This window comes from Schistocerca piceifrons, chromosome 2 (genome assembly GCF_021461385.2).
Source record: "Schistocerca piceifrons isolate TAMUIC-IGC-003096 chromosome 2, iqSchPice1.1, whole genome shotgun sequence".
NCBI classification, from domain to species: Eukaryota; Metazoa; Arthropoda; class Insecta; order Orthoptera; family Acrididae; genus Schistocerca; species Schistocerca piceifrons.
Window position 1 is genome coordinate 232947177 of NC_060139.1, and position 72089 is coordinate 233019265.

The 72089-nt window shown below is 42.4% G+C and overlaps 1 pseudogene; it reads left to right on the forward strand.

Moving 5' to 3' along the window:
• Positions 1-33759: 33759 nt before the first annotated feature.
• On the forward strand, positions 33760-33877 carry LOC124778439 (annotated as a pseudogene).
• Positions 33878-72089: the final 38212 nt, after the last annotated feature.

Consider the following 72089-nt stretch of genomic DNA (forward strand, 5'->3'; position numbering starts at 1 on the left):
GATAACAATTTTGAAGTGATTCCTCATGCTCCCTACTCACCTGACCTGGCTCCTAGTGACTTTTGGCTTTTTCCAACAATGAAAGACACTCTCCATGGCCGCACATTCACCAGCCGTGCTGCTATTGCCTCAGCGACTTTCCAGTGGTCAAAACAGACTCCTAAAGAAGCCTTCGCCGCTGCCATGGAATCATGGCGTCAACGTTGTGAAAAATGTGTACGTCTGCAGGGCGATTATGTCGAGAAGTAACGCCAGTTTCATCGATTTCGGGTGAGTAGTTAATTAGAAAAAAAATCGGAGGCCTTAGAACTTGAATGCACCTCGTATTAGATGAGTGGCCAGAACACATCACAAACGCCTTTCAGACGTCTAAATTTTCAAGTTGTTATTTTATTGCGTTACCAGTTTCGACGATATATTACGCCATCTTCAGGCCCCTGAACAACATGTAGGAAGATTCCCACCCATGTTCCAGTTAAAGTATGGGCCAGCATTTAGTGACTGGTATCCGTATACAGGGTGAGTCACTAACTATTGCCACCAAGAATAACTACGAAAGTATGATAGGAGCCGAAAAGTTTGTGGGACAAAAGTTGCATGGGACATTGGGGGCCACAATATGACGCTGGTTTTTTGTTGCTAGGTGGGGTCGCGTAAGAGATATCGTCAACTTTTTTTTTTAATGGGATGCTATAGTTTGGTACTTATTTTCTGATAGCGGCTATCGAGACGAATCCAATGATGTGTAACAGTGGGGTCTTTGAAGGTCAACGAAGTTCACAAAGCTGGCATGAACGTCCATTTACAGAATGTGCTCGAAGTGATGACCATTGGTATCAATGCAGTGCTATTCCTTGTTCCTAAAGGTATTTCTTCCAATACCAGATCTAATGTTTCTTGCAGATTCCCTTCGATGAAATAGGGGCCTATAATTCTGTCCCCCAGAATCCCACACCATACATTCACCGACCACGGTTTTTGGTGAGCAACTTGCCGCAGCCAACATAGATTTTCAGTTGCCCAATAATGCATGTTATGCAAATTAACGTTCCCATGGTTCGCGAATGTAGCGTCGTCAGCAAATAAAATCAAATTAACAAATGTGTCAGCCTTCTGAATCTGAAGTTGAGCCGATGTGTAGGTACATGATGATCGACCTACAGGATATCGCAAAGTTAAAATTTATTAAAAACAAAAAATTAAACACCGCTAGACCATAAGCGTTAGCAAAGACGTTAATTATGAATGCGCGGTAAGGCGCGGACAAATGAAAAAAAAACCATCATTCATTTTTCTTTATTCGTGGTTTTGTTTTCACTCTCTTGTACGTAGCTAGGTTCTGTTAAGAAGTGCCGTTCGGAATATGACGGGCTACGAGTGTTTTGCATCATACATGATTCGTCGAAATAAGAAAAAAATTGATACCAGTATTAAGTATTTTCATTCAAGTGAAGTGAAACCAAGTAAGGAGAATTTTCTTATTTATGACACGCACTGGTGTACTTGAAGTCCGCTTCCTGCAACTACAACTGAAATGTAAGAGAAGAAGTCCGATAGCCTAAAATTCGTACAAGCACAGAACATTTCTAATAACGCAAATGTATTATCCCTTTTAAAATGTCTTCTCTTATATGTATCCTAATATTTAGTTTTTTTATTACAAAGCAACAGTCGACCCATGTACCAGGACTTCAGGGCACCGGCTGTGAGTAGGGTTTGTTAACTATTATTATAGTAACAAATTTTCTCCGCTCAGGGACTGGGTGTTGTGTTGTCCTAATCATCAGCATTTCATCCCCATCGACACACAGGTCGCCGAAGTGGCGTCAAATCGAAAGACCTGCACCAGGCGAACGGTCTACCCGACGGGAGGCCCTAGCCACACGACATTTCCATTTCCATTTCCATAGTAACAAATTTCTGTGACATTGTTATGAATCATAAACACAAATTGTCTGTGTTTTCTGTCTGCATGAATCACGACGGGGAGCAAGTAAAGCAAAACAATTAATAATAATTGGATGCAGGTTACGGAAAATTTTCTATAGTAAGCTGGTTTTTTCGGCGCAGCAAAGGTAGAACGGCTACGCAAGTTTCTTGCATGGTTGCGTTTGGTAGCTCCTCTTTTGATGTAAATAGAAACGTTTTCCTCACTATTCCTTTCCTTAAATTTTACTGTGAAAAATTTAGTGGAAATTTTCAGTGTGATACACATTGTCAGTAAAACATAGAGAATTGCAATACAATAGTTTGCGCATCATAATAGACGTAAAACAGACTTTGGCATCGCGTAAATTACAAGTGTCAAATGTAATAATTAGCATATGAAATTTTTTACATTTTTGTGAATTTTTTATTTTTTGCATATTCATATAACATGCCCGAAAAATATATGCCCATTGTTGATTGCGATAGCGAAAACGCAATCAGCCAAGATGGTGTAGAATTGCGTGATCGAACAATTGAAGTTCAGCCGCCTTGCATGCCTACTGCAGAAGGTTTAAGTAGGTCAGATATGAGTGTCGCAGGTGTTACAATGATAGCGACGCTCCACAGCATAATAACCTTGACGACACAGTGTTTACAATTGACGAGACAGTATCACGCATCTCCCAGAGCGACATGAATGAAACATGGAGAGCGATTCCAATATGAATTTTTACAACACGTTACAAACATCGCTTGGTCACAACACACACATTAACTTGGAAAGTACAGTAGTAGAAATGGCGCACTGCTGTGGAAGATATTATCTAACATAAACACGAAATTAGATAGTATCAATACAAATCTTAGTGATGTGAAACAAGATGTAAAACAGCAACAAAACACTGTTACACAAGATCTAAATACAACGAAACAAGAATAAAAACAAGTATCCAAGGATTTGTAAGACACGGTCTCACGTAAGTTCGATGACTTAGCCAAAATTTTTCGCTCTGAAATCGACGAAAAATTGAATGATATGAAAAAAAACAAGTAAAACTTGAAGCACTTTCTGAAGTTAACGGTAATATTACGGAGTTAAGACAGAAGGTAGACCATCATGATCTAGTAGAGCAACAGATAAATCAAATCACGGACGCAAACACAAACACCGAAGCCACATGAAAACCAGTTGTACTCGACAATAAAAAAGGTAACCGCTGACGTTAACAAACTAAATAAAGTCTATGAAGGTGTACGTCTAGCTATAAAAAAACTTATTTTAAGGGTAGCAACATTAGAAGTTGACTCAACATGTGCTAAGAAGGAGAGAGAGAAGATCAATGAAATTTGGGTGATATCATTAGTCAAGCTGAAGCAGGTACGTTAGATAAGGGTAATACCATTGCAGAGAAGTTAGTAACCGATTGTAAGTTACACACAGATCTAGGAAGAAAGGCTATTCAGAAAAAAAGAATATGAAATCGTGAACAAGGCAAACATTAATCAACAAGCCGCAAAGCTAGGGTCCGCAATCTTTTAGAAGAAAATATTACCGAGTTTCGAAATATGCATGAAAATAATACAGGCTACAGTGAACAAACAACAACCTGTCGGTATTGATCTGCAGTTCGTTACGAGACCCACAGAAGGTATCAGAGACAGTTGTAGAGTGCATAACGTAAACATACCCACAACTCCAACACCGGAACAATTACCAACCGGAATTTCAGGTAACTACAGTAACAACATAAATACGACCGAAAATGCCACGTGTCTATCAACTATTTTTGCACACGAAGTTTTGCTAAGACATTGACAGTTTCCCACATTCACTACCGAAGGTAAAAGAATGAATCCAGTAGTATTTATCAGTGCTTTTCGTCATGTATTTCCAAGCAACTTGGCAGAAGCACAGAAAAGCAGATTTGTTGTGGGATATGCGCAAGGTGGCATTCTTTTATGGGCAACGGAAGTGGCCGAACGTTGCAGCACTTATATCCAATTTGAACGTGCTTTGCTCGACAGGCCGGCCGGTGTGGCTGAGCGGTTCTAGGCGCTTCAGTCTGGAACCGCGCGACCGCTACGGTCGCAGGTTTGAATCCTGCCTCGGGCATGGATGTGTGTGATGTCCTTAGGTTAGTTAGGTTTAAGTAGTTCTAAGTCTATGGGACTGATGACCTCCGATGTTATGTCCCATAGTGCTCAGAGCCAACTGAACCATTTTTTCCTTGACAAATACTGGTCTAAGGCAGTGCAAGAAAGTCTCAGACGCGAGTTTTTCATCCCTGCACCATTCAATGGCAAATACGGTAGCCTACGTGGATACTTCGAAAAATACCTGAACAAGACGCGCTACTGGACGAACCTAATATCACAGGTAGACGTGTTAAAAATTTTGAAAAGTCGTTTACCACAGCACATTAGAAAAAAATTAGGCACACCGCCAGAGAACGTCACCGAATATTTTCGAAATTAGAATTATATATTAATACCTTCAGTCGCTGACGCGCGCTGATATACAGGGTTTACGAAAAAGGTGCGGACAATCTTTCAGGAAACATTCCTCACACACAAAGAAAGAAAATATGTTATGTGGACATGTGCCCGGAAACGCTTACTTTCCATGTTAGAGCTCATTTTATTACACAGCAACAGAACGTACCAGCGTGACTTCAAACACTTTGTTATAGGAAATGTTCAAAATGTCCTCCGTTAGCGAGGATACATGCATCCACCCTCCGTCGCATGGAATCCCTGATGCGCTGATGCAGCCCTGGAGAATGGCGTATTGTATCACAGCCGTCCACAATACGAGCACGAAGAGTCTCTACATTTGGTACCGGGGTTGCGAAGACAAGAGCTTTCAAATGCCCCCATAAATGAAAGTCAAGAGGGTTGAGGTCAGGAGAGCGTGGAGGCCATGGAATTGGTCCGCCTCTACCAATCCATCGGTCACCGAATCTGTTGTTGAGAAGCGTACGAACACTTCGACTGAAATGTGCAGGAGCTCCATCGTGCATGAACCACATGTTGTGTCGTACTTGTAAAGGCACATGTTCTAGCAGCACAGGTAGAGTATCCCGTATGAAATCATGGCGGTGAACCGAGGAAGTACAGTACATACTGACGAAACTAAAATGAGCTCTAACATGGAAATTAAGCATTTCCGGACACATGTCCACATAACATCTTTTCTTTATTTGTGTGTGAGGAATGTTTCCTGAAAGTTTGGCCGTACCCTTTTGTAACACCCTGTATATCACCGGGGACAGGTGAAATTGTGTGCCCCGACAGGGACTCGAACCCGGGATTTCCTCCTTACGTGGCAGACGCTCTATCCATCGGAGCCACCGAGGGCACAGAGGACAGTGCGACTGCAGGGACTATCTCGCGCACGCCTCCCGCGAGACCCACATTCTCGCTTTATATGTCCACACACTACATTCGTAGTGCCCCTACCCAACACATTCATTACTCGTGGAAGACATTCTTACCAAGTCCTGTAAGAGTTCGGGTAATATGTGTGCGTCCGCACAGAAGAGGAAGGTCATGGCCGGTATTGCCAGAACTATATACTTATATGCATATGGTGTCTGCTCTTTCCGAAAGAACAGACACCATATCCATACCAGTATGCTGAATAGTTCCTGTCAGTGCTTGGTTATATCGACTTAATCTATGAGGAAAGACCTGTAGCCAAGGAAGCAACAGAAAATCAGGCACAACAACAACGTAGTTACGTAAATCAGTCAATAAAACACACAGCGAGGGTTGTACACACAACAACAAGGTTACATATCCAGAGGTAACGAGTACGGTAAGAGGAACGGAAAAAACAAACGATTTAAAAAAAAAAATGGTTCAAATGGCTCTGAGCACTATGGGACTTAACATCTGTGGTCATCAGTCCCCTAGAACTCAGAACTACTTAAACCTAACTAACCTAAGGACATCACACACATCCATGCCCGAGGCAGGATTCGAACCTGCGACCGTAGCAGCCCCGCGGTTCCGGACTGAGCGCATAGACCGCTAGACCACCGCGGCCGGCACGATTTAAAATAAATTTTCAAAACAACAGGAGTAATTTCAATGCACGAGCGAATTACAATCCACCATGAGAAAGCCATATGCCGAACACGAACAGAAACCGTCAGCTGCAGCAGTGGCCGACGCGCAGCATCAATGCCGTGCCTTACGCTGTAGCGCAGCCAACCTTTGGGCAGCAAAATAACGGCACAGCAGCTAACGACACAAACTGGCGAAGTACCCATGGGGTGCAACTAACTGAAATTACTCCAGGTAATGAACTAAGTTACACTTCGCCGTCGGAAAACACCAACCGGTCGTAGTTAAGCCCCAGACTATTGACCTCATCTCAGGGGCTGGGGGCATGCTTGTTCCAGGTGCGAGAAAATGAAGGTGAAGAAGTACCCAAGGTCATCAGTTTTGCTAGTCGCACATTATCAGAAGCAGAAAGATCTTACTCTGTGTCATAATTGGAAAGTTTAGCTGTTATATGGGTATTTAAAAAGTTCGATTTTTTTGTGAGGGAAGAATACCAGAGTTTACTGTGACCATAAGTCACTGTCATTTCTTTTAACATGTAAACTATTGCACCATAGATTAGCTAGGTGGTGTCTATATTTACAAGAATTCAGTTTCGAGATCATCTATATTAACGGAAGTCAGAATGTTATTGCAGATGCCTTGTCCAGGTTACCACAAGATTTAGAGGAATTTGGTGAATTAACAGAGCAAGATGCAGAACTCAGAAAGTTATTGATGCAAGGTTTAACACAACAGTCTGATTGCCGTAAGTTTTGTAAGCAAATGAAAATTACACAACAGCAAGATCGCAGATGTAGTAAAGTCATGCAAAACCTTAAGCAGGATGAAGGTGGAAAGGTACGTAAATGGTATCAGGAGTACAAGGGCGTTTTGCTTCATAGGAAACATGAAAAATCTGATCAGTGGTGTGTGTGTATTCCTGAAGATTATATCGACGAATTTATAAGACACACACATGAAGTATGGGGACATTATGGAGTAGACAAATGCACTGAAAAATTGCAACACTTTGTTATTTTCCAAGTTTGAGAAGGCGAGTCCTATAGGTATAAAGAAAATGTGAAATATGTCAAAACTCAAAACAGTCCATTGTGTCAAAATATACTGAGCTACACCCAATACTCACAAAAAACCTTGTAGATATAGTATCCCTGGACATAGCCGGTCCATATCCAAGAAGTAAAGGAGGAGTAAGATACGTAGTAGCACTACACGATATTTTCGCGAAACACATCAAAATGTATGCCATTAAAAGTGCAACAGCCACAAATATCATAACAAGAACTGAGGGAGACTGTTTGAGAAGAGTAGGTAAGTCGAAGGTACTACTAACTGATAATGCTTCACATTTCGTTGGGCAAAAGTGGAAACCATTTATGACATCACAGGGCATAAAGCACATATTAGTGAGCTTTTTTCACGCAGAAGCAACCCCAGTAGAACAAGTCTTTAAAAAATTTAACCGGTTTATTAGGACATACACCCCTCACAAACACACCCGACGGGTAGAATACGTAACTCCTTTCATGCAAGTTGTCAATAACCTTCCACATTCTTCAACAGGTTTCACACCTAACGAATTGATGTTCCTGATAAAACAAACGAATGAGTGGGAGTCACCCATACCAACGGTACCCACCACGGACATGATACTACAAGAAAAAGTCAAACAAGCCGTAGTTACACTAGGAAACAGGGCCCAGTATAGAAAGAAAATTTATAATAAGGAACTGGAATGTGTCACACAATTTTTTGAATGACAAAATTTGGCAAACTGAATGAGAAGTGGCAGTTATTCTATTCAGGACCATATGTAATTACCAAAATACCATGCCCTGGGACGCTCAGATTAGTTTATGAGAAAACAGGGAGAGACAAGGGCCTCCACCCTCACAAAGATATAAAAGCTTTTATAGTGTGATGAAGCTATTACAAGCTATTACAAGCTATTACAAGATAATTGTACATAGTGTACATAACTCTAAAAAGGGAACCTCCCCATCGCACCCCCTCAGATTTAGTTATAAGTTGGCACAGTGGATAGGCCATGAAAAACTGGACACAGATCAATCGAGAAAACAGGAAGAAGTTGTGTGTAACTACGAAAAAAATAAGCAAAATATACGAGCTGAGTAGTCCATGAGTAACATAAGCAACATTAAGGATATTGTGAGCTCAGGGGCGCCTTGGTCCCGTGGTTAGCGTGTGCAGCTCTGGAGGGAGAGGTCGTTGGTTCAAGTCTTCCATCGGGTGAGAATTTTACTTCCTTTATTCTCGCAAAGTTATGATCCGTCCGTTCGTTCATTGACGTCTCTGTTCACTGTAATAAGTTTAGTGTCTGTGTTTTGCCACTGCACCGCAAAACCGTGCGATTAGTAGACGAAATGACGTGCCTCTCCAGTGGGCACCGAAAACATTTGCTCGCAAGGTCATACGTCAACCGATTCCACCACAGGACAACACGTCTGATATATTCTATACGACACTGGTGACGGCATGTGCGTCACCTGACAGGAATATGTTGTGACCTATCTAACTTGTACACTTGGCGAATGGGTAAAAAGATTCTTGCCGATTTAGGTTTTCTTGTGGATGTGATAATCACTCCCAAAAAGTGATGAAAACTTAAGAGTTTGTCACATAAACTGCAACAAATGACTGTAACAGTTTCACAGTCGCACAGTTTTCCCTGTGCTCTGTCAAAACATATGTTTCTAACGTTTTCAAATTTTTCCGTGTGTAGGCCGTCAAATCCTGCACGTGTCCAAGCAAATCTGAACATGTCCTGGAATTTTGGAGAGCGAAGTTGATTATGTTTGAGTGCCTTAACTTTGATAATAGTCTGAAAATAAAGAGTTTTTCACAGGAGGGAGGCTTGAACCAAAGACCTTTCGTTTCGCAGCTGCTCACGCTAACCACGGGACCACGGCGCTTCAGAACTTACAGTTCCCTTGATGCTGCCTATCTTGTGTATGGACTACTCAGTTTGTATATTTTGCTTATTTTTCTCATAGTTCCACACAACTTCTTCCTGTTTTCTCGATTGATCTGTGTTCAGTTTTTCAAGGCCTATCCACTGTGCCAACTTGTAATTAAATATGAGGGGGGTGCGATGGGGAGGTTCCCTTGTAATTGTAATTTTTCTTCTGGAGTATATTTTAAGATAAAATTAATGTGTATAGGCATAAGTAATTCTTTTGATTTGTACACCTAGGCGTAAAATTAACAGCGATGGGAAGTAATACACCGCTTAATGCGAAGCGAAGGTGTAAACAAAATTAGCTTATGGCTCAGCTGTCCACGCTCAACAATACGCGCTGACATCAGTAGTAGGAGAGGAGGCACTGACCTGGCAGAAAGCGCAACCAAATAGGAATGCAATATGTACAAGTACCTAACTTAAATACAAAGTAAACGGAAATACTAAGCAAATACATGTAGAACTCGAACAACACTACTCTGACTCATGCCAGATTCCCTTGCGATTTGACGCGAACTAACAGAAGGATCTCGAACCACAGTGACAAGAGTACCAATTTCCGTTTCCTCGTTAGTAACTTTCCTTCGCCGGATATGTTTTCGATGCGTTAAAGATCCAGTTGTTCGCAGTTTATCATACACATATCTAAATGTACGACGTTTAGAGTGAGTACGTTGAGGATATCGTTCAGCGTAGAAGTCTGTAACTCTCACTGAATTTGGTTGGCATTCTCCGTAAATGAGAAGTATATCGACTTGTTCTGCGAAGGAATACATCATTCACATTCGCTTGATTCGACGTTACTAGTCTTAATGTTCCTATTAGTATTGTACTGCGAAACGGTCAATGGCAGGTTAGATGAATACGCCGTATTCGGATAATATTTACTATTTACACGATACACGAGAGAGAATTGTCAGAGCATGTGCTTCGATAAATGCCGATGTGATAAGGAGTACCACTCAATCCATGATAAGAACATTGCATCAGTGCATTGATACCAATGGTCATCACTTCGAACACCTTCTGTATTCAGCTTTGTGACCTTACTGTTACAAGTCATTGGATTCGTCTCGATAGCCGCTGTCAGAAAATAAGTAACGAACTATAGCATACCTTAAAAAAAAGTTGACCTTCATATCTCTGACACGACGCCACCTAGCAACAAAAAGCCAACGTCATATTATGGCTCCCGTTTTCCCATGCAACTTTTTTCCCACAAACTTTTCATCTCCTATCATACTTTCGGAGTTATTCTTGGTGGCAATAGTTAGTGACCCACCCTGTATTTTTGAGACAGCGATCATTTCTAACATCACCTGCATCATCTGTCTTGGTCAGCAGCTGATGTTTGAAGTGATCGCTGTCTAAAAAGTCTACGAATACCAGACACTGAATGCTGGCCCCTATTTTGACTGGACCAGAGACGGGAATTTTCCTACACGTCGGGCAAGGGATCTGAAGATGACGTAATATATCGTAGAAACTATAAGACCAATTAAATAACAATTTGTAAATTTAGACGGCTGAAAGGCGTTTGGTTTGACATTCAGCATCTCGTCAACTGTCGTTCACCCGTGTCACCTGAAGCCCGGGGTGCACCACAGTTACCTCTGCGCTGGTTCTGGATGGCGCCATTGTGCCATGCACGTCGTACTTTAACCACGGCGGCATGCGAACAGTTTACAGACTTAGCTGTTTCGGAAATGCTTCCACCCTTGACCCGAAAGCCAATGATCACGCTCCTTTGTAAGTCAAATATATCTCTCCATTTTGGCACTACAGCAACGACTGCATTGATTCCGAATCTCTCGGACATGCTTTATACACTAAAGAGCCAAAATAACTGGTACACCTGCCTAATATCGTGTAGGGGCCCCGTGAGCACGCATAATTGCCGCAACACGACGTGGCATAGACCAAGGTCTGAAGTAGTGCTGGAAGGAATTGACGCCATGAATCCTGCAGGGCAGTCAATAAATCCGAAAGAGTATGAAGGGGTGGAGATCTCTTCCAGACAGCATGTTTCAAGGCATCCCAGAGATGCTCAATACTGTTCATCTGTGGAGTTCGGTGGCCAGCTGAAGTGTTTAAACACAGTAGAGTGTACCTGGAGCCACTATGTCCCAATTCTGGACGCGTGGGGTGTCGCTTTGTCTGCTGGAATTGCCCAAGTCAGTCGGAATGCGCAATGGACGTGAATGTATGCAGGTGGTCAGACAGGATGCTTACCTACGTATCACCAGTCAGAGTAATATCTAAACGTATCAGGGGTCCCATTCCAGACGAACTGCACATTCCCCATTCCCTTACAGAGCCCCCACCAGCTTGAACAGTCCCCCGCTGACATGCAGGGTACATGGATTCATGAGGTTGTGTCGATACCCGTACATGTCTATCCGCTCGATTCAATTTGAAACGAGACTCGTCCCACCCAGAAACACGTTTCCAGCCATCCACAGTACAATGTCGGTGCTGTCGGGCCCAGGCGAGGAGTAAAGCTTTGTGTCATGCAGACATCAAGGGTACACGAGTGGGCCTCCTGCTTCGAAAGCCTTTATCTATGATATTTCGTTGAACGGTTCGCACGCTGACACTTGTTGATGGCCCAGTATTGAAATCTGCAGCAATTTTCGGAAGGGTTGCACTTCCGTCACGTTGAGCGATTCTCTTCAGTCGTCGTTGGGCCCTTTCTTGCAGAATCTTTTTCCGGCCGCAATGATGCCGGAGATTTGTTGTTTTACCGGATTCCTGATATTCACGGCACACCCGTGCAGTGGTCGTACGGGAAAACCCTCACTTCATCGCTACCTCGGAGCTGCTGTGTCGCATCGCTCGTCCACGTTCAGTCGCTTAAATCTTGATAATGTGGCAGTGTAGCAGCAGTAACAGATGTAACAACTGCGCCGGACACTTGTCGTCTTAAGTAGGCGTTGCCGACCTCAGCGCCGTCTTCTGCCTGTTTACATATCTCCGTATTTGAATACGCGTGCCTGTACCAGTTTCTTTGGCGCTTCAGTGTATATCCTATACTGCTAGTGCTGCCTCCTACCATCTATGAGAGGTTAATTCACGTTATCGTCGAACATGGACGATGGTCACATTAATGGGACTGGACGGTGTATAAGGGGCATGTCAGGCGGACCTATTTTCTCGTGCGCAGCTGACACCGGGAAAAGCGCTTGCTAACGGTACCCACGCACAGAGAGCTACCTCTGCCAGCACTCACGAATATACGTGGTCTGTCGGCTCCCTCTTTTTGAGCAGTAGTGGCGGCCCTTCTCAGGAGAGGGCAGAGGGCATCCCTTTGGCTCCTCTCTCACCTCTCAAGGCCGGCCGTGTCGCCTTGTTCGTGATCTCCCCCCGTTATTAATTGCTCCCCTCTCTGAGGCTGCGTAGGGACGTCTCTGATATTCCGCTCTTCAGAGCGCCCCGTTACGCCCGCTTGACCAAATTCATAGTCATCTACCGTGAAGTATTGTGCCGAGCACCGTACGTCTCTTCGGCCGAGGACAGAGTGCACAGTTCGGCGCGTCTCGTGACGTTTTTATGGCCACGTTTTTATCGTTCTCTGTCGGCCAGGAAGATTCGAAAGAACTGCCATTTAAGTCTTCCGCACCAGTTGGTATTCTGCCATGTCTCGGCCGAAAAATATCCTATGAATTATTGTCAAGCTTCCTGCGTTCTTCAAAAACTATCGACGACAATTCTAGGAGAATAGCGAGGAGTTTGTAGAATTTATATCAGCGTTCCCCTGCAAGATTTTTTTTAAAAATATGTTGTCTGATTGGTAATTTCAATCAATGATAATCACATTCAGATCTGTCTGTGTTAACCTGGCAAACATATCATTTTAGCCATAATGCCAGCGTGAGAAAATATGAGCCGTGAAATTTCTAGCCCTACCATTCTTCACTTACGCAGGGTGTCCACAGGAAAACTTCCTGATTTAAAATACAGGGTGATTCAAAAAGAATACCACAACTTCAGGAATTTAAAACTCTGCAACGACAAAAGGCAGAGCTAAGCACTACCTGTCGGCGAATTAAGGGAGCTATAAAGTTTCATTTAGTTGTACATTTGTTCGCTTGAGGCGCTGTTGACTAGGCGTCAGCGTCAGTTGATGCTAAGATGGCGACCGCTCAACAGAAAGCTTTTTGTGTTATTGAGTACGGCAGAAGTGAATCGACGACAGTTGTTCAGCGTGCATTTCGACCGAAGTATGGTGTTAAACCTCCTGATAGGTGGTGTATTAAACGTTGGTACAAACAGTTTACAGAGAATGGGTGTTTGTGCAAAGGGAAAAGTTCTGGACGGCCGAGAACGAGTGATGAAAATGTAGCACGCATCCAGCAAGCATTTTTTCGCAGCCCAGGAAAATCGACTCGCAGAGCTAGCAGAGAGCTGCAAATTCCACAATCAACTGTATGGAGAGTCCTACGAAAAAGGTTAGTTATGAAACCTGAACGTCAACTACCCGAGGCGATGGATCGGCCGCCAGGCAACCCGTGACAGAGCACTTCATCACTGGCCTCCAAGAAGCCCTGATCTTACCCCCTGCGATTTTTTCTTATGGGGGTATGTTAAGGATATGGTGTTTCGGCCACCTCTCCCAGCCACCATTGATGATTTGAAACGAGAAATAACAGAAGCTATCCAAACTGTTACGCCTGATATGCTACAGAGAGTGTGGAACGAGTTGGAGTATTGGGTTGATATTGCTCGTGTGTCTGGAGGGGGCCATATTGAACATCTCTGAACTTGTTTTTGAGTGAAAAAAAACCTTTTTAAATACTCTTTGTAATGATGTATAACAGAAGGTTATATTATGTTTCTTTCATTAAATACACATTTTTAAAGTTGTGGTGTTCTTTTTGAATCACCCTGTACAATTGAAAAAATCTGCCAGGTTCGTGTAGGTCCCGCGCTTTGATTGTTCTGTACAAACTTAACCGTGTATCTAGACAGTTCATCTATCATTCCTAGGATGTTTTAATTTTAATTGTGAAGTCGGTTAACAAGTGGCAAAACGAATATTTTTTTCGTTTGGTGTGATCACAAATTGACATTTTTCGGATTTTTTTCCTTTAGTAGTACTGTGAAGTCACGGTTCTTGCCAAATTGTATGGTTCTAGGTCAATGGGAATTACTCTACAGATTTTGATGAGTGATTCCGTGGGTATCAAAGTATGCGGCATACATAGCAGTTTACTTTGATTGTATTAGCTTAGAAGCTTGAATTTTTCACACCAGCAAGGGAACGTACACCTTAATGTGAAGCAACGATAATGATTACCGTTGTCCCTGTACGCACTTCTTAGCTCTTTTAATTCCTTCTTTCCAACCAGAGTTTTCTCATTCCCCAGCGCTCTTAGCTTGTGCAGTATAATGTATCAATCAATTAAAGCAAATACGAAAAATAGATTTTGAAGTTATTCGTTTTGTAGTATGCATTGCTCCTGAAGACACATCGACGACTTATTTGCCAGTAATGCATTAAGTTATGGCATAAATGTACGGTTTCCCACGCCCGATATTCTTCTAAGTGGGTGGTCTCCGAAGTCTTAATACAATAAACAGTAATAAAATGATTTTGTGTGTGTGGAAACATACTATTGACTAAGAGATGATACGGTTAATACTGGCAGTACTTGTACTCAGCTACTGCTTCCCAATAATAATAATAATAATAATAATAATAACGACAGCAATAATAATAATGATACTGACAAATATAAAATGATTACAGAGGTGAACAAATAGATGTTTACTGATATAACGAGTTCTGGGGAAGGGTGATTTAAGGAGATTGCACAAGCTAAGAACACTAGGAAGTGAGAAAAATCTGGCTGGAAAAAAGGATTCAAAGGGGTAACGAGTGAGTACAGGGACAACGGTAGTCTTTATCGTAGCTGCAGTAGATGTGTTATTAACTGTCTTTTGAAACTGGAGATTCATTTGGCTCTCTCTTACAGTGAGGGAAGTTATTCCAGAGGCGGGTTCCTCTTACCGAAAAGGACTTCGAGAAAGTAGCTGAAAAAAGAATAGGACAGAATGTGTTTCACTCTGATGAGAACGGAAGTTTCTGCCATCTCGTGGCGGCAGGAGCGTTAAGGGCGAGGAGAGATACGAGGGACAGTGTACGTTTATAAGACAATAAACGAGGCAGAGTGTACGGAAAACTGTGTATCTGTGCACGCAACCAGGACAGATGTCCATACGATGGTGAAATATGATAGAAGACTCGTACGTCATACATATATCGAACACAGATGTTCATGATCAATTCCAGGCTCCGCGAGTTTTCCTGAGAAAGGCCTTGCAGGATGACATCGGTGAAATCAACAACTGGAAGAATAAGTGTTTGTACAAGTTTTTTTTTTTCAGGGCAAGAGGGAAGAGCTTTTTATATTTTTGTAGGGCCTGGATAGATGCTGATGGCTTTTTGCACATTGCAGTTACGTGCTCGGTCCAATCTCGATTTTCATCTATTATTACTCCTAGACTTTTTGATGAGCAGAGAAGTTGACATTGATTCATTTACGATTAAAGATGGTAGGAATTCCCGATATTTCGCGCTAAAGAGCCTAGAACGGCCAAAAAGTACCGCTTGGTTTCGAACTAGTTGAGCTTTACTCTTACATTCTGAATCAATTTTGATAGTGCACAGAGGTCAGTGCTGAAATTTTCGACAGTTGTCTTCAGAATTTTTGGTTTTGCATTTAGATACAACTGGAGATCAACAGGCACATACGATGTTCCCAGCAGAACAGAACTGATGACACATAACTGACAAACAATGAAAAGAGGACAGGATTTAATACCGAATGCTGGGGGACACTGATACTACCTGTCTCCATAAAGACTTATAATTAAACGAGTCTTCTAAACCGTTCTCGAAAACAAGAATTACCAGCCCATTTTATTATTATTCAAAACTGACAGGAAAGGTTGTACTCCGAGTGCACTAAAATGCGTTTTCAAGAAAAATGCTCTGAATATGCGTCCATTTATAATAAAGTTTTCAGCCTTGAAATGATTTCAAAAATACATTCAAAAGTACTTAGTGCTTGCTCTGCATAATGGAAAGAGTTATGGGTAAAAATGAATATCTAAGGCAATTTTATAATCACAGTTGCTTCTAGTATTTTCGTAATCTGATTCGTAGAACGTAAATATTATCCAAATTACAGGTAAAGCATGTGCAATGACCATGGTTGGTCCATCTGATAACCTAACAACTTTTCTGTAGAAAACCTGAAATATAAAGGTTCAAAGCCATCACGTCGTACATAATCTGATCAGTAAGTTTGGGATATCCATGCCGTCACTTACCTTCTGTCCTGAAAAGCATGTAAAGAACGTCCAAATGTTTTTGCTGACTGCAGTTCAGAAAATAGTCCATACTGGCTACAATTGTGCCTCACTCTGACTGGCATTTCTACTGAAGGCAGAGAATGGATCAGAGTTCATACGCGAAGTTCAGTGCAGAGTACAAAACGCGTATAACGCCACGTAATTAATCGTATCTTTAACCAAGAATTCACCGGTGACGCGGGAATGAGAATAAATCATAGATGCTTCAGTTTAGTGTGCGATTATTTCCAGTCAAACTACAAGGTGTAAAAATTTGCTGCCGCCGTTTGCCGATAGGTGACGACAACAGTACGAAGCGGTCGTAAGAAACAGATCGCAGATGTCAGGCAGTTAGCTTGGACCTCGGTCAATATAACCTCATTCAAACATTAGTCGATTTGTGTCTGCATCATAAAGTTGTTCTTTATTGAAAATGTCAGTTAACGAGCCTTATTCTCGTCATTTGCGGGAGGTGTTACTGTTTTGTTTCAAGATGAAGAAAACAGCGGCTGAGTCTCATCGAATGCTCTCGAGTACGTATGGTAAGGACGCTGTTAGTGAGAAAACGAGTCGTAAGTAGTTTCAACGCTTCAAGAACGGTGATTTTAACGTCGTAGACCGGCATAGTGGTGGAAGAGAGAATGTTTTCGAAGATGCAGAATTGGAGACATTGCTGCGTGAAGACTCGCGTAAAAATCAAGAAGAATTGGCACGATTAGTGGGAGTGACACAGCAAGCCATTTCAAAACGTCTCAAGGCTATGGGCATGATTCAGAAAGAAGGAACTTGGGTCCCGTTTGAGCTGAAACCAAGAGACGTTGAACGGCGTTTGTGTGTTTGTGAACAGTTGCTTCAGAGGCAAAAACGGAAGGGATTTCTGCATCGCATTGTGACCGGGGATGAAAAATGGGTTCATTACGATAACCCTTAACGCAAAAAATCATGGGGATATCCCGGCCATGCTTCCACGTCTACGGCCAAACCGAATATTCACGGCTCCAAGATCATGGTCTGCATTTGGTGGGACCAGCTCGGCGGCGTGTACTATGAGGTTTTAAAACCAAATTAAACAATCACAGGTGCTCGTTTTCGAACACAATTAATGCGTTTGACCAGAGCATTAAAAGACAAACGACCGCAATACAGCGAGAGGCACGAAAAAGTGATTTTGCACAACGACAACGCTCGACCCTACGTTGCAAAAGAGGTCAAAATGTACTTGGAAACGTTAAAATGTGAAGTCCTATTCCACCCGCCATATTCTCCAAACATTTCTCCCTCTGATTATCACCTGTTTAGATCAATGGCGCATGGACTGGCTGACCAGCACTTCCGAAATGAAGATGTCACAAATTGGATCGATTCGTGGATCGCTTCAAAAGATGAACAATTTTTTCGACGTGGGATTCGTACACTGCCCGAAAGATGGAAGAAAGTAGTGGCGAGTGATGGAAAATACTTTGAATGGTACATGTGTAACTAATTTGTTTCATTAGAGCCTCAAATGTTCGAGAAAAAATGGCGGAAGCAAAGTTGTACCCCTTATATAATTATGAACGTGGTCACCACATAAAAAGCAATTAAGTGAAGAATAATTATAGACACATTAGAAAATCCTGGACTCTTTTAAGTAAACGAGAGTGTGATGTATTCTGCGTGCTAGTTTTGCGGATGCATGAATGAAAACCGTATACTGTACCTTGTCTGTAGAATACTGACTACCTCAATCAACAAGAAAGTTTAAATCGAAGGCACATAAAAGGCCTAAAAACGTTGCAAGCATATCTTACTCCAAGCTGCTGAAATGCTAGTGACAGTATCACCGTACTTTTGTGAGTCGTTGCATGAGTTTGATCACCAGAAGGCAACTTCAAAAGCTCTTTCTACATCAGTCGTCCACAGAATAAACGTGGGAATAACAGCCACAGCCATTCGCGGAAGACCAGCCAGAAATGCAGACGGGAACAGACTAGAATCGTTCAAATGGCGCACTATAAGACCACACAGCCCTCCTGGTTACCTATTGGTTCACGCCTGTAGTCAACGAAGTACCTCTCGGCAAACAGATTTTACAGAGCTAGACAAAGGTAGTAATACATTCACTAATCGATCATTTGGCTTTTACGACTTTGTTATATACTTACTAGTCAGACTAAACAGAAGAAACGTAAGGGGCAGATAAACGAAAACGAGACAAATTGAAGAAAGTGGGTAAACTGTTTATTATCGCCATAACTGTTAAAACATTTATCCCATTGGGAGCCAAGACGGTCAGCCCCTTCAAGGAAAAATGTTAGTAGTTGCCTACGGAACTATGTACCAAGGCGTTCACCTCTTCGTCCGAAGCAAATCGATGGCCCCGAATGTCTTTCTTCAGGGCTTTAAAAATTTGGAAATCGCATTGGAAGAGATTAGTACTGCATGGATGATGTGTAACGGGCTCCCAGACGAAGGGACGTGCGCCTGGGTACAATCATGATTATATAGGCAACCACAAACATTTTTCAATGAAGACACTGACCATCTTTTCTGATATTGGAATAAATATATTAACAGTTATGGCTATTACTTTTGAAATAATAAACAATTTACTTCCTTTTTTCCATCTACCCCATTCCCACTTGATTGCCCTTATATAATACTTAAACTTGACATTGCGACAAACAACTTTCAAGGTAGAGTATGGAGTTCAAAATGGTTCAAATGGCTCTGAGCACTATGGGATTTAACATCTGTGGTCATCGGTCCCCTAGAACTTAGAACTACTTAAACCTAACTAACCTAAGGACATCACACACATCCATGCCTGAGGCAGGATTCGAACCTGCGACTGTAGCGGTCACGCGGTTCCAGACTGAAGCGCCTAGAACCGCACGGCCACACAGGCCGGCGAGTAGGGAGTGGTCCACTACCATCCCTAGGTGAATGAACTGACTAACACGAAAAAGAGAATATGTTGAGGGAGTTGCGCCTTGATTAAGAGACTTGAAATGGGTGCGGGCGCGCTCCATTGATGACTTCATTGACGAGCCAGCGTGAAGGGTTGGCCTGAGACGAGACGCGGTGTCAGAGTGGGTGACGGCGCTGATGGTGGTGGCGGGTGGTGGACGCTGCCAATTACGGGCCGGGCTGTCACTGCGCCTCGTTAGTTCGCCTGCCGCTAATGACGCGGCGCTGCTATCGCCTCCCACCTGTCATTACGGAAAGTGGCCGCTGCTCCACGCATTCCGATGGGGTCTTGGAGGGCACCCTGACCCAGCAGCCGTCGTGGCACTCTTTCTCACTGGAGTTCTGCACCAAGTTTTACGAACATCGTCAGAAAACATTATGTTCTAAGGTAAAATGTATTATTATTATTATTGCGGGATTAAATAACACAGAGATTAATTAATGGCAACATTTTGTTGCATCCTTATCTTCTGCCAAGTCTTTCTACTCAGTGCCTCCCCCTTGTGTATCCAGCGACGCTCCATAATTCCACTGATGTGGTCATTCCAAGAACGTCGTGGTCTCCCTCGTTTACGTCTGCCGGTTGGTTTCCACTCAAAAAATGTCTTTGGCCGTCGATGGCCTGGTATTCTCAACAGATGTCCACACCACTTTAGAGATTTTTCTTTTAGTTCTGTCTATCAGTGTTTCATCTGCCTTAATTCGAGCTCTCACTTCGTCATTAATTTTCCTTTCGATTCTTGATATTCTGGGACTCCTTCGTAAATGATCAATTTCCATAGCTGTTCTCCTTCTTTTCAGGTCAGAATTTAAAATCCATACATCTGACCCACAGCATGGGACAGATTAAACCATCATCCTACCCACTCTTTTCTTAACGATACTAGAGATGTTCTTGTCCGACAAAAAAGGATTCATATACCCTATTACTTTTCTGCTTTGTTGTATTCTGAATTTTATTTCTGTAGTACCCAGTCCATATTTGTCAGTTTATGCCCCTAGATATTTAAGTTTTTCTACTTGTTTCATAACTGTTCCGTCATTGATGTGAACTTCAAACTTAGTGTCACTATTCACTTCCAGATATTCGATTTTTGTCAGACTCATTTGCAGTCGTCATTTATCATATTCCTGATATAAACGCAGTATCATGAACTCAAGATCGAATTCAACTTGTGCTAGAAAAGCTTCATCATCAGCAAAACTTAACAGAAACAACTGTACGTCGTTAATAAGAATCCTCATTCCTCCATAGCTATTCTTCCACGTTCGGAGAGCCACTTCTGCGTATAAATTGAACAAGATGGGTGACACACTGCAACTTGTCTCAGCCCTTTTGTGACATTAATAGGTTCTGGTAATTTTGACAATCTGATAATAAAGAGGTTATCTGTACAGGATACGTTCTGTCTGAACCTACTCTGATCTTCTCCAATATAGTATCCAACATTCTGTCTTATTTTCTCATACAGAATTTTGCTAAATAAGTGGCTCATCTTGCAGTTCACACTGATGCCTGTGTAGCTGTTAGTGTCTCTTCTATTTCCCTTCTTGAAAATGGAGACTGTATACGATCTTTTCCACTCCGATGGAACTTCAATCCGTTGACAGCAGTTGTGCATAAGGTGTAGTATTCTTTTCTTCATATGGTGTCCTCCAGCTTTCAATAATTCCACAGGAATATTTCCAGGACTAGGTGATTGGCCATTCTTCATTTTAGCTAATGCGCTGTGTACTTCCTCTATCGTGATGGTCGTATTTCGAACTGTTTGTTGAGTCCTACCTTCTTCATCTCTATGCAATGGGGTACATATTCAGTTAAAAAGATCTGTACAACGCTTTTTCCATTCGCTTAAAGAAATTAAACTGTGTACTGATTGTTTACTGGTGTTTTCTTCACACCAGTGATTGTTCCCCATACTTGTCGTTTGTGGTCCACTTATTAAAGTCTCAATTTGGATACATTTCTGTTCCCACATTTTGTTCTTTTCTGGTATAGTTCTGTTTCTTAAGTCCTAATTTAATGTCTTGTAATTCCGTCTATCTTGAGGTGATTTAGTTGATAACTATTTTTTGTATAAATTTTTCTTTTCCCAAATCAACTTCTTAAAGTCATCTGACATCCATGCAGGATCCTGGTTGTCTACACCCTTACTCTGAGTCCCAGCACCTCTAGAGCAATTTGCCTAATTTTTTGTTTAATATTCTCATAGTCTCTTTCAACATTTTCGCATTCTGGCATCATTTTCAGTTCACTCTCTAATCTCCGTTGAAATAAAGCCTTTTGTGCTGAATTGCTTTAGGAGAAAGAGCTTGTACTGAGTCTGTTACAGTTTTTCTTTATTGCTCTGGATGGTCACTTGTCCAGTTTTTGATGGGTTTCTTCCAAACGGATATGATGTCTTTGATAAAACTAAGTGGTGAGCAGATCCACAATTTGCTCTCCACATTGCCATTTTCTATCTTTACTTAGTAATCATTAATAAATTAACGATTTCTGCTCTAATGAGGGCCTTTACCCGCCAGGGTAGCCGAGAGCGCTAACGCGCTGCTTCCTGGACTCGGGTAGGCGCGCCGGACCCGGATCGAATGCGCCTGGCGGATTACCGATGGGGGCCGACGTGCCGGCCAGCCTGGATGAGGTTTTTCGGCGGCTTTTCACTTCCCACTAGATGACTACTGGGCTGGTCCCCAATGTTCCGCCTCAGTTACACAGCTCGCAGACATCTGAACACTTTCGCGCTATTCCATGGATTACACTCGACACAGACAGCAGGGGTACACTAATTCTGTCCCGGGGGCTAAGGGGTGGCGGCAGGAAGGGCATCTGGCCATCCCTTAAACATTAACATGTCAAATCCGATTAACGATAGCTGACCCTGCGTAAGTGCGGGACAAGGCTCAAGCGATAGATAGATAGCTCAAATGAGGGCCTTTCCCATGTGTACCTGTGAATATATTATGTGAAAAACTTGTGTTCGAAATTCTTAAGTTATACTTGTTACCCAATTCTATAAGCTTTTTTCCAGAACTGTTAACAACACTTTCTCCACATCTTTCTGCCACTGCATTATTCACCTGTGAGACCACATTGCATTAAAATCTCCTGCTATTATTACTTCTTGGTGGTTTTTAACATGGTTGAGTAGGTGGTCTGATTTCTGGTAGAAATGATCTTTGGTTTGCTGTGGTGTATCATCATTCGCTGCATGTACTCCTATTATAACAATTTCAGTTCCATATAACTTAATGGTGACAGAGACAAATCTTTCGTACATAAATGTGTGGTCCTGAATGTAAGTGCTCAGATTTTTGTTGATTAGAATGGAAACCCCTGATTTTTCTCGTTTATGTCAATCAACATCAGTACAAAAGTGAATAAAATTTCCAAATTTGTCATTACCTAGTCTCTTTTTTTATTTCAGACAAAACAATTATGTGCACATTCAGTCGATACAGTTCATTATCTATTTCAGTGTATTTATTTGTCGTGTTCTGAACCTTCCATATACCCACTCTGTGTCCGTTTCCTTGCCAATAGCTGTCGGAATGTTTTTCCATCCAAGTTACGAGGCTTCGCTTTAGACTCTCGGGCCTTCGACAGTTTTTATGGATGATGGGCTGCTGGCCCATTGACGCAACAAGCGACATGGACGACCAGGATTTGACATCAAGGTTTACTCCCCTAGGAGGGTTGGCTTAACTATGCCTAAAGCGACCCCCCCCCCCTTCTCTATCGTAAGACTAGAGACTGAAAATTAGAGGAGCCTCTGGCCTCGCAACCTAATACCGTCAGAGCTGGCCATGAGAGTCCGACAGGGAAAGAAGCCAGAAGAAGTCCGACACACGTAAGTGGAAGTAATGTCAGACTTAGCTAAGGACCCATGTGGTTGCCACCCACATACTCCCAAGAAGGGAGTCCCCTGGAGGGACTACTCTTCGTCTGGTCTCTCACCGTCAGACCAATCTGGCATGGGTAACCTTACCAGCAGCATAGCTCCCGCCAGTATAGCTCTGTGGATAAGCGAGACATACAAAACTCCTCCCCACGAAAAGGCTGCAGTCCATGAAAAGGACGTAACGTGTAACATCGTTTCTAGCCGCGCCTGTTGAAAGTTGGCTTTTGCGTTTGCAGCTTTCAACATTCAATTATTTCCTGTATTAGTCATTGCAGGTTATCGACTGCAGTCGACATATTTACCTTTGGGTCAGTTTGCATGGTGTTCTGGAAGATCTCTTTGAGTTACGGTTCACCGGACCAATCAAGTCACAACACGTATCGCAGCGGCTCTGGGTACAGTGGTTGACTGCGTTCTTTGTAGTAGGCGAGCGTAACGAGAGCTCTTGTTTCGTTTTCTGATGCGGCAGTTCGCTGTTTGCAACTCTACAGTGTGGTAAGATGCAATTTGATGGTGTGCAAAATGAGAATATTTTTAGCATGAATTTTCTACTCATTCACGGAAGTCGTGTAAGTCATGCGTAACTAAACTTCAAGACAAAAAGAAAACGAAAACTACGCACTACGAGGGAATTATCAGAATGGAATGAGAATCGGTGGATGTGACGTGAATATCCACACAAACAAAAGATTAACATTTGGATGGTTTATTCTAGAATAAGAGCTTCACAAAAGGAGGAAGTCAATAACGCGTTGGGCCACTTCTGCCCATTATGCAAGCAGTTATTCGGCTTGACATTGATTAACAGAACTGTTGGATGTCCTCCTGAAGGATATGGTACCAAATTCTGTCCAATTCGCGAGTTAGAACTTAAAAATTCCGAGTAAGTTAAAGGGCACAGGCCATATTGCTCCATACGTTCTGAACTTGGAGAAGATCGGGCGACATTGCTGGTCAAGGTAGGTTTTGGATATCATGGAGACAAGCAGTAGAAACTGTCACCCTGTGCCGGCGCGCATTATCTTGCTAAAATGTAAGCCTAGGATGGCATACCATCAAGGGGAACGAAATGTGGCGTAGAATATTGTCGACTACTGCTGTGCTGTAAGCGAGCCCCGGACGACAACCTGCTACGAAAACAAATGGCACCCCAGACCATATCTCCTGGTTGTCCGGCTGTATGGCGGACGACAGTCAGCTTGGTGTACTACCACTGTCCGGAGCCTCTCCACACACATCTCTGCTCGTCGTCGGCTTTCAGTCCAAAGCAGGACTCATGATTAAAGACAATTCTGCTCCAGTCAATGAAATTCCAGGCCGTCGACGATATTCTATACCCCGTTTTGTTGCCCTTCATGGCAAGCCACCCTGGGCTGGCAATTCTGCATGATAATGTCTGCCCGCACACGGCGAGTGTTTTTTACGGCTTGTCTTTGCGCTTGACCAGCCGCACCTCGGCGAGCAAGGTAAACAGATCTCTCCCAGCCAGAGAGAGAATGTTTGGAGCATTATAGGCAGGGCTCTGGAACTAGCTCGGGATTTTGACGGTCTGACGGACCACTTTGATACACCTTGACACAATATCCTTCAGGAAGATATCCAATAACTCTATCAGTCAATGCCAAGCCGACAAACTGCTTACTTATTGGATGGAAGTGGACCAATGCGTTAATGACTTGCTCGATTTGTGAAACTGTCCTGTGTCAAATACGCATTGCATACTTCACGAAGGACATTACTTATTAAGGTGGAACAAGTTTTCAGAATTCCCCACATGAGATTTTATTTTTCAGAAATTTTATAATTTTATTGACTTCAGTGTAGGATGTTGGTGCTACTTCTAGTTCAAAAATTGGCTCTAAGCACTATGGGACTTAACATCTGAGGTCATCAGTCCCCTAGACTTGGAACTACTTAAACCTAACTAACCTAAGAACATCACACAGATGGCCGGAGTGGCCGAGCCGTTCTAGGCGCTAGTCTGGAATCGCGCGACCGCTACAGTCGCCGGTTCGAATCCTGCCTTGGGCATGGATGTGTGTGTGTGATGTCCTTAGGTTAGTTAGGTTTAAGTAATTCTAAGTTCTAGGGGACTGATGACCTCAGAAGTTGAGTCCCATAATGCTCAGAGCCATTTGAACCATTTCTTGACATCACACACACCCATGCCCGAGGCAGGATTCGAGCCTGCAACCGTAGCAGCAGCGCGGTTCCGGACTGAAGTGCCCAGAACCGCTTGGACACAGCGGCCGGCTACTTCTAGTTGTCAAAAGTTTTGTGGAATGGCGTTTTTAGTATATTCTCTTGCATCTTGAACTGAACTGTTCAATCCTACACTTGCTGCTATGTTTGGAAACTGAATGTTAAAAGTACCTGCAACTTGTGAATCGTCAGTCACAATGCTTTCATTTAGTTTAACTGTTATGGAATCTTGTGTACTTTCTAGCTGTCCTGTAGTCCATTCGACAGTCTCCCAGATAGTTTCAATGTTGTCTGGATTATTCATTTCTTCCAGGGCATGCCATGCTTCTAGACATTTTAACGATTTTCCTTAAAATAGTACAGTATTTTTTGCAGTATACAAGTAATCTCGGATCTTGACTCACGCTGGCCTTTATATAAATTTCCCTCTTTCTCTTACATGGGATTTTAATTCCCTCAGTTGTCTACAGCTTACATGGCCTTTTAATGTATCTTCTTGATAATTCTTTTAGGAAAGCAACTTTCACATATTGACACAAATTTTCTATGGAATAAATGGAATGTGAGATTAGCATCTCTTTTTACATATACCTCATGCAATACCACCCCTTTTCGGTCACTCTTAAAACATTGTGTCCTATCCGCCAAGGAACATGTAAGATACATGTAGATACAGGGTGTTTCAAAAATGACCGGTATATTTGAAACGGCAATAAAAACTAAACGAGCAGCGATAGAAATACACCGTTTGTTGCAATATGCTTGGGACAACAGTACATTTTCAGGCGGACAAACTTTCGAAATTACAGTAGTTACAATTTTCAAGAACAGATGGCGCTGCAAGTGATGTGAAAGATATAGAAGACAACGCAGTCTGTGGGTGCGCCATTCTGTATGTCGTCTTTCTGCTGTAAGCGTGTGCTGTTCACAACGTGCAAGTGTGCTGTGGACAACATGGTTTATTCCTTAGAACAGAGGATTTTTCTGGTGTTGGAATTCCACCGCCTAGAACACAGTGTTGTTGCAACAAGACGAAGTTTTCAACGGAGGTTTAATGTAACCAAAGGACCGAAAAGCGATACAATAAAGGATCTGTTTGAAAAATTTCAACGGACTGGGAACGTGACGGATGAACGTGCTGGAAAGGTAGGGCGACCGCATACGGCAACCACAGAGGGCAACGCGCAGCTAGTGCAGCAGGTGATCCAACAGCGGCCTCGGGTTTCCGTTCGCCATGTTGCAGCTGCGGTCCAAATGACGCCAACGTCCGCGTGTCGTCTCATGCGCCAGAGTTTACACCTCTATCCATACAAAATTCAACACGGCAACCCCTCAGCGCCGCTACAATTGCTGTACGAGAGACATTCGCTAACGATATAGTGCACAGGATTGATGACGGCGATATGCATGTGGGCAGCATTTGGTTTACTGACGAAGCTTATTTTTACCTGGACGGCTTCGTCAATAAACAGAACTGGCGCTTATGGGGAACCGAAAAGCCCCATGTTGCAGTCCCATCGTCCCTGCATCCGCAAAAAGTACTGGTCTGGGCCGCCATTTCTTCCAAAGGAATCATTGGCCCATTTTTCAGATCCGAAACGATTACTGCATCACGCTATCTGGTCATTCTTCGTGAATTTGTGGCGATACAAACTGCCTTAGACGACACTGCGAACACCTCGTGGTTTATGCAAGATGGTGCCCGGCCACATCGCACGGCCGACGTCTTTAATTTCCTGAATGAATATTTCGATGATCGTGTGATTGCTTTGGGCTATCCGAAACGTACAGGAGGCGGCGTGGATTGGCCTCCCTATTCGCCAGACATGAACCCCTGTGACTTCTTTCTGTGGGGACACTTGAAAGACCAGGTGTAACGCCAGAATCCAGAAACAATTGAACAGCTGAAGCAGTACATCTCATCTGCATGTGAAGCCATTCCGCCAGACACGTTGTCAAAGGTTTCGGGTAATTTCATTCAGAGACTACGCCATATTATTGCTACGCATGGTGGATATGTGGAAAATATCGTACTATAGAGTTTCCCAGACCGCAGCGCCATCTGTTGTTGACAATTGTAACTACTGTAATTTCGAAAGTTTGTCTGCCTGAAAATGTACTGTTGTCCCAAGCATATAGCAACAAACGGTGTATTTCTATCGCTGCTCGTTTAGTTTTTATTGCCGTTTCAAATATACCGGTTATATTTGAAACACCCTGTATATCTAATGACGCTACATTTACGTCTTTAAGTCAGTTACGGATAATAATATTAATTTTGAGCTAAAATGACTTCTTGTTGAACATGCACCTTAAATATCACTAACTATCTGTATTGTCCCCCCCCCCCCCCCCGCCCCATGAACCATGGACCTTGCCGTTGGTGGGGAGGCTTGCGTGCCTCAGCGATACAGATAGCCGTACCGTAGGTGCAACCACAACGGAGGGGTATCTGTTGAGAGGCCAGACAAACGTGTGGTTCCTGAAGAGGGGCAGCAGCCTTTTCAGTAGTTCCAAGGGCAACAGTCTGGATGATTGACTGATCTGGCCTTGTAACAATAACCAAAACGGCCTTGCTGTGCTGGTACTGCGAACGGCTGAAAGCAAGGGGAAACTACAGCCGTAATTTTTCCCGAGGGCATGCAGCTTTACTGTATGATTACATGATGATGGCGTCCTCTTGGGTAAAATATTCCGGAGGTAAAAGAGTCCCCCATTCGGATCTCCGGGCGGGGACTACTCAAGAGGATGTCGTTATCAGGAGAAAGAAAACTGGCGTTCTACGGATCGGAGTGTGGAATGTCAGATCCCTTAATCGGGCAGGTAGGTTAGAAAATTTAAAAAGGGAAATGGATAGGTTGAAGATAGATATAGTGGGAATTAGTGAAGTTCGGTGGCAGGAGGAACAAGACTTCTGGTCAGGTGACTACAGGGTTATAAACACAAAATCAAATAGGGGTAATGCAGGAGTAGGTTTAATAATGAATAGGAAAATAGGAATGCGGGTAAGCTACTACAAACAGCATAGTGAACGCATTATTGTGGCCAAGATAGATACGAAGCCCACACCTACTACAGTAGTACAAGTTTATATGCCAACTAGCTCTGCAGATGACGAAGAAATTGAAGAAATGTATGATGAAATAAAAGAAATTATTCAGATTGTGAAGGGAGACGAAAATTTAATGGTCATGGGTGACTGGAATTCGAGTGTAGGAAAAGGGAGAGAAGGAAACATAGTAGGTGAATACGGATTGGGAGACAGAAATGAAAGAGGAAGCCGCCTGGTAGAATTTTGCACAGAGCACAACATAATCATAACTAACACTTGGTTTAAGAATCGTGAAAGAAGGTTGTATACATGGAAGAACCCTGGAGATACTAAAAGGTATCAGATAGATTATATAATGGTAAGACAGAGATTTAGGAGCCAGGTTTAAAATTGTAAGACATTTCCAGGGGCAGATGTGGACTCTGACCACAATCTATTGGTTATGACCTGTAGATTAAAACTGAAGAAACTGCAAAAAGGTGGGAATTTAAGGAGATGGGACCTGGATAAACTAAAAGAACCAGAGGTTGTACAGAGATTCAGGGAGAGCATAAGGGAGCAATTGACAGGAATGGGGGAAATAAATACAGTAGAAGAAGAATGGGTAGCTTTGAGGGATGAAGTAGTGAAGGCAGCAGAGGATCAAGTAGGTAAAAAGACGAGGGCTAGTAGAAATCCTTGGGTAACAGAAGAAATATTGAATTTAATTGATGAAAGGAGAAAATATAAAAATGCAGTAAGTGAAACAGGCAAAAAGGAATACAAACGTCTCAAAAATGAGATCGACAGGAAGTGCAAAATGGCTAAGCAGGGATGGCTAGAGGACAAATGTAAGGATGTAGAGGCCTATCTCACTAGAGGTAAGATAGATACCGCCTACAGGAAAATTAAAGAGACCTTTGGAGATAAGAGAACGACTTGTATGAATATCAAGAGCTCAGATGGAAACCCAGTTCTAAGCAAAGAAGGGAAAGCAGAAAGATGGAAGGAGTATATAGAGGGTCTATACAAGGGCGATGTACTTGAGGACAATATTATGGAAATGGAAGAGGATGTAGATGAAGATGAAATGGGAGATATGATACTGCGTGAAGAGTTTGACAGAGCACTGAAAGACCTGAGTCGAAACAAGGCCCCCGGAGTAGACAATATTCCATTGGAACTACTGACGGCCGTAGGAGAGCCAGTCCTGACAAAACTCTACCATCTGGTGAGCAAGATGTATGAAACAGGCGAAATACCCACAGACTTCACGAAGAATATAATAATTCCAATCCCAAAGAAAGCAGGTGTTGACAGATGTGAAAATTATCGAACTATCAGTTTAATAAGTCACAGCTGCAAAATACTAACACGAATTCTTTACAGACGAATGGAAAAACTAGTAGAAGCCAACCTCGGGGAAGATCAGTTTGGATTCCGTAGAAACACTGGAACACGTGAGGCAATACTGACCTTACGACTTATCTTAGAAGAAAGATTAAGGAAAGGCAAACCTACGTTTCTAGCATTTGTAGACTTAGAGAAAGCTTTTGACAATGTTGACTGGAATACTCTCTTTCAAATTCTGAAGGTGGCAGGGGTAAAATACAGGGAGCGAAAGGCTATTTACAATTTGTACAGAAACCAGATGGCAGTTATAAGAGTCGAGGGACATGAAAGGGAAGCAGTGGTTGGGAAGGGAGTAAGACAGGGTTGTAGCCTCTCCCCGATGTTGTTCAATCTGTATATTGAGCAAGCAGTAAAGGAAACAAAAGAAAAATTCGGAGTAGGAATTAAAATTCATGGAGAAGAAATAAAAACTTTGAGGTTCGCCGATGACATTGTAATTCTGTCAGAGACAGCAAAGGACTTGGAAGAGCAGTTGAATGGAATGGACAGTGTCTTGAAAGGAGGATATAAGATGAACATCAACAAAAGCAAAACATGGATAATGGAATGTAGTCTAATTAAGTCGGGTGATGCTGAGGGAATTAGATTAGGAAATGAGGCACTTAAAGTAGTAAAGGAGTTTTGCTATTTGGGGAGCAAAACAACTGATGATGGTCGAAGTAGAGAGGATATAAAATGTAGGCTGGCAATGGCAAGGAAAGCGTTTCTGAAGAAGAGAAATTTGTTAACATCCAGTATTGATTTAAGTGTCAGGAAGTTGTTTCTGAAAGTATTTGTATGGAGTGTAGCCATGAATGGAAGTGAAACATGGACGATAAATAGTTTGGACAAGAAGAGAATAGAAGCTTTCGAAATGTGGTGCTACAGAAGAATGCTGAAGATTAGATGGGTAGATCACATAACTAATGAGGAAGTATTGAATAGGATTGGGGAGAAGAGAAGTTTGTGGCACAATTTGACCAGAAGAAGGGATCGGTTGGTAGGACATGTTCTGAGGCATCAAGGGATCACCAATTTACTATTGGAGTGCAGCGTGGAGGGTAAAAATCGTAGAGGGAGACCAAGAGATGAATACACTAAGCAGATTCAGAAGGATGTAGGTTGCAGTAGATACTGGGAGATGAAAAAGCTTGCACAGGATAGAGTAGCATGGAGAGCTGCATCAAACCAGTCTCAGGACTGAAGACCACAACAACAACATCTGTATTGTTTGTTAATTCTGCTGGGAAGCGAAAATTCGGTGATGTGACGATTACGCGTCCTCAGTGTGCTACCATATACATATTTGTAATCTTTCTCTTTGAACCTGCAGGCTAAATTATTCGTTATTCGAAGACGGATTGTTTTTGTTGCGCACTGCGATACATTTCATCGCATTGTGCTGCATTTAACACGGTGAACCACCACCTAGCTAATCTTCCTCCTGCAGCGATCTCTGCGCCTGACTTCATAAGAACGGGAAAAATAATGGTAAATCATGCAGAATGAGCTACATTCGTAGTTTTTTCAAATCATATATAAGTTGAATACTAAATAAAATAATTTTCACTCCTGCTGCAGACTTTGTGATTTTATCACCGTACATCAGTTAGTATTCTGAGGCACAATGCAATCTAGCACTCCATATTTTGCTCTGATTATACTTTTTTTATGGAGTTATGTAAGAAATACTAGCAAACGTTTGTAAATTGTCTCATTAATTAGCTAAATCGTCGTGGAAGTGTTACGTTTAATGATTTTCTCTAAATTTCGGTTTATTTAAGTGAATTTATGGCCAGTTCATTTGCAATGAGCCATGCCACCGTTTTTTAGTTTGGACTACGTTAGGGTATGAGTCGAGATATCATAACTCTTGTCTGTGCAATGTTTCCCTATTGTTTAGTAGCAAACAAATAATCGTTTCTTCACACCATTACACTTCATTAAGAAGTGCAACTTCTTATTGCATCTCATTTTTCCTGTCCACATCTGAAATGTGTTTTGTATGACTGTGAGTAGTACAGTGTGTTCCTCACCACCCTATATTGTTAACAGTTTGTTTTATTTTCTCTTAGTGAATGTTATGTCACCGACTTTATGTTTCTGGAATATTGTACTGCAAGTGCGAAGTACAGTGAAGTGACGAAAGTCATGGGATAGCGATACGCACACATATAGATGGCGGCAGTGAGCGTACACAAGGTATAAAAGGAGAGTCTGTTGGAGGAGTTGTCATTTGTACTTAGGTGATTCGTTCGAAAAGGTGATCGACGTGATTATGGCTGCACGACAGGAATTAAAAGACTCTGAACGCGGAATGGCAGTTGGAGCTAGACGCATGGAACATTCCATTTCAGAAATCGTTACGGAATTCAATATTCCGAGATCCACAGTGTGGAGAGAGTACCGAGAATACCACATTTCAGGCGTTGCCTCTGGCCATCGACACAGCGGTGGCCGACAATCTTCACTTATCGACCGAGAACAGCGGCGTTTGCTGTCATTGTGAAACTTCTTTTTTTAAATGTGAGAATTTGTACTTAAACTGCTGAGTGACTGAGAAGATGAAACTTCTACGTTACTTGATTCTGAAACAGCCGAGTAAAACTGAACGCACTGAGCCTACTTTCTCTTTACTTTTTCTTATCATGTCAATACTGACCCACAATATTCTAGCGCAACGCAATCTGACTGCTCAAAATAAATAAATAAATAATTAAAACCTGACTTCAAATAATTAATACAAAAGAAAGGTCCTGAATAAGAAGCAATCCTGACAATTACCTATACATTTCATTAAGCACTTACCTCACAAAAATCTTCATTACGCGAAATACTGCAATACAGCGAGCGTCAATACTGCCAGCTAAATAAAAGATTTTAACTACTAAAGCCACTAACTACTAATAAGCATGTGGTTAGCAAAGGAAAGATTTTGTTACAAACCAAAATAATGTATTTTTTACCTTAATAATTTGACACCCAATTCAAACACGAATATAAATCGTCATTGACATCCAGTACAAAGATATATAATCATGAATAATTTTCAGTTTCCAAGTCGGATATTTCCAGATCGTTAGCCTACGTTAACACTTCAGACCTCTACCCTCCAGCAATGCTAACTTCTCACATTTAACATGCATCACTGATGGCTATTCGCCTCCAACCGCCCAATAGCACTTCCATCACTGCTGGCGACTAACTTCTACCAACGAGTCCGACCAGCCACAGAGTCTCTTACAAAGAAAGCACAGTCAGAGATCCAATGCAAAGCGCTACACAGCGCTGCCAACACAAACACAGAAGCAACCCACTTACAAGTGCCAACAGACAAACAACACTGCGTAGAGAAACCGCAGAAATCAATATGGGACTTACGACGAGCGTATCCATCAGGACAGTGCAGCGAAATTTAGGGTTAACGGGCGATGGAAGCAGACCACGAAAGCGAATACCTTCGCTGAGAGCACGATATCGTCTGCAGTGCCTCTGCTGGGCTCCTGACCACTGAAAACCGTGGTCTGGTCCGATGAGTCACTGTTTCTGCCGTTAGGGGCTGAGAGTAGGATTCGAGTGCGGCACAAACCCACGAAGACTTGGACCCAAGCTGTCAACAAGACACTGTGCAAGCTGGTATGGGCTGTGTTTACATGGAATGGACTGGGTTCTCGGTTCCGTTCAGCTACTTAGAGACCGTTTGCAGCCATTAGGTGGATCTCCTGTTCCCAAACAATGATGGATCTTTTATAGATGGCAATGCGCCATGCCACTGGGCCATAACGGTTCGTAATTGGTCTGAAGAATATTCTGGACAGTTCGAACGAATGACTTGACCATCCGCATGAATCCGATCAAACATTTACGGGAAATAATCGAGAGGTCAGTGTGTACGCAAAATCAAGCGCCAGCAACACCTTCGAAATTATGGATGACTATACGCGCAGCATGCCAACGGCCTTGCCGCAGTGGTAACACCGCTTCCCGTCAGATCAGCGAAGTTAAGCGCTGTCGGGCTGGGCTAGCACTTGGATGGGTGACCATCCGGTGTGCCGAGCACTGTTGGCAAGTGGGGTGCACTCAGCCCTTGTGAGTCAAACTGAGGAGCTGCATGATTGAGAAGTAGCGGCTCCTGTCTCTGAAACTGACATACGACCGGGAGAGCGGTGCGCTGACCACATGCCCCTCCATATCCGCATCCAGTGACGCCTGTGGGCTGAGGATGATACGGCGGCCGGTCGGTGTCGTTGGGCTTTCATGGCCTGTTCGGGAGGACTTATAGAGGCAGCATTGCCCAGTATTTCAGTAGGGGACTTCCGACGATTTGTTCAGTCCACGCCACATCGAACTGCAGCACTACACCGGGCAGAAGGAGGTCCTATTAGGAGGTATCACATGAGTTTTCTCACTTCAGAGTATGGTATTTAAGTTATCGTCACAAAAAACCTCATAAAAATTAATATTCTGTTACTCACCAACCGGTGTACAGTGCACTCTCCTGATGATGACTTAAGTAACTGAATTGCTAAAAGGTTCTCTTACCATTACTGTTTGTGAGGAAGAATGTGTACTTCTTGCAGGTTGGGATGATGCAGTCATACTCTTGTAAGTTTCACAAGCAACAGTAAAGTTCACACGGTCTAGCAAGAGGATGAGCAGGATTGTAACTGGAACTGCTACCAATAGCAAGTGGAGTATTTCGGCTCTGTCGCAGAGTCACGGTAGCCGGTCGCTATCGACGGAGGGATGACTGGAAGTTATGCTGCAGTCAGCAGCGGCTCATTAGGGACACGGTACGTCCTGGAGGAACGGGGGCACTGCGGCCGCTGGCGGTGATAGTTTCATTACTGCACCGCCGAAGGTTCAATTAGACAGTAGCCGACAACTGCCTCCAATTAAGCGCTAATAGCCAGGGCGTTAATTGCGCCACGGAGACACAGTGGCGGCAGGCGCTGTCGCCGAGATAAAGCGAACAAACGGCTGGATGGTTGCGCTGCTGCCCTTTCCAAATTACGGAAGCACCTCCAGTGGAGACGAGCTCGACAAAATGCTCTCAAGCTACAGCTGGGTGACCTCGTCCCGTGCGGGACTAACGTTAGATAACCCGCTGCAGCGCCAGAAACAGTGCTTCCAGATTTGTGTTCGAATCCGCCTCCATCTAACTTACAGGCGACGCGTTAATCGTCATTAGAGCTCGCCGCTAAACCGTCTGGGCTGATTACGCACGGAATGTCCACTGCGAAGAGATCATTAGGAGATATATATTTGTAAGGTCTCAGACTCTAACTGCCTCGTCTAACGAAATCTTACAGAATTTCGAGAGCTGGAATGTTACATCAAGAGCACATTAGTAACGGGCACAGTCAACATCAGAGTCACGCGCGGAATGAAACAGAGATATCGTCTCGAACAAGCACTTCTACGATACCGTGATGGCTTAATCAGGGTGACGAAATTAAGACAGAAACGAAAGAACCTGTTTCCTCTCTTGTCTCTTTACAGCGCGTAGTGGTGAGACAAGGCAGTGTGGGGGCCTTGCTGTGGACATTCTGTCCACAGTAGCAAATCTTTACAGAGCAATATAAAATGTGATTTAGCTACGCTGTTCACCTCAGACATTTCATGGACCATTTAAGATACCGTAATTCTCTTGTCACCCAAATGAATTCTCAAAAAACACTCACTAAATGTAGTATACTCTCTTCCCATAGTTCCATAAATTACAGACTTACCGGTCTCAACTACACATTTTTCAATTAGAAGAACATTAATTACTGCTACTTGTATATTAGTTTCAAAAGAGTCTAATTCAACCACTTCAACCTTTGTAGTTCTGTCGTCCTCAGTTACGTGGAATATTACGCCATGTTGATAATTTTTAATTTTGATTCCCGGGTTCGATTCCCGGCGGGGTCAGGGATTTTCTCTGCCTCGTGATGGCTGGGTGTTGTGTGCTGTCCTTAGGTTAGTTAGGTTTAAGTAGTTCTAAGTTCTAGGGGACTGATGACCATAGATGTTAAGTCCCATAGTGCTCAGAGCCATTTGAACCATTTTTTTTAAATTTTGAACCGTCTAATTACAAGTGAATGGAACAAAATTTTCGTGCCATCCGCGTTTCGCCTTCATTCTTTGCAGGGATTCTTCAGTGGTCTGGAATATGAACATACTTTTACTGCTTAGTTTACATTTGGGTCAATGTACCAGACACAGCATCACTGATTTCATTAGACATTGAAAATATGTACACCTCCATTCCTATCACAAACACAGTAGAAATCATAGAACAAAATCTCACATCCCATAGCATCCTCATTACAGAAGAAATAACAGAAATAACTAATGTGCTGATTGAGAGGTCGGCCGGGGTGGCCGAGCGGTTCTAGGCGCTACAGTCTGGAACCGCGCGACCGCTACGGTCGCAGGTTTGAATGCTGCCTCGGGTATGGATGTGTGTGATGTCCTTAGGTTAGCTGGATTTAAGTACTTCTAAGTTCTAGGGGACTGATGACCTTAGCAGTTAAGTCCCATAGTGCTCGGAGCCATTTGAACCATTTTTTCAGATTGAGAACAGAACAAAACTACTTCCAGTTCGAGAATGAATATTACTGTAACGCCACAACTCTGTGGATGATCATACATTTTCTACGTGTTTTGCGAAGTGTGTTTTAGTGGTTGTGCTGAGTATGATTCTTGTAAATATGTTGTCGAGTTACAAATGCCATTTGTTATTTAAGAAAGAGACTACGCATGGAATTTAATATTTTGTAACTAGACATGCTAGCCTAGTCAGGGAAAAGATATTGTCAAAGAGAGTAATTAATTGCAAATGCATTGTCGCGGGGCGTGCGAGCGCGCCAAAATAGTACAAGTTGGGAGTCGGAGGAGATGATTGATGTCGCTGGTTGTGTGTATTCGCCGGTGTGGCTATGCAAAAGTGCGGAGACAAAAAGTCTATTTCCGAAGTGCTGAGCAGTGCAAACTCAATTGGTGGTTTTGGCGGATGTTTAATATGGGCAAGCTATGGCATGTACTGGGCTCCGTACAAATGCAGCAAGAGTAATTCACATAACATCAAGAGTCCCGTGGATCCTTGTTATTGGCTATGATATGGCAGGAATATCAACCTCTGCCCTGTTTACCGCTAAATGAAGCCACTCGACGAACCAACGGCATCATGCAGTGAAGTAAGATGTAGACTTCTTATAACTAGAAGTGTAATAGACTGACCAGTGTAGTTGGAATTTTATTGTTCGAGTAACATTGTTTTCGTGCATATTGTCAAGCAAATAATTTTCCTAAGTCATTATCCAAGTAGTATCCATCTATCCCTTTGTATGAACCGAGATAATCAGAAAATGAACTGAAAATGAAGTGAACATCAATTTATTAGTTTATCAAAACATAATTTTTCCAACTTTTGGAAATCTTTGGTTGTAGTATGAATAATGTCAGAAATAGAATGATTCAAAAGCCAGTATTAATTCATTTGCTAAAAATAGAGTAATTTCCATAATAAAAAAAATGGTAGTAAAACTTAACATAATTTGGACATTGAATTTCATTTTCTCAAAGCACAGTTCTAATTAATAGCTTGTGGCATAATTTGTAATTTTACTACAAAGAAATATTAAAGTAACTGCTACGTAAATCGCAGTCCTTACCAATGAGTAAATTCAAACAATCTTTCTGCTTGCTACTATTACGACTGTCGGTATTACAGTGAGTAACGTAACCAAAGGTTTGTGTCCACACCCAGCAGACAATCTTATTTTAACGGATCTTTGAAAATAAACATGATATGTTGTATGTGTTTGCTATTTGATTATAATCTGACTACAGTGATATGTGTGGAGAGAAGTACTGGAAAGTGAGCGTTAGGTACTGTTCGTGCGTCATGACACCAATAACTATTCTTACGAGCATAAAGTTCAGTTTCAATTTAACTATTCTTGTTCTTGTTCCGGTGAGGAACTGGCGACCGTTGGTTATTTCATTAATGACATACTCTTGAGACCTTTTTTCCAAATTTTCCACTAACTACTGGTAATTAAGAACTAGTTTAAGTAATTAAAAATACATAAAGCTGACCGAACTTTGTTTCTAATCGTCGTTGCAGTGGCGATTCGGTTGTAATTTTACCTACTTCTCTCGGTTTTGCATTATTCTTCGGAGTAGACGCCTTTTCACCACAGATAGGGACTTCAGATACACAGCCATATAGAAAAGCGTGATTAGCCGGATAGGTAGGAGGGTTATAACACGTGGATGACGTTATTTATCTAGTAGATGAGCCAAATGAAAAAGATAAATGAACTCCATTCTGAAATCAACAAAGCACATCAGAAGATAAAATTCACATAGAAAAAATATACATTGCCATAAACATGAACTAAAAAAAATGGCTCTGAGCGCTATGGGACTCAACTGCTGTGGTCATAAGTCCCCTAGAACTTAGAACTACTTAAACCTAACTAACCTAAGGACATCACACACATCCATGCCCGCGGCAGGATTCGAACCTGCGACCGTAGCGGTCGTGCGGTTCCAGACTGTAGCGCCTTTAACCGCTCGGCCATTCCGGCCGGCCATGAACTAAATAGTAGAAATCTGTACATATTCCAGGTCATTGAAAACACTTTGCAAAGGATAAAGGCGAAACGCATATGGCTCGAAAATTGTGTTTCATTCAGTTGTAATTTGACAGTCCAAAAAATTATCAACATACCGTAATAATTCAACAGCATTTACTATCGTAAATCCGACTGCTGCTTTCAGCGTAATTACAATATTTAGAATTTATAATTTATCTGATTTCAAGGTGAAACCGACTGATTCCTGCCTTACTCGGAATTTAGTGTCATGGCGTCAAGCGACTGGTGCGTTTCAGCTTCACGCAATTAACAGAGTCTACTTGCAACGTGGAAAAGTAGAGAAAAGTTTAGTGTAAAACTGACGCTAATCACACTTTGTTACGTGTGGGTAGACCGAAGGCAAAGGCAAATGACGGTAGCCTTAGGATTAGGTGACATTAAACAGTCGTGCCCTTTCATTCTGTCAGAGGTTGAAAGAAAGATAAACGTCAAAAACTGAGTAAATTTCAGGAAACTGAAGTGTAAATACTGTTGAACAGTAAATAGCTTAATGTCAAGATACACACTTACATTGTAAAATCACGTCAGCATGAAGTGAAAACATAGTTCTGACAGAAATCACTCACAGTTATCGTAAGAGAAATCTGCAGTTAGTGACAGATCAATAGTGAGGTTCCACAGCAATCAGCTTACAAAATATGAAAACTACAAAAGATGAAGACCGTGACATGAAAAATGCCTGCATGTTTTTATAAACGAAGTGAAAAAGCGACCTCTAACTTACGATCGTGTGAGAGAAAATGTACATTTCGGCCGGGGAAACGAATAACTATTAAGTCTACTGAAAACTTCTTAATCCGAACGCCGAAACGCGTCTGGAAATAAATACAGGGTGTTACGGGTATAAGTGCGGGATATTTTTATATGTGCTATCTTGATATGTGCAAACCTCAGTGTGATGTTTCTTTTTTTCCCTGCATTGAAAGGTTTTCCCTCAAGCACATCACAAAGTTTTTCGACCTGGTGTTTTCTGTATAGCTATACGCGGGTCGGGAAAAGACTAACCGTTTTGCATCCGCATATCCATACTTCAACAGCCGACCGGCTTTACGGGGGGATATAAGCATAGTGCCTAGTTCATGCCACATGTATTTGGAGATAATAGCCAACCTTGTAACAGCTATAATTAATAGTCTGCAAATGACGTAAATACTCTTGTCATGTCGTTCATTACCCCGTACTCAATCATCAATAGAAATAATTGCACTTATACCCGTTACGTCCTGTATATTGTTGTTGTTGTGGCCTTCAGTCCTGAGACTGGTTTGATGCAGCTCTCCATGCTACTCTATCCTGTGCAAGCTTCTTCATCTCCCAGTACCTACTGCAACCTGCATCCTTCTGAATCTGTTTAGTGTATTCATCTCTTGGTCTCCCTCTACGATTTTTACCCTCCACGCTGCCCTCCAATACTAAATTGGTGATCCCTTCATGCCTCAGAATATATCATACCAGGGGATCCCTTCTTCTAGTCAAGTTGTGCCACAAATTTCTCTTCTCCCCAATTCTGTTCAATACCTCCTCATTAGTCATGTGATCTACCCGTCTAATCTTCAGCATTCTTCTGTAGCACCACATTTCGAAAGCTTCTATTCTCTTCTTGTCTAAACTATTTTTCGTCCACGTTTCACTTCCATACATGGCTACACTCCATACAGATACTTTCAGAAACGATTTCCTGACACTTAATTCTATACTCGATGTTAACAAATTTTCCTTCTTATAGAAACGCTTTCCTTGCCATTGCCAGTATACATTTTATATCCTCTCTACTTCGATTATCATCAGTTATTCTGCTCCCCAAATAGCAAAACTCATTTACTACTTTAAGTGTCTCATTTCCTAATCTAATTCCCTCAGCATCACCCGATTTAATTCGACAACAGTCTTGTATATAAGCGGAATAAAATGAAAACGAGACAGACGGAGAATAAGTAAACTGTTTATTATTTCAAAAATAATCGCCTTAATTGTTAACAGATTTATGCCAATGTGAGACAAGACGCTCAGTGTGTTCACGGAAAAACGCTTGCATTGTCTACGAAACCTCGATTGTACGCAGGTGTGCACCTTTTCCCCCGAAGCAAATCGACGGCCACTTGGGAAGAGGTGAAGACTCTATGGAAGATGTGTAAGGGAGTCCCAGCGAAAATTCTGCAGCGTGGGTGCGCTGCTTAACATGCATAAGAGCCATCAAATGAAAAGGAGACAGATTGAAAGAAGTAATTAAACTGTGGCATTTCAAAAATGATCACCATAACTGTTAATACATTTATCCCACTGTCAGACAAGATGGTCAGTGACTTCATGGAAACATGTTTGCTGTTGCCTACAAATCAATGATTTTACCTAGGAGTGCACCGCTTCGTGCAAAGCATATCGACGTCCACGAATGTCTTTCTTTAGGTTGGGACCACAGATGTCAAAGTTGTTTCGACTTCGCTGTACAAGATTCCCTGGGAAGCCCTTACACATCCTCCATTCAGTCCCGACCTCTCTCCATGCGATTGCCATATTTTTGGAGCCCTGGAGAAAGACATTCATGGCCGCCGATTTGCTTCGGACGAAGGGTTGCACACCATGGTTCCACAGGCAACTGCGAACGTTTTTCCATGAAGGCGTTGACCGTCTTCTCTCAAAGTGGTACAAATATCCGAGAGCGTGCTGAAAAATAATGCCTCCGAATTTGTATGTGAAAACCCTCAAAGATTTTTAACATTCCATATCTTTATTCTTCATTACTAGACACTTATTTCCCAATATATTGACCCTGGCGACGAACACATTACTGCCACGGAGAGATCATCACAGCAGAATGTTTGACTTTTTTGACACAGGCACAACCTCACCTCTGCTTACACCGCTTCATCACTATCAAAGCGATGTTCTCGAAGGCGTTCCTTAAATTATGGAAACAAGAAATTCGAAAGGGGCGAAGTCAGGATAACATGGAGGATGATCGACGACAGTGAACCCAAGGCGTCCGATTGTTGCAGATGTCGAAGTGCTTGTGTGTGATCTGGAATTACCATGCTGGAAGACAGGGTGCTCCAGGTGTGGACTAACCCTTGGAACTCGTGCTTTCAGTTTTCTGAGGATCTCTCACGCACCGACGTAGTTACGTTACACACCACTATGTCGCATGCTACAATTCGGAGCCCTCTACAGGCAGAGGGTTGTAACTTGCAACAGCGAAGCGGGAAAGCCGACCGAGTAATATGCAGAAAGTTTAGCACCTCAATCGATACTGAGAATAGAATAAAAAATTCAGAGGCAATCCTTTTTCGCACAATATCCTTTCGCAGCTATTGCTATTATTTTTCAAATAATACACAGTTTGAAACTTCCTGGCAGATTAAACCTGTGTGCCCGACCGAGACTCGAACTCGGGACCTCTGCCTTTCGCGGGCAAGTGCTCTACCATCTGAGCTACCGAAGCACGACTTACGCCCGGTACTCACAGCTTTACTTCTGCCAGTACCTCGTCTCTTTACCTTCCAAACTTTACAGAAGCTCTCCTGCGAACCTTGCTGAACTAGCACTCCTGAAAGAAAGGATATTGCGGAGACATGGCTTAGCCACAGACTGGGGGATGTTTCCAGAATGAGATTTTCACTCTGCAGCGGAGTGTGCGCTGATATGAAACTTCCTGGCAGATTAAAACTGTGTGCCCGACCGAGACTCGAACTCGGGACCTTTGCCTTTCGCGGGCAAGTGCTCTACCATCTGAGCTACCGAAGCACGACTCACGCCCCGTACTCACAGCTTTACTTCTGCCAGTACCTCGTCTCCTACTTTCCAAACTTTACAGAAGCTGCTACAATCGCAGGTTATCAATATTTAACTGAATCTGAACGTGGTGCGTTAGTCGGCGTGCGAGCGATGGGACAAAGCATTTCCGAGACAGCGATGAAGTGGGGATTTTCCCACACGACCATTTCACGAGTGAACCGTGAAAATCAGGAATCAGGTAAAACATCAAATCTCCGAAATCTCTGCGGCTGGAAAAAGATCCTGCAAGGACGGGACCAACGAGGGCTGAAGAGAATCGTTCAGCGTGACGGAAGTGCAACCCTTCCGAAAACTGCTGCAGGTTTCAGTGCTGGGCCGTCAACAAGTGTCAGCGTGGAAATCATTCAATGAAACATCATCGATATGGCCCACATGTGTACCCTTGTTGACTAATTGTTTGAGCAGCTCTGTGATATGCTTCCTCCAGTTAGAGTTTTCATCAGCATGTACTCCAAAAAATTTGCAGCATTGGACCCTGTCTGCTGTTTAGTTGCTACATCAGTTGTTAGTTTGATACTATTTGTTGCTCAGAACTGAATATAATGTACTTTCTCGAAATCTAGAGAGAGCATATTTTCGAAGAACTACTTAATAATTCTTCGAAGAACATCGTTAACAATCTCTTCAAATGAGATTTATTATAACACCATTATCGTTTGCAATTTGTACCACGACTGCTTGATGAATGCTGATATGCAGGTTGTCCCTGGAGGAACGGTTAATATTCACGGATATGACGGGAACCATAAAGTCTAAAACGCGCACCTTGGGAGCTATGAGCGCTTCTTCATCTTCGATACTGCGAAATAAACCAATAAAACCCCTTATACTGTAAAATCTATGCTTCCATGTTTTGGTAGGAGGTAGTATGGACAAAAACAATAAAACAATGGGAGGAAGTAGTATTGATCAAAGTCAGTTAAATATGGGCTGTAAAGTGCATACCTTAAAAGCTACAAGCACTTGTTCATCGTCGCTACTGTGTCACATGTCTTATGCTGTGAGAAGTGCTCTTATCTCTTCAGGCATTTATTCTAGAGCCCATATTCACTAGACGATTTTTTCATATTTTGGTCCATACTACCTCCTATCAAAATCTGGAAAGTAAGGAGCTTGCAGTAGAAGTGATTTCTTACACCAGTATCGAAAATGAAGAAATTGTCATATTTTCTAAGGTAAGTATTTTAGAGAACATGTTTACTAGACCTTTTTTGCTTCGAATGATCGCTCCTGTCATATCTATGAATATTGACCGTACCTCCTGGGGCACTCTGTGTAAGGATTAGGAACGGACACTAAACTGAACCCTGTGGGATATCCTCTGTGATTTCTCTCCAGTCATTAATAAAATGGGAAGACTGTATTTCGACAGAAAACCGTACAGTACTGCCTGCATTGCCTCGTTTAGAGCTGAGTGAGACCTCTGGCTGCAGGTGGCCACCCTGCCACGCCGGTAGAGGCGTTTCCGTACGCCGCGGCTGAGGCGGTGAGGATGCCGCATCGTGAGCGCCGAGTTACCCCGCGCCGGCGGCGACGCGCCCGTAATGAAGAGCTGTCCGGCCAGGTAATGGGCCGGCCGGGTAATGAGGCGCGGTAATTGTTTCCTCTGATTAGCGCCGGCCGCCAGCGGGGGCGGCGCGGGGGCGGATAGCCTCATTACCATCTCTCAGCAATCTGCCGCCGCCGCTGCCGCCGCACCTGTTGCTGACGACGCCGTCCGGCGCCCCGGGGCCGAGGTGCGGCCGGCGGTCTGGGGGCACGTGCAAGTCCAACAGGTAGGCGCCCACTGACGGCATTGAGGGCGCTACAGCGGGTGGGTTGTATATTTCCTGGTGTCCAGCCGAGCTGACGATTTCATTTCTGCACACGACAGTTGCTCGGATTTGCCCTGTTCTCTGGGGCAAAACTGGCAACTAAAAAACAATAATACTATAGAAATAGAAGTATGGTTATTTTTTACTAGAGCTGATTTCTGGCCAGATTTGGGTTTGCTATTAAGATTTTCTCCCTTCACCTTCAACAGTTACACACATAGTCTGTAAGCCACAATACAGTGCAAAGCAGAGGGTACCTTGCACCAGTTGTTACGGGACAGTTTTCCAAACCAACAGAAAAACCAATTTACAAACACAGAATTTATACAGGGTGTTACAAAAAGGCACGGCCAAACTTTCAGGAAACATTCTTCACACACAAATAAAGAAAAGATGTTATGTGGACATGTGTCCGGAAACGCTTAATTTCCATGTTAGAGCTCATTTTAGTTTCGTCAGTATGTACTGTACGTCCTCGATTCACCGCCAGTTGGCCCAATTGATGGAAGGTAATGTTGACTTCGGTGCTTGTGTTGACATGCGACTCATTACTCTACAGTACTAGCATCAAGCCCATCAGTACGTAGCATCAACAAGTTACTGTTCATCACGAACAAATGCGGAGTTGGCAGACGCCCATTTGATGTATGGATTAGCACGGGGCAATAGCCGTGGCGCGGTACGTTTGTATCGAGACAGATTTCCAGAACGAAGGTGTCCCGACAGGAAGACGTTCGACCCAATTGATCGGCGTCTTAGGGAGCACGGAACATTCCAGCCTACGACTCGCGACTGGGGAAGACCTAGAACGACGAGGACACCTGCAATGGACGAGGCACTTCTTCGTGCAGTTGACGATAACCCTAATGAGAGAAGTTGCTGCTGTACAAGGTAACGTTGACCACGTCACTGTATGGAGAGTGCTACGGGAGAACCAGTTGTTTCCGTACCATGTACAGCGCGTGCAGGCACTATCAGAAGCTGATTGGCCTCGACGGGTACACTTCTGCGAATGGTTCATCCAACAATGTGTCAATCCTCATTTCAGTGCAAATATTCTCTTTACGGATGAGGCTTCATTCCAACGTGATCAAATTGCACATTTTCACAATCAACATGTGTGGGCTGACGAGAATCCGCACGCAATTGTGCAATCACGTCATCAACACAGATTTTCTCTGAACGTTTGGGCAGGCATTGTTGGTGATGTCTTGATTGAGCCCCATGTTCTTCCACCTACGCTCAATGGAGCACGTTATCATGATTTTATACGGGATACTCTACCTGTGCTGCTAGAACGTGTGCCTTTACAAGTACGACACAACATGTGGTTCATGCACCATGGAGCTGCTGCACATTTCAGTCGAAGTGTTCGTATGCTTCTCAACAACAGATTCGGTGACCGATGGATTGGTAAAGGCGGACCAATTCCATGGCCTCCACGCTCTCCTGACCTCAACCCTCTTGACTTTCATTTATGGGGGCATTTGAAAGCTCCTGTCTACGCGACCCCGGTACCAAATGTAGAGACTCTTCGTGCTCGTGCTGTGGACGGCTGTGATTCAATGTGCCATTCTCCAAGGCTGCATTAGCGCATCAGGGATTCCATGCGACGGAGGGTGGATGCATGTATCCTCGCTAACGGAGGACATTTTGAAGATTTCCTGTAAGAAAGTGTTTGAAGTCACGCTTTTACGTTCTGTAGCCGTGTGTTTCCATTCCATGATTAATGTGATTTGAAGAGAAGTAATAAAATGAGCTCTAACATGGAAAGTAAGCGTTTCCGGACACATGTCCACATAACATATTTTCTTTCTTTGCGTGTGGGGAATGTTTCCTGAAAGTTTGGCCGTACCTTTTTGTAACATCCTGTATAACCATTCCTCCTTCACAAAGAAATACTTTAAAATAAATATAAAGTACAATATGGTTCACAGCTGTGGATCAACACATGGTACATGTAGTATACCTAAGACGCTTTGTCATACTAACTAAAAGTCCAGTGTTACGCACGAATATCGATGAAATTAGCTGTACACGGATTCTCACGTCGCACCTAGTGCTACATAAGCGCAGCCCTTGTACAGGGCGCCTTCATCTTCGCACATTATGCGACAACGCATGTCGTGTACTTTACATTACATATACATGATATACAATCCGTAATTATGAGCCATACTTCATTTTATGTTTATTTTAAAGTATGCTTTTGACAAGTAGAAGAGATACGATTTCTAAAATTATGTATTTGTAATTTTAAATATATGTTTTACATTGATTTTGGAGATGGACGATGTCAAAATTTGTGACTGCGTCAGAGAGGAAATAAGAAATAAATATCAAACAGTCAGTCATGGTACTCCATACATGGAACGTCGTTTCTTGTTGGAAGTAATAATGTTGTGTCAATGGACATTTCATAATAAACGGACTCCCATCACACTTTATCCATTCTTTGGACTGGTTAAATGGCAAGAGCAAACTGTCATTTAGGCGTGTTTAAAATAAGTTTTTTGTGTTTTTTGTATTTTTTAAATTTTTTATTTTTTGATTCATTTTTTTAAATTTTGTACTTTATTTTTAGGTTTGTGAGTTACTACGAGTATTTACATTTTGTACATTCTTTTCATTTATATTGTATAACACAAGTATTCAAGTTTTTGTACATAAGAGATTGCTTTCAAACAAGCCCTGATGCCACCATCCTTTTCATAACTTTCTACTATTTTTTCCAGCCTTGCAACAAGTTTCGTATAAGTTGTTTTCTTTCGTTTGCCTTCCATACTTAATTCTATCCTCATTAATGCACATTCCGAGGTCTCTGCTTCTGTCGTCATACACTCGATCACGTGTTTAACTTAGGGATTCGGTTTTCCGAAAAGATTATTAATTTTGTTGTGCCAACGTTCTACAGCGTTGGTGGTACAATGGCACCGTCTGTAGAATTTCCAAAGACTGATCGGGTTTTCGTCATTTTCCAGCTATCTGTCTACAGAATAATAGAAATACTGAGAAAGCTTGGCGATATCCGTTTCTTGTGAGTGTATCACGAGCCAGCCATCGCAGAAATCTTCATATCGAAGGAACGTCATAGCAGCACACAAGCGAATTTGGAGCCCTACTTCTTCACTTTCTCTGTGTTCCCAAATAAGTTACGAGTCTTGCACATTCCTCCAGAGAGATTTCTTTACATGGGAATTGGAGCCATGCACTCGAACCGGTGGGATCCAAACACTTAGCGCAGAAATCGCAACTGATTCGAAATCAACGGTAACATTATTAGGTCTCCATTGTGGTCCGTTATCCACAACATTGCGGAAAAGACGGATATGTGTTTCTTTTCTTTTGTTTGGTAAAATGCAAAAGCCACCGGATAGATTTTTGTTTCGTACTTTGAACTTCCGAAGTCTGCTTGAACAGTATATATTTGTGGAAATTGCTCGCTACAGTATTTGAAGGCCCCACCCATAAAAAAGTATTGTTTAGTCTTTAGAGCCTCTCTTCCTGCTTTTCAGCTAAAAACTATGATCCTATCTAGAAAGCTGTCATCTCTTAAGAGAAAACTGCTGCCGTCATCCGTGCTGAGTAACTCTGCTTTAAGATCAACTTCTTGTAGTTTTTCTGGCTCTTTCCGGTTGCCATGTGATTTGGCCCAGTGCGTGTATAATATCCTCTTCATTGCTTGCTGTTCTGGTATTTCGGTAACAAAATCATACCCTCAGTTGTACAAGTCGCCTAACTCTTCGACATATAATCAACGTCTTCTTAACTTCTAAGTGAGCGTGTAAGTAGGCTGTTTAGGTTTTCTTATTGGTAACGTCATGTAGCGCTCTGTATGAAAATCACTGGCTGTGCTGTGTGCAGTCTGTGGCTAGTTTGCATTGTTGTCTGCCATTGTAGTGTTGGACAGCTGGATGTGAACAGCGCGTAGCTTTGCGCAGTTGGAGGTGAGCCGCCAGCAGTGGTGGATGTGGGGAAGTGAGATGCCGGATTTTTGAGAGCGTATGATCTGGACGTGTGTCCATCAGAAACAGTACATTTGTAAGAATGGATGTCTTGAACTGATATATATTATGACTTTTGAACACTTTTAATGTAAATACATTGTTTGTTCTCTATCAAAATCATTATTTTGCTAACTGTGCCTATCAGTAGTTAGTGTCTTCAGTAGTCCGAATCTTTTATTTAGCTGGCAGCAGTGGCGCTCGCTGTATTGCAGTAGTTTGAGTAACGAAGATTTTTGTGAGGTAAGTGATTTGTGAAAGGTATAGGTTATTGTTAGTCAGGGCCATTCTTTTGTACGGATTATTAATATTCAGATTGCGTTGCGCTAGAAATATTCTGTGTCCGTTTAAACACAGTCATGTATAATTTTTCTAAGGGGACGTTTCATATGTCGACCCTTAGCCGAGGGTACCTCACTGGAATCTTCTGATTTTTTCTTGTAGTTTGTGTAATTAGTGTAGCTTTTGTTTATTGCTAGCACGTAATTGTAGAGAGAATCTCTTCTGTAGTTGTATTTTTTGACTGTTGTATAGTAAAACAGTTGTGGCATGCATGTAGATTTGCATTTCGCAGCTGCGCTTGCAATTAACGAGATATTATTTTCAATGCTATGTTAATGTGTTTCCTTATTTTGCTCTTCAAATTGTGCTTTTCTGTGTTATCGTGTGAAATATTGTGACAACAATGGCGTGTGAAAAACGTAACACTAGGCTCCAAAGTAAACTGAGAAATAATAGTGACAACGAGCGTAGCTTATCGGCACCACTGTGTAATGAATTAACAGACATTCGAAGTAGTAATTTGGTAATTGTGCATAGGGAAATGGAGCGGGCGCAAATATTGGCGTAGTGAAACAATTAGTGAACAGGGAAGCATTATCGATCGATCGGTTGGCAACAGCTCGCCTCAGGAATCCGAAATGACAGGACACAATATTGCAAATACTGTAAGTTCAGGTTTTGGGTACTCACCGTTTTCTCAAATAAGTCATGACACATTTTCTGCCTGTCAAAATGTGAATGTTGCCGGTGCAAATTCGCTGCCGAAAAGCACTGAGGAACATGTTTCAGACACCAGTGCATTGTTGTTACAATTCATACAGCAAATGGGACAAAAGCTTCAAAAGTCAGACACAATGGAACAAAATCTTCAAAAGTTAGACACGATGGAACAAAATCAGAGACAAACGCAGCAACAGCTTCAAAAGTTAGACTCATTGGAACAAACGCCTGAACAAACACATGAAGGTTTAACTGCTGAGCTACTCAAAATCGAATCGAAATGTAAAGAAGTCTGTAATGACGTAAAAACACAAATTTGTGAGCATTTTCAACCTATTTTTTCGCGGCATGAAAATGCGTTACAGAATCACGAAGCAGCCATAAAAGAACTGCAAAATATTGTTCATGAAAATCACGACACCTTGCAAGCTAAAATTGACTCAGTTGCATCTACCGATTCGGTTACGCAACTTGCAAAAACTCAGGAAAACTTAAAGGACACAGTAGATACTCTGAAAATTGGTTCAGAAAGACACATGGAGGAAATTAGTTCATTATCAGAGAAAGTAGTTGAACTTTCGGATCAGCTAAATAATTTATCTACGAAGGTAGATGATAATCTGAATGACACAAAACCGGTAGTCTTTAATGACACAGAACAGTGTGAACAAGTTAGGAAATTCAAACAAAATCTGAATCAAATTAATACGCAACACCAAAGAGAAATCCGGGAAGTACAAGATCAGCTGACACAGGTAATACAAGAATTACGTATTTCAGAGGACACTCGCGCTACAATATGGGAAGAGGGACATAGAAATACAGAACAGCCACAAAATAATAACATGGGGTACTTCGGAAAATATGAAAGAAATTGGCAAGGTACACCGAATTTTGAGATGGAACCGCCGAAACGAAGTAACAATGACCGATATGCGACTCGCTGACATGATGATTTTGACTATAAGCTGTTCATTACTACACGTAAATTCAAAACATTTAAGAATTCCGGCAACGACATTCATCCACAAGCGTGGCTTCATCAATTCTATCATTGTTTTCCTCCCAACTGGTCGTTAGAGCACAGATTAGAATTTATGTGTGGCTATTTAGAGAATGAACCAGGTGTAAGAATGCGATCGGTCATTCACGATTGCCACAGTGAAGGAGAATTTTATCATGCCTTCCTCTCAGCATATTGGTCTCAAGCTACACAAGACCGAGTAAAACATAGTATCGTAATGATGAAACATTTCGAACAATCTGAATTCTCCAGTCTTGTGAAATATTTTGCAGACATGTTGCACAAGAACCAGTACCTGTCAAACCCATACAGCCCCTCAGAACTCATCCGGATTTGCTTAATCAAATTACCTGAACATTTATGACATATTATTTTGGCAGGACGTTGCAAAGACGACATTGAAGCTTTTCAGGGACTCTTACAAGAATTAGAAATTGACACTGACAATCGCGAAAACAGGAACACAGCAATTACAGGTCACATCCGTCGCAATTCCACGATGAAAGAAATAATAACTGGACACGAAAAGGCTATTCTCACAACACAAATCGTGACCAAAACAGACATCACCCCTATGACAACTGTTGGCAGATTAGTAATAATTACAGGGAAAGATCACCTCTCCGTGGTATCAAAGAGACAATCAGAGAAACAGACAATATGAGAACCAAAATAATTATTATCAAGGGAGACAGAATAACTTCAGACGCAACGGTCCAGCACGCAGTTACGATTCAGGGAGAAATTCTCCACCACATGACCAACTAGAAAGAAACTATGGAACCTACCGACATGACGACAGACGATATGATCGTAACGACAGACCTGAATTGCATCAGAACTGGCGGGATTCAAACAGGGAAGGGCCCTCTTGACAAGGTGAATTTGTAGAAGTTACGTCTCCTAATCCCAATAACGACGCGCGCCAACAAAGAGACAGACAATGACTCACACCGCAGGCAGCCGCGTGCGCTGGCTGGCTCAGAGAAAAGTAACATAGACCCTAACCCTGAGAAAAATTTTAGCATTCTTTACCGACGTATACAACATGATAATTGCTTTAATGTTGAAGCTCTGCGCACTAGAAAGGGTAAAAGATTGCACTGCATTTTACATGTAAAACCGTTTGTTGAAAGATAATCTGCTTTTTAACTTTGTCTTTGCCATAAAATTTTTCACTTTACATTACTAGTATGCTTTGTCAGACTTAGAATCTGTTAACATGCAACAATGTTTGAAGTTAAATATCCAGTCAAGAACCAAGAGAACTTATTTAAACAGAAATTACGAATGCATTGTTATAATGAACAGATGACACAGTGTTGTTATTTGTTCATTCTTGCTTGTTAGTTGCAGGATCACATAACGACTATAAGGCTCACATCTTAGAACACATACCGGCACTGCTAATGAGATTTTAATGCAACATTTTGGTTTACTTGAAAAGACATTCTTTATTTGAAGTACTTTCTGTGAGAGTAAAGATGACTTAGTATTTGGTTTCTTTGACAATTACACGATTATATCATGACGCTACTAATGTGTGACACAATTTACATTGTTGCTTTTGTGATGTATCTGATTTATATATGCACAGTTTTTATGTATTATTCTGGAAAGTAAAACATGTTTTGGTAGTAACTTTTGTGGTATAGCTACAATGAGACAGCCTTTTCTGTAGCACAACAATACGTTACAGTACAGTACTTTCTTCATCACGGCAATAAGCATAATAACTACGATATCTATACGCACAGCATTTCGCTTTTGTTTATTACAAGGTAAGTACATTGACTTCCACAGAACTTTACTTACGGACAACGATAATTACGACACTTGGCACATTTTTTACCCTTAAGTAATGACAGAGATTATGTTATAACATGATGCACAATTTAGCACTTTAGGACACGCATTTGAGTGATTAATCTTGTACTTAAAACATTTATTTTTAAAGATTTTTGAATTACAAAGAAAGTTTTCTGTGATACGTTTCATTCCATTTCTGTAATCTGTAACACCTGAGGGTACAATTACATTAATCGTCAGGGGTTGGGGTTGGGTTGATTTGTGGGGAAGAGACCAAACAGCGAGGTCATCGGTCTCATCGGATTAGGGAAGGAAGTCGGATGTGCCCTGTCAAAGGAACCATCCCAGCATTTGCCTATAGCGATTTAGGGAAATCACGGAAAACCTAAATCAGGATGGCCGAACGCGGGATTGAACCGTCGTCCTCCCGAATGCGAGTCCAGTGTGCTAACCACTGCGCCACCTCGCTCGGTAATCCTCAGGGGGTACACGCCTTTATTGTGTACTGTGTGTTTGGCAAGCACAAGGAGCCCTAGCTAATATGGTATTTGCTTATACATCTTTACACATCGGTAAAGAATTACACAGCTATCTGATCATTTAACAGAGAAACAAAAATTTTTTTACTATGTCAGTGGCACATGTTTACGCAATTACACAGTTGGATAACTTCACACTTATGAAATTGTATTTTGTCTGTACTTTGTGAACTGTTCATATATTTTTGGAACCATTGTGATACTATGAGAGTTTTGAATGTCGCATTTGGTATGGGATCATGATTTTTAAAGTATGTTTGAGGTAGATGACACTATTGAAATGAGCAGAGAATTTTTTTAGGTTTTGAAATTATTGCTGAAAGCTATGACGTTTTTGAGAATTGTCTGAGATGTTATGATATTATTACGATGACGATGTGTATCATGCTGTTGAGGTATGTTTATGATCAATAAGCTGATGTTATATCAGGAATTTGATTATGCTACGTATTTACTATGATGAAATATTGAAGAAGTGTCTACGAATATGTGTAATAAGGTAAGGAATCATGAGTAGTGGTTAGGGACTCTGACTTGTAAAAAAGGATGTTGGCAACCAAGAATCGTACTTTAAGAGTTATCAAATGTGTGTAAATGAGTGAATGTATTACAATGGCGACGAAAATTTTTTGGACACTGTTCTATTAATAGGATTTTGTTTCTACACATTTGTAACGCAAATTCTTGACCTGTGAAGATTTTTATATGAGTCTGTCACTGTAGCGGAAACTGCTGTCATAAATATTTCAGTAAGAAAGGTAAGTGACTGTGACGTTATGTGTTGTGAGCAGCCAGGTGTGCCAGCCGCCTTTAGAAAAAGCCATTAGGTGGAGAAGAAAGAGGCCATTAACCTCGCTATTGACATTCCTTTGTAGAAAGCATCGCAAATATGACACGCTATTACTTGGAAACATATGATCGTACTGTGGAGCTCTTAATTTATGATATTTACTACAATGCCTAATGAAATGATGAGAAACATTTTACATCTATTATCTTTCTAGTTGAGAGTTCGCTCATTTTGTTTAATATCTAGTTTCTAGCTGCATGGCAGAATTGGTTAAAATAAAATTTAATAGATGTACTAATATAGATATTTTATGCCTACAGATCCAGTAAATAGTAATTTTATGATCTACTTCCAAAAAAACGATGGAGCACAAAAAGACATTTCCCTACACAGTAATTGCATACATAATTTTTGCCAATGATTGGGTAACATTTTTGTCAGAGTACGTTTTTGTGATGCATCACTCTAGTGTTAAGATGTGACATAGATATTAAACATGGACATTATTACTGTAATATTTTTTCTGCTTCAGCTTTGTCATGTTTAGACAAAAGTTATTGCATTTGCTGCTGCTGTTTGCCAGGCATAATGTTACTGAATTTGACTTTGTATAACTCTGTTAAGCCAGTTTTACTACGGATTTATTTTTCTTGTTTGCTGCGTATTGCCTTATATTAGTTGTAATATTGTAATACTGCATTTGCTTTGCTAATTTATGCTGCTTCCTTTCCCAATTTGCATTTTTTTTGTCATTTCTGTATGTATTAATTGTTTTTTGCTGCTGCATTGCGTCGTCCCTTAGTTTAGCATCTGAGCTCAGTAGATTTAAGTTAGCTTAAGAGGGGGTAGACAATATAAGAGAACGAGTTGTGATGAATTGGAAGAAATGCATTGAGAAGCTATAACAATATGGTTTGGCCAAAATAGTATTTTGAAAGAGGATATGAACAAAAAAGTAGGGTTTAGAGACAACAGGTTTAGGTAGGATTTTCTTGGAAATAAATGATGAGGTAAGATAATGGAAAATAAATAATGAGATAAGAAATATGTGAACATATAAATACAGAAAGCATGCTTTGATAGGATTTTTTTGGTGGAAACAAATGTTGAAATGAGATGAAAGATCTATGGAATGAAGTTTTGTGATGGTCTGCAGTACCAAATGTTACCCTAAAAACACACCCTGCCCTTTCCTCTTGTGTTATTCTGCTATGTGTTTGTGTACTCTTGTATATTTGTGTTTTTCTGTCTTTATGTGTTTAGCTGATGAGAGTTATGTTGTAGAATTTTTCTAGTACTATGTTATTTACTTCGTAAAGATGTTTAGACATTATTTGTCTGTTCTGTTTTGTTGCTCATGTGTGAAGTTGATGTTTCAAAAATTATTCTGATCTTTTATGTATGTACTTATATCATAATTCCTGTAACACTGATGTATATGTTTATTTCTATTCTTTTGTAAAGCCCCTATTACTACAAATGTTTTCTGTATTGTTATCTTCTTTAATGATGTATTCTGTACCTTTGTTATTGTATTCTTATGTTATAAAATTGTAATTGACACCAGTTCATCAAATTAAGTAACTTGTAAGCATACATTTCACTGCACACATTTCTGTTGGTCATAGTATATGGTCAATATGTGAGAAGTAGGGACTGATAGTGTTTGCACGTGTGTTGATAATTCAGCAAGGGACTGGTTACCAGCACTGCTGGTTCTATGGACAATTCCAAAAACTTTGTGCATGCACAACTGGTGGTTTATGGACTTGCTATATTCTCGGCAATACTCTTCGATAGTGATTGTGCACCTGCACAGTCGCAACAGATGGCTGCTGGCCGTCTCTACAAGGACTATAATGGGTCTGCATCTTTGATGGCCCACCAATACCATTATCTCTACAAGGACTACAGTGGGTCTGCATCTTTGATGGCCCACCAATACCATTATTTCTACAAGGACCGCAGTGGCTCTGCACCTCTGATGGCCCACCAATACCAGGACTACAGTGGGTCTACTATGTGATGACCTACCTACCAATATTCTTCAAAACTTCGACTGACTCTGCGGTGGGTTTGCTCTGTTGTGACCCATTACCTGTCGACAGTCAGCACTGTCTTTCCATTGGAAGGACAATACTACTTCTTCAAGACTGCATGGAAATCCACTACTTCTGTGTGCATTTTCTTTTACTGCTCAGACTTTGAGAAAAACACTGCTATTTTACTGTGATGAACGATCAGGACTGCCTTTATGGGCTGTGAGAAGATTTTAGCTTTTGACCAACATTGTATCAATAAGTGTGTGCATTTGATTTCTCTGTTATTGTAATTGCGAAAAAATTTTAACAAATATGTATTGGCCAGTGCCAAAAACAATTTGTAAAATTTTTTGTGGGGACCATGGGGGCTATGTAAGTAGGCTGTTTAGGTTTTCTTATTGGTAACGCCACGTAGCGCTCTGTATGAAAATCACTGGCTGTGCTGTGTGCAGTCTGTGGCTAGTTTGCATTGTTGTCTGCCATTGTAGTGTTGGGCAGCTGGATGTGAACAGTGTGTAGTGTTGTGCAGTTGGAGGTAAGCCGCCAGCAGTGGTGGATGTGGGGAAGTGAGATGCCGGATTTTTGAGAGCGTATGATCTGGACGTGTGTCCATCAGAAACAGTACATTTGTAAGAATGGATGTCTTGAACTGATATATATTATGACTTTTGAACACTTTTAATGTAAAGTCATTGTTTGTTCTCTATCAAAACCTTCCTTTTGCTAACTGTGCCTATCAGTAGTCAGTGCCTTCAGTAGTTTGAATCTTTTATTTAGCTGGCAGTAGTGGCGCTCGCTGTATTGCAGTAGTTTGAGTTACGAAGATTTTTGTGAGGTAAGTGATTTGTGAAAGGTATAGGTTATTGTTAGTCAGGGCCATTCTTTTGTAGGGATTATTAAAAGTCAGATTGCGTTGCGCTAAAAATACTGTGTGTCAGTTTAGTGTTGATTAGAATAGGGAAAGAGCGAAATGTCTGAGTACGTTCAGTTCTGCTCAGCTGTTTGAAAATCAAATAATGTAAGAGTTTCAGGAGCACAGCAATTCATTAAGTTTTCTAAGGGGACGTTTCAAGCGTTATCCAGTGTTGCTCGTTTGAACTAAGCACGATACAGTGTTTGGTCTTAAGCATTCCTCGGCAAAATGTTGATCTACACTACTGGACATTAACATTGCTACAGCACGAAGATGACGTGCTACAGATGCGAGAATTAACCGACAGGAAGAAGATGCTGTGATATGCAAACGATTAGCTTTTCAGAGCATTCACACAAGGTTGGCGCCTGTGGCGACACCTACAACGTGCTGACATGAGGAAAGTTTCCAACCGATTTCTGATACACAGACAGCAGTTGACCAGCGTTGCCTAGTGAAACGTTGTGATGCCCCGTGTAAGGAGGAGAAATGCGTACCATCACGTTTCCGACTTTGATAACGGTCGAATTGTAGCCTACCGCGATTGCGGTTTATCGTATCGTGACATTGGTGCTCGCGTTGGTCGATATCCAATGACTGTTAGCAGAATATGGAATCGGTTTGTTCAGGATGGTAACACGGAACGCCGTGCTGGATCCCAACGGCCTCGTATCACTAGCAGTCGAGATCACAGGCATCTTATCCGCATGGCTGTAACAGATCGTGCAGCCACGTCTCGATCCCTGCGTCAACAGATGGGGACGTTTGCAGGACAACAACCATCTGCACGAACAGTTCGACGACGTTTGCAGCAACATGGACTATCAACTCGGAGACCATGGCTGCGGTTACCCTTGATGCTGCATCACAGACAGGAGCGCCTGCGATGGTGTACTCAACGACGAACATGGGTGCACAAATGGCAAAACGTCATTTTTTCGTATGAATCCAGGTTCTGTCGTAGCCATACTAGCATATCAGCCGACGTGATGATATGGGGTGTCATTGGCTACACGTCTCGGTCACCTCTTGTTCGCATTGACGGCACTTTGAACAGGGGACGTTACCTTTCAGATGTGTTACGACCTGTGGCTCTACCCTTCATTCGATCCCTGCGAAACCCTAAATTTCAGCAGGATAATGCACGACCACATGTTGCAGGTCCTGTACGGGCCTTTCTGGATACAGAAAATGTTCGACTGCTGCCCAGGCCAGCACATTCTCCAGATCTCTCACCAATTGAAAATGTCTGGTCAATGGTGGCCGAGGACCTGGCTCGTCACAATACGCCGGTCACTACTGTTGATGAACTGTGGTATCGTGTTGAAGCTGCATGGGCATCTGTACCTGTACACGCCATCCAAGCTCTGTTTGACTTAATGCCCAGGCGTATCAAGGCCGTTATTGCGGCCAGAGGTGGTTGTTCTGGGCACTGATTTCTCAGGATCTATGCACCCAAATTACGTGAAAATGTAATCAGATGTCAGTTCTAGTATAATATATTTGTCCAATGAATACCCGTTTATCATCTGCACTTCTTCTTGGTGTAGCAATATAATGGACAGTAGTTTATGTTTTAAACATGACCATATCGCAGTCCCATCTGCTTCGGTTCTCTTTACGATGTATGAGTAACTGTCATAGTGAGCACATGATTTACTATGGGTGGCTGTTGACAGTTCCATATGGAACGTATAAGCACACAGAGATACAAGGCGAATGAGCTGAACATTCCAGTAGTTAGACACACTGACAGTGACCAGACAAGCGCCCAGTCGCTGACTGGACGAGGACTTCCTGAGTGCAGGTAGGTCGTGCCTTACAGGGATCGTTTCCGGTGGATGACAACTCCCAGAGATGCAGATAGGCTCTGCCCTTGAGCGGGTAGCTTCCAGCAAAACTGGGTGCGAATTGTACAGATTTCTGGCTGGGTACCATTTTCACTGGGTGTGATTTTCACATAGTCCCTATATCCACCAATAGGAGGCCGGGGATGGGGGGGGGGGATCTGGAAGGGGGAAACATTGACAGCACATAGAGGGCATCGGTTTAATTAATAAGTCACACTTATAGTATGAGGAAACATATCCAAGACATGCACAGCTGGGGGAGGGGAGGTATCCACTACTTTGGGACAAAGATGAGGTTAGTGTGGCACGTGACAGACGCTACCTATTTCTTCTCGAATGTCTTTGTTCCATCCGCTACATGTTTTCATAGCAATGGAAGTGTCTGCTTGAATGGCGGGGGGGGGGGGGGCGAGGGGGCAGAGGAGGGGGATGGAAGGGAGGAGGGGGAGCATCTTGGTCTGTGTTTGTTTGCATATGTTGATTCACACAAATTGGAGGCATCCACTTGAGAGAGAGAGAGGGTGAGAGACAGAGAGAGAGAGAGAGAGAGAGAGAGGGGGGGGGGAGAGCAGGTGTTTCGACAGGAATTCCTCAGGTATCGATAGGAAAATGTCGCCGCTACCTGAAGCTTTTTTTTGGGGGCGTGGGGGGGGGGACTAGTGCGTCAGCCGACAGCAGTCATCGGTCCTGCATGTGCGGAAATACGCGAGGCGGCTGGTGTGTGTTGAGGCCCGACTGACAGCTCATGGTGTGTGCTTTGCGAATGAACGATTTTTAACAGCGTAATTCTGTGCAATGAAATATGTTGACGGTATTCCTTCCGCGATCGGAGAAAAAGTACCACAATTGTTTAAATATTCCATTGTGCCTCGTCACCCTCAAAATGTTTAAATAAACATATTCCATACATTGCAGTCACTTTCCTAACAAATTCTTAAAATAAATAAATATATTCCAAACACTGTCTTGTATCCAATAAAATGTTAAATAAACAATATTCCACACATAGCCACTACCTGAAGCAGGACAGAGCAGTTATTGTGTGTCCCTCTCATCGATTTGTATGATGTGGACGCCTGGTTTGTTCCCAACGCCTTTAGTGCTGCTGGTTGTCCTAAACAACAAGATGGAGGACCATCTAGGATTCCGAAAGGGGCTACACAACCATAGAACCCTCTATCCCACCAAAATTTCAAAGTTCCCTCTAAAATTCAGTATTATAAACAATTACCATGGATGCCTAAGGTTCGATGTCCAGTGTGGATACGTAGAACACCTGCTTCCTGTCATTCTTCTTATTATAAGCAATCATGAGTACGTACGAAGACCAATTTTCATTGTTATAAACAAATTATCAGTCAGTTATCTAGAGGGGTGGGTGATCATTCAAATAAATAGGGTGAAATTGTTTAAACAATTTGTCTAAACAGAAAACGTATATTGCTCTGGGCTCGTGTAGTCCTTACTTTTAAACAGCTCAAAGCAGACTGAGGGAGTTTCCTACAATTTTTTCTCATGCCGCCACTTGGATTACGTCTGAGAAGGGGTGAGGGGGAGGGTGGAGAAGGGGATAAGGGAGCCTGGATTTCCCTGAAAGGACCCATGTCCAGCTGGGGAAAACCCTTGATGTCATCAGGGAAGGGGATAATTAATTATGCTAATTAATAAATCTGATATCAATTTGATATTAAAAGTGGACTTGGAACACCATCGCCCCACTTCTAGTTGCTCTCAACTTCTTGTTTCATTTTGGTTTATTTAGCAGTCCCCCAACGCAACGATGCTTGAATCAAAAAATTACTGCTTGTATTACACTTAAAGGTGCAATACATATTTTTTTCTTTCCAGAGATTTTTGTGTGATGTTTTTTAAATTTTAAGTTTTATTATGTATTCCTCACTCAATATGAAAATGTTGAGTGCAAATGGACAAAAATCAAGAGTGTTACCAATACGCCTTATACATGTGCCTAACAACGATGTGAGGGATGTGAAAGACGCACTTCGGCTCAATAGTTGTCTTAGATAATTTCTTAGAAAGGAAAGAGAATTTCATCATTGCTTTAAAAGTTCCCAAAATTAGGACTACAAAAAATAACCTAAACGAAGGAGAGCAATGGAGAGCTATACGTGTAGCGTTCAACGAATTCGAAAATAAATTTCTCTCTAGCGACATGAGGAAACATCGTATGAAGCTTTTTGCCTTTACGTTAATTTAGTAAGTGGATCAAAGTCACTCAGTCACTCTATAGTGACAGTACTGGCACTGAAACGGAGGACGACACAAAGGTGGCCAAAATATAAATTTCGTTTTCCGAAACTGTTTCACTGAGAAAGAACATACTACGATTTTTTCCTCTCAGAGATCTGAAATAGCTTTTTAAACACTTAGAACGCATATGTTACAGGCCGCGCTCTGTGTCATTTTGCTGAAACCAGCTTTTGGGTCAACTGATTGGTGGTGCAAATCTCAGTCGTATGTGAAGCGCGGCAAAAATGATATCTCAAGTGCCTCTGCACGTTCCTAAATTACTCTGTTTCATCTTCATGCGCCCTGTTGGAACGATGCGTAGGTGGGTGAAGTATATTTCTAGATTCTTCACGTAATAGTGGTTCAACTTTGTAAGTACGACTGCACGGGGTGGATGTCTATTTTCAAATGCACGCTCGTTAATGTTCCTCAAAATCAGTCTGGCGCTCTCCCATGGGTCAAAAGAAAGTGTTACCATTCTTGCTGCCATTCTTAGCTTTCCCTCCTAGTCCTGTATGGTATGGGTCCTCACACCAGATGGATAGGTCGCACGAGTGTTTTATAAGCATCCTTCTTTGTAGACTTACGGCTGAGTCATGCACCGAGTTCCATATCTTGCGCCCAATCAGTTGAGCACGTTATTTGCCAGTTGGAAGGTCTTTTGGTTATCTCACTGATCGAAGAGAGGAAGTGGATTGTGTGCAGAGGCAGGGTTGCAGTCAGGGGCTGGGAGATTACGGTGGGCGGTGTGTCTGGTGGCACGTAGGGGCTTCCCGGAGAGCAATTGGCCAGCACTACCGGCTCACAATTTTTCTGGTGTGGGCGTCGGCGGTCGGCGTTCTCCGGGCAGGGCGGTGGGGCCGTTGATGTGCCATGTTGGGCCAGATTAGTCCTGCGTTGGCTGTGCTTGTTCGCATAGTACCCTGGTTCCTGCTGGGGAATTTGGAGCAACTCGATGGTGTCCGTTTCTGCGCTAGACGACCGGGACGCCTTCACCACAGGATTTTGCGAGCACCGAGTCAACGCCTTCTTCGGGTTCCTTCATTGAGGTAAGAACCCGGTTCCGCTTCTTTACGTTTACGGTGAGGGTGATTTGTATATTCTCCACTGTCTGCTGCTGGTCGTGTTTGAAGAAACTTGGCTCTGACCTTCCGCCTGGGTTTCAATTTTTTTAGCTGTGCTGCGCTCCCCCATTTTCCATTTAACGAGATTTTGAAAGGGTTTGTGGCACGTCTCAAGCCTCTTCCGTGGGGAAATTGGCTTATGGTTAGAGTACATGCTTTTTAAAATTGTGGGCGCCCAATTTTAAGTAAAGTGCAGGTTGTCGTTTCTTCGATTCAGTGGATCTTGGAAGATACCAACTCCACTACTTGTACCAATCTCAAAAGGAAGACCGAAGACAGAAACGAATGACGAACTGCTGCTAACCAACCTGATGGTTGAAGATCTAAGGAGAAGAACAGTTTTAAGACATAGCGGCCGGTGCCCCATTTTCTGAGCAACGTTTTGTCACTACATCAATCATAAGCAGAGATACCATCTTTATTTAGTGGCACCGACTTGTTTCTTGCAGCCAGTACGTTTTTTCCCCCTTAGATACCACAACAGCCTTTAGGAGAAATAAGTCGAATATTTTATATGTTGCTTAAATGATGCTTGCCTTTCTGGACTTACATGTAATACTGTGCTAACCACAATTTCATGAGGACCATTGAAGTGTTCAGAACATCTGATTTGATAATTACGCTACTAAAAGGTCATTTGTACACCTTTGGTCGTGGATACTAGCTAGAATGCTGTTTCTGCATCTATTAACATTGTCATGATATTTCTTTTACACTTAAGATACTAAATATTTTTTGGTGCTTGGGCTATAGCAAACCAGGTTTTAAGTGTTTGCCTCTCTCGAACCTGTTAACTTTAAACAGCATCGCGAGGCGAGTTAACATTCAGTGGTGCTTTAATCTTACCTTAATATTAGTTATTGGATTTCTTTTAGAGACAGGAAAGAGGCTTTGGTTTTATTTAACCTGCTCACTGCTTAAGAGAGCATTGCTGCATATGGTTTAGTGCAGTAGCTTCTTCTCTTGGCTTGTTATTGCCGCTGAGGGGGGAGGGGGGGGGGAAGGGGAGGATGAGTCCTAAGGTCTAATACTTTACTGTAATTTTTAGAATATGTCGTGCCTCGGCGTGGCTTTGAATGTAAATTATTAATATTTAGCGTTATGATAAATTTTTAAAACGAAATCTTAAAAGAATATCTAAACTCTTTCAGTTCTAGTATTTCACGTTAAATGCCTTTTCTTGAGGGTGTTGAGGGTGAAAACTCAAGTTTAGTCTTTAATTTTTTTTTTTTTTTACCTGAGGCATGTATCTCGTTGCTGTTGAGGAAAATAAATTATTGTTGGTTAATACATTATTTTAAAATGTACTTGGTAACAAATAACTTCAATAGTTTTCTCTAACCCCCCTTTAGGATCTGTTGGTTAGTGTCCTAAGATACCAGCGCTTCTTGCCTGCATTATCGGCATTTTCCTAGCATCCGACCAGTGTACCAAAGTGAACCAACTACTTCATCTTCGGAAAAAGAGGAAAGGAAGATTTGAGTTCAGTGTCCCGTCGGCAACGAGGTCATTAGAAATTGAGGACACGCTTGGATTAGGAAGGAAATCGCCATAGCCGTGTTCAGAGGAACCGTTGCAGCGTCTGCCTGAAGCATAATGCATGAACCAGCACCCAGTATTTTGCTACTACCAGTAATGATGTAACTTTCCGGATCCTCCCGAAACCATCTGAAGATGAACCTGAAAAGGTTCGAAAACCGGTTCATGTAATAAAGAATTATTATTCATTAAAAGTGACTGGTTGCAGTTGTGTATAACTTATTTACCTATCTCTCTACCCACACCCCTCGGTCCTAGAGAATATACTCTCACCTCCAACTATACTTCTCACCCTCGAGCGGGTCCTTCAGATTCTAAGTAAAAATGCAGTGCTTCAGTGCTTTTATCAGAAGAACTTCACCTTTCTCCGATGTGTTTTTAAAAAGTATATATTTCCCCTTTTTTAGCTGCCCATTATTGATTTTCAATTTAAAATAGAAAACAGCCCCAAATTTTATTTATATTTCTCATAGTAATTTTTTTTAATTCGCTTGGCTGAAGAGCGGAGAATTGTACCGCTGACAGCCCACTCCTCGCCGCTATAGGGCGAGGGAACTGACAAAACAATAGAGGCCCCTTCTACCATTCCTTATAACAGTCTGATGTCGCTGTGCACACTGGTTTGTTTTGAATAGAAAGTTGATGGAAAAAACAATAGGATAGCACTCATATAAGAAATACGAAATCCATCACCAGGGTTTCCTTTACCAGTGGGATACTGATACATAGCATTAACACCCAGCAAATGCCACTGGTTCTCCGATAACCTGTACTGGGTCGCATACGTATCAGTGGCAGTGAAACGGTTAAAAGGTCAGGGAAAATAAATAAGTAATTGATGTCACGCGACCTGGTTGCCACGGAGCAGATATCTCTGGTACATCATTGCGTTTGAGGTTCCCAGGGAAGACGTCACGAGCTTACGCTACGGACTGGGAGAAGAGCGGTAAGTCAGTCGTAGGCGTCGCCGTTCCTTTGTCGGCCAGCGTGGAGACGGCCAGAAGGCAATTACCGCGCCCGTCACTGACAGCCGGAAGACGGGGCGGCGGCCGGTGCTCAAGCCCCTCAGGTCTCGTCTTAACCGCCTGACGAGGCGCCTCCAGTCTGATGTGCTGACTGCTGACTGCTGACTGCTGACTCCGCCCCTGAGTGAAACATCGCCGACTGCGGGCCGACCGGACAGGCCGTGGCAAGTACTGCGTCTCTCTCTCTCTCTCTCTCTCATACACACACACACACACACACACACACACACACACATACTCCGTTTCGCGCCTCCTTCATTCCTGCAAGTCATTTGGTTGCAGCAGTCCATGAAATTAATTTCGCTTATGACGTAGCAAATCCTACATGATCATGCGCAAATACCAATTAACTCTATAAAAAGGTGTTTCAGAGACCACTATCAGTCACAGAAATCGGTGGCTTTCTTAAGTGATTTAATGAACCAACATGTTTCGAGATGCAAATCTGATCTTCAGGCTGCAACACACTCCTAAAACATCTTTAAAACGTACGCATAGCTATCACTAACATATAGGAGGAAATATTCACATAATTTGTTGATCTGCTGTCCAAATAAAAAAATAAAATAAATTTATTCTTACGAAATGTCTGTCTTCTTCTGGTGTATGTATATAATCTGAGATGCCTCCTTATATTGTGTCCGACCTCCTTTTGCCTGCTGTAGTTCAGTAACTCAATGAGGAGTGGACTCCAAAAGTCGTTGGAAGTCATCTGTAGAAATATTGAGCCATGCTGCCTCAAAAGTTGTTCATAATGCGAAAGTGTTGCTGGTGCAAGATTTTTTGCACGAACTGACCTCTCGATTGTGTCCCACACATATTCTATGGGATTCGTGTCAGGTGCACGAATTGTCCAGAATGTTCTTCAAACCAGTCGCAAACATTCGTAGCCCGGTGGCATGACCCATTGTCATCCATAAAAATTCCATCATTGTTTGGGATCATAAAGCTCATGAATGCCTGAAAATGTGCTCCAGGTACCGGAACAAAACCATTTCCAGTCAATGACCGATTCAGTAGGACCATAGGACGCAGTCAGTTCCACATAAACACAACCCACAAAATTGTGGAGCCATCACCAGCTTGCACAGTGCCCTGTTGACAACTTGAGTCCATGGCTTCGTGGATTCTGTGCTACACTCGAACACCATCATCAGCTTTTTATTTATTTATTTTGCGTCATCAGTCTTCTGACTGATCTAATGCGGCACGCCACTAATTCCTGTCCTATGCCAAACTTTTCATCTCAGAGTAGCACTTTCAAGCTACGCCTTAATCATTTGCTGGATGTATTCCAGTTTCTGTCTGCCTCTATAGTTTTTGCCCTGTACAGCTCCCTGTTCTACCAAAGAAGTCATTCCCTGATGTCTTAACACATGTCCTATCATCCTGTCCTTTCTCGTTATCTGTTTTCCATACATTCCTTTCCTCTCCGATTCTGCGCAGAACCTCTTCATTCCTTGCCTTAACAGTCCACCTAATTTTCAACATTCGCCTTAGCACCACATCTCAAAGCCATTCGTTTTACTCTCAATCTCTATTCTGTACTCATTACACTGTTCATTCCATTCAGCAGAACATGTTATTCTTCTTCACGCTTACTCAGGATAGCAAAGACATCAGCGAATCGTATAATTGAGATCCTTTCACGCTGAATTCCACTCCTGAACTTTTCTTTTATTTCCATCACTGATTCTTCGATGCACAGATTGAACAGTAGGGGCGGCCGGCCGGAGTGGCCGAGCGGTTAAAGGCGCTACAGTGCGGAACCGCACGACCGCTACGGTCGCAGGTTCGAATCCTGCCTCGGGCATGGATGTGTGTGATGTCCTTAGGTTAGTTAGGTTTAAGTAGTTCTAAGTTCTAGGGGACTTATGACCACAGCAGTTGAGTCCCATAGTGCTCAGAGCCATTTGAACCATTTGAACAGTAGGGGCGACAGACTACATCCCTGTCTTAACCCCTTTTAACCCGAGTATTTCGTTCTTGGTTTTCCACTCTTATAATTACCTCTTGGCTGTTGTACATATTGTGTATTACCCTTCTCTCCCTATAGCTTACCCCTACTTTTTCTCAGAGTTTCGAACATCCTGCAGTATTTTACGTTGTCGAACGCTTTTTCCAGGTCGACAAATCCTATGAACTTGTCTTGATTTTGCTTTAGTATTGATTCTGTTATCAACTGAAACGTCAGAATCGTCTCTCTGGTGCCTCGTCTCTCTGAAGCCAAGCTGATCGTCATCCAGTACATCCACAATTTTCTTTTCCATTCTTCTGTATATTATTCTTGTCAGCAACTTGCATACATGAGCTGTTAAGCTGATTGCGGGATAATTCTCGAACTTTCAGCTCTTGCAGTCTTTGGAATTGTGTGGATCATATTTTTCCCAAAGTCAGATTGTACGTCGCCAGACTCTTACACTCTACACACCAATGTGAACAGTCGTTTCATTACCACTTCCCCCAATGACTTTAGAAATCCTGATGGAATTTTATCTTCCTTTCTGCCTTGTTTGATCTTAATCTTCCAAAGCTGCCTTAAACTCTAATTGTAATACTGGATTGCCCATCTCTTCTAAATTGACTGCTTTTTCTTCTTCTACCACATCAGACAAATCTTCCCCCTCACAGAGTCCTTCAGTGCAATCTTTCCATCTATCCACTCTATCCCACACTTTTAACAGTGGAATTCACGTTACATTCTTAATGTTACCACCCTTGCTTTTAGTTTCACCGAAGGTTATTTTGACTTTGCTATGTGCTGAGTCAGTTCTTCCAACAATCAATCCTGAACGTTTTACATGCAGACATTTCATGTTTGCTTTCCTGGACTTCCTATTTATTTCACTCCTTAGCGCCCTTTATTTCTGTATTCCTGACTTTCCCTGAACATTTTTGTACTCCTTTCTTTTATCGATCAGCTGAAGTATTTCTTCTGTTACTCATGCTTTCTTCGTAGTTACCGTCTTTCTACCTACGTTTTCCTTCCCTACTTCTGTGACTGCCCTTTTAAGAAATGTCCATTTCTCTTCAACTGTGCTGCCCACTGAGCTATTCATTATTGCTGTATCTATAGTCTTAGAGTACTTCAAGCGAATCTCGGCATTCCTTAGTACTTCCGTATCCAACTTCTTTGCGTATTTATTCTTCCTGACTGATCTCTTAAGCTTCAGCTTATTCTTCATCACCACTACATTGTGATCAGAGTCTACATCTGCTCCTGGGTATACCTTACAATCCAGTATCTCTGTCTGACCATGATGTAATAGAACTGAAATCTTCCCGTATTACCGGTCTTTTCCAAGTGTACTTCCTCCTCTTGGATCCTTGAACAGAGTATTCGCTATTACTAGCTGAAATTTATTACTAAACTCAGTTAGACTTTCCCCTCTCTCTTTCATTGTTCCAAGCCCATATTCTCCTGTAACCTTTTCTTGTATCGCTTTCTCTACTACTGCATTCCAGTCCCCCATGAATATTAGATTTTCATCTCCCTTTACGTACTGTATTACCGTTTCAGCATCCCCATATACTTTCTCTCTCTCTTCATCTTCAGTTTGCGATGTCGGCATGTATACCTGTACTATCGTTGTCGGTGTTGGTTGGCTGTCAATTCTGCAAAGAAAACCCAATCACTGAACTGTATATAATAACACACTCTCTGAACTACCTTGCTATTCATAACGAATCCTACTCCCGTTATACCATTTTCCGCTGCTGTATACTCATCTGACCAGAAACTCTTTTCCTTCCATTTCACTTCACTGACACCTACCATACCTAGATTGAGCTTTGCATTGCCATTTTCAGATTTTCTAGATTCCCTACCACGTTCAAGCTTCTGACATTCCACGCCCCGGCTCTTAGAACGTTTACCTTTCGTTGGCTACTCAGTCTCTTTCTCTTGGTCACCTCCCCTTGGCAGTTCCCTCCCGGAGATTCGAAAGGGGACTATTCCGGATTATTTTGCTAATGGAGAGATCATCATCACACTTCTTGAGATACAAGCCACGTGTCCTATGGATACACTTACGTGTCGTTAATGCAGTGATTGCCACTGCTTTCTGAATCATCATGCCATTGATCATTGCTGACTGTTCCGCCTTTAGGGGCAGTTTCCCACCCCAAGGAGAAGAGAATGTCCTGGACCTCTGTCCGCTCCTCCACCTTCTTTGACAGTGTCGTCAGAATGCGTGTACGTCTTATGTTGGAAGTCTTCGGTCGCCAATGCTGATTATTCATCAGCTCTTACCAACTGTCCGCAGCTCGTGGTCGTGCGGTAGCGTTCTCGCTTCCCACGCCCGGGTTCCCGGGTTCGATTCCCGGCGGGGTCAGGGATTTTCTCTGCCTCGTGATGACTGGGTGTCGTGTGATGTCCTTAGGTTAGTTAGGTTTCAGTAGTTCTAAGTTCTAGGGGACTGATGACCATAGATGTTAAGTCCCATAGTGCTCAGAGCCATTTGAACCATTTGACATATGCCTTGCATCTGATCTCAAGGATATCTCTTGCCAACTGAAATTGGGACCCCTCTGACACTCTTTACACTGTGGTTCTCCGAATACTGAACTGCCTGACGAGTTCCGATATGGACTGTTGCATGCGTCTAGCTCCAACTACCATTCCACGTTCAAAGTCTGTTAATTCCCGTTATGCAGTCATAATCACGTCGAAAACTTTTCACATGATTAACCTGAGTACAAATGTCACTCCCGCCATTGCACTGCCCTTTTTTGCCTTGGGTACGTGATACTACCACCATTTATATACAGGGTGTTTCCGTAAGGCAGTGCGAAAATGTAACTGGACATAGAGAATGCTGCACTGAAGAGTTTTAGGTAGGGACCTGGGGTAGGATAAGCCAGCTTAAGGAGATATGGAAGTGAACTTGTCTACAGCTTTGTCTAGCATTACTGTTTTCTGACTTATTTACAACTAACATGCGCACAAGTTTACACGTACTGTGCTGTTTATTTGCATGTACATTCTTCATTTCCTGCAAGGAAACAACGAGGACGAGCTTGGTTACTAAGTCATGAGGCAGGTTTTATTTACTTTGCTTGTCCGTGAGGTGGCTTTTTTGTATCGTATTTGCCCTGTCCCATGACAGAATGTACTATGAATCAATGACAGACCTATTTATTACTATTCAGATACTCACATATAATACGATGGAATGGTATCGGTACAGTTTCGCTGAACTCACTGGCATACACCTTGTGTATAAATGGTTCAAATGGCTCTGAGCACTATGGGACTTAACATCTGAGGTCATCAGTCCCCTAGAACTTAGATAGAACTTAGAACTACTTAAACCTAACTAACCTAGGGACAGCACACACATCCATACCCGAGGCAGCATTCGAACCTGCGACCGTAGCGGTCGCGCGGTTCCAGACTGAAGCGCCTAGAACCGCTCGGCCACACCGGCCGGCCCTTGTGTATAGAAGTGCGTTTCAATGCTCTCGCTGCTGAGAGGCTGTACGCGGAACGATATCCTAACAGGCATCAAGAAGAGTGTTTATTTATCTCTATCGATGAATCCGGGAGACTTGTTCATTGGAAAGAAGAAACGAGGTACCTGGCAACATGAGGATCACTCGCACACCCGGTTTTGAAGAGGAGGTGCTGGAACGTATTGGAGTGGACCTCACTACAAGTACTCGTCATACTGCACGTGAAAAAGGCGCTGCACCTACTAGCGTGTGGCCAGTACTTCATGAACGACAGTTACACCCATATCACCAACAACGAGTCCACGCAATGTTTGAGACTGACTTTACGCCGAGGGTCGCATTTTGTCACTGGTTACTCCAACAATGGATTGATCGACCAGATTCCTCCAAATCGAGCCGTTTGCTGAGGAGACCTCATTTGGTCGTGATGATATTTTGAACAGCAGGAATAGGCATGTGTGCAAAGAGGAAAACCCTCAAACTGTAGTAATCACCCCATCAAGTACGTTCTGCTATGAATATGTGGGCCGGCATGGTCAATCTCTTGGGGCCATATCTTCTACCTGTCCGTTTCTATGGCCACCTGTACTTGAGATTCGTGCAAAGAGTTCTACCTGAGTTGTTGGAGAACGTACCCTTGGCTGTTAGTGAGAGGATGTGAATACAACATGACGGTACACCTCAATTCAATATGAACGTCCACAACCATCTCAATGCTGTATTTCGTGGTCGCTGGATTGGAAGGGGCGGGGGGGGGGGGGGGGGGGGAGGGGGGTCCTATTCCATGGCCAGTGACGTCACCTGACCTGAATCCCCTTGATTGATTCCTCAGGGAATATCTGAAACCATTTGTGTATGACACTTCAGTGGATACGGAGATGGAATTAGTTGCCAGAATATTAGCTGCCTGTGATGTGATTCGAAACACAACAGCGATATTTGTCATGCTGCGCCAGAGTCTCGTTCACCGACGTCATGCATGCACTGAGGTTGACGGCCATCGGTTTCAGCACATTTTGCAAGATACAGTACAAATTGTACGTTCATTGTGTCGATGATGGTATTTTCAGTTAACTGTAACTAATGTAAATAAAAAAATAAACAGTAATGTGATTTTATTCTTATTGTCTCCTTAGAATGGCTACTCCGACTCCCCACACTCTCTACCTAAAACTGTTCAGTGGAGCATCCTCCACGTCCTGTTGAATTTTTGCAGGCTGTTACGGAAATAACCTGTATGTGCTTGACGCTGTCCCATGACTTCTGTCACCAGGATCTTTTTGTACGAAATTTAATGTAATTAAATTTTGCGGTGGGATACGTTTTCGCAAGAGGCCGTAGTTTTCGAGTTATTATAGAAAAACGTACAAAAGTGGCCTTCGAACGCAGTCCCACTTCCATTCTCGGCCCCCACCAGCCAGGAATCAGGATGTCTCGTATGTTGATCGTGGCACTTGCTCCCACTATTGTTAAAAAAAATTTTTAAAAAAATGCGACTGCATAATTTACTTCTTACATCAAACCCTTTTCTGCTCTTCATTGTCTGGAATTATAACGTCACTGGTTTAGTGGACCACATACAAATCTTAAATTTGACGTTTGTGTACATTTTAGCTAACAGTTTTGTGAATTTTAACAACATAAAATAAACAATTGCCGCGCGGGATTAGCCGAGCGGTCTTGGGCGCTGCAGTCATGGACTGTGCGGCTGCTCCCGGCGGAGGTTCGAGTCCTCCCTCGGGCTTGGGTGTGTGTGTTTGTCCTTAGGGTAATTTACGTTAAGTAGGGTGTAAGCTTAGGGACTGATAACCTTAGCAGTTAAGTCCCATAAGATTTCACAGCAATTTGAACATTTTTGAAACAAACAATTACATCATTTTAATCGTCAATTGTTCTTACTAAGAAACCACTGAGCTTGTAAGGGTTAAGTTCCGATCGCACTGTCAACGTAATTAGTTTCAGCGTAACGCCTACAAAAGTGGTTTCTTTTCATTACCATCACAGGCACGTTTACATTAAAACTGGTAACGAAATAGCCGACTGTACTGATAGTGTAACAGCCCAATCAGTAAAGACCAAAACAGGTAGAATATAGAGAATAGTCCGCGTAGCTGTAAATTTTTGTAGAGTGGTAGAGAGGTGTGTCACTATGAGTCACTAACAACATATCAGAAAGCCTGACTGGTGAGCGATGAGCGTGGGAGTGAAGATAAGTTCGAGGGTAACTCTGTACGTTTTTCTTGAATAAGTCAAACACCGTAGTATCGAGCGCAAACGCAGCCCAGTACAAAATTTAACTACCTTAAATTTCCTCCAAAATGTTACCGTTCATTTTTTCTGTGGGACTAATATTGAGTGTGAGCGTGCGTATATATATATATATATATATATATATATATATATGTGTGTGTGTGTGTGTGTGTGTGTGTGTGTTTGTGTGTCCAAAAGAGAAACCTAAAGCTAATAAAAAGAAGTATTATAAAGATATGGTGTACTAAAATTGAAAATTCGGTACTATCAAGATTTCACTTAGCATACAAAGGTGATTCCACGATGATGTTACAAACCTTCGATGATGATGGAGAAGGGTAAAATGTATCAATCTTAGGTAAGGGCCGTGGTTTGGAAATGACCGAGTTCAAAGTTATAAAAGAAAAT